We start from the raw sequence: 50,819 nt of genomic DNA, 5'->3' as shown, positions 1-50,819 counted from the left end.
GACATGCATGCTAACTCGCTTCAGTCATGTCTGACTCTTTGCGACCCTATGGACTGTAGCTGCCAGGCTCCTCTGTCCATGGGATTCTCCAGGCAAGAGTACTGGAGTGGGTTGCCATTTCTGCCTCCAGGGGATCTCCCTAACCCAGGGACTGAACCCACAACTCCTGTGTCTCCTGCATTACAGGTGGATTCTTCACCCCTGAGCCATCCAGGAAGTCCCAGATCAGAGAAAAGTCTGAGGAAGAATGGACGGCCAAGATGCAGGTAGGTTGTAGTTGGGTGGCAGGAGTTTTGGGGGTTTCAGTCTGAACTATTTCCTCAGGAAAAAAAAAATATGAAGAGGATCAAATACTAAGCATGAAGTGAGGTGACAGGGTTGAACGTGAAATGGAGTAGAAAAGGCTTACTGGAGAGAATGAATAAGCTAGAGGGAAGTGGAAGAATCTGGGGGCAATGCTGAGGGCTCAGTTGAACCAAGACTCGTAAATTTATATGTTACACATTTGCCCCATTGGGTAAGTTTATTCCGAGATGCCCAAGCTGAGGTAGGCACAGAGAAAAGATAACTGGATTTCTGCAGAAGCAACACTTTGCCAGACAAATGCAGTGGAAGCAGAGGTAGTTATTAGCAAGAGACTGAGTGAAATGATGGAATCTGAATCGAAGACATGAAGAGAGGAAAAGTAAAAAGGTAAAGGACTGGAAGTTCTGGTGAATCTGGCAAATGGTTACAGTGGGAACAAATGAAACTGAATGAGTTGGCAAGGTAGGAGGAATTGGTCTGAGGGTAGGATATCTGAAAGGAATTTTGAAGGTGGAACTGCTTCAGGTGCGGCCATAGGAGTTGGAGGACTTTGCGTGGAGTGCAGGGGTAGGGGGCAGTTTAAGGAACTGAGAGGCTAAAGGAAGAGGAAAAGAGTCAAGCTGAGAAGACTGTGCCAGATGTCATAGCACTCAGTGAATGAACAGGGATGACCAAGAGGCCGACTATCAAGGCTGATTGGAATGTCTGCCAAGAAGTTTAATTTTCCAAATTAAGCTTTCTTTAAAACTGTGATTGCAAAAATATCAACTAGTTATTTATAATCTTGTCCTTTTCAAACCTTCTTAGGAGGCTCGTTTGTTTTGGTGAGTGGAGTTATGGGGGGGATGCAGCAAAAGCATGAGAAAGTTATGTTGTTTATGAAAGAAAAGGATCAGTTCAGTTTAGTCGCTCAGTCGTGTTTGACTCTTTGCGACACCATGAACTGCAGCACGCCAGGCTCCCTGTCCATCACCAACTCCCGGAGTTCACTCAAACTCACGTGCATCGAGTTGGTGATGTCATCCAGCCATCTCATCCTCTGTCATCCCCTTCTCCTCCTACCCTCAATCCCTCCCAGCATCAGAGTCTTTTCCAATGAGTCAACTCTTCACATGAGGTGGCCAAAGTACTGGAGTTTCAGCTTTAGCATCATTCCTTCCAATGAAAACCCAGGACTGATCTCCTTTAGAAGGGACTGTTTGGATCTCCTTGCAGTCCAAGGGACTCTCAAGAGTCTTCTCCAACACCACAGTTCAAAAGCATCAATTCTTCGGTGCTCAGCCTTCTTCACAGTCCAACTCTCACATCCATACATAACCACTGGAAAAACCATAGCCTTGACTAGACGAACCTTTGTTGGCAAAGTAATGTCTCTGCTTTTGAATATGCTATCTAGGTTGGTCATAACTTTCCTTCCAAGGACTAAGCATCTTTTTAATTTCGTGGCTGCAGTCACCATCTGCAGTGATTTTGGAGCCCCAGAAAATAAAGTCTGACACTGTTTCCACTGTTTCCCCATCTATTTCCCATGAAGTGATGGGACCAGATGCCATGATATTCATTTTCTGAATGTTGAGCTTTAAGCCAACTTTTTCACTCTCCTCTTTCACTTTCATCAAGAGGCTTTTTAGTTCCTCTTCACTTTCTGCCATAAGGGTGGTGTCATCTGCATATCTGAGGTGATTGATATTTCTCCTGGCAATCTTGATTCCAGCTTGTGCTTCTTCCAGCCCAGGGTTTCTCATGATGTACTCTGCATATAAGTTAAATAAGCAGGGTGACAATATACAGCCTTGACGTACTCCTTTTCCTATTTGGAACCAGTCTGTTGTTCTATGTCCAGTTCTAACTGTTGCTTCCTGACCTGCATATAGGTTTCTCAAGAAGCAGGTCAGGTGGTCTGGTATTCCCATCTCTTTTAGAATTTTCCAGTTTATTGTGATCCACACAGTCAAAGGCTTTGGCATAGTCAATAAGGCAGAAATAGATGTTTTTCTGGAACTCTCTTGCTTTTTCCATGATCCAGTGGATGTCGGAAATTTGATCTCTGGTTCCTCTGCCTTTTCTAAAACCAGCTTGAACATCTGGAAGTTCATGGTTCATGTATTGCTGAAGCCTGGCTTGGAGAATTTTGAGCATTACTTTACTAGCCTGTGAGATGAGTGCAATTGTGCAGTAGTTTGAGCATTCTTTGGCATTGCCTTTCTTTGGGATTGGAATGAAAACTGACCTTTTCCAGTCCTGTGGCCACTGCTGAGGTTTCTAAATTTGCTAGCATATTGAGTACAGCACTTTCACAGCATCATCTTTCAGGATTTGAAATAGCTTAACTGGAATTCCATCACCTCCACTAGCTTTGTTCATAGTGATGCTTTCTAAGGCCCACTTAACTTCACATTCCAGGATGTCTGGCTCTAGGTGAGTGATCACACCATCGTGATTATCTTGGTTGTGAAGATCTTTTTTTGTACAGTTCTTCTGTGTATTCTTGCCACCTCTTCTTAATATCTTCTGCTTCTGTTAGCTCCATACCATTTCTGTCCTTTATCGAGCCCATCTGTGCATGAAATGTTCCCTTTGTATCTCTAATTTTCTTGAAGAGATCTCTAGTCTTTCCTATTCTGTTGTTTCCCTCTATTTCTTTGCATTGATCGCTGAGGAAGGCTTTCTTATCTCTCCTTGCTATTCTTTGGAACTCTGCATTCAGATGCTTGTAGCTTTCCTTTTCTCCTTTGCTTTTCGTTTCTCTTCTTTTCACAGCCATTTGTAAGGCCTCCCCAGACTGCCATTTTGCCTTTTTGCATTTCTTTTCCATGGGGATGGTCTTGATCCCTGTCTCCTGTACAATGTCACGAACCTCCGTCCGTAGTTCATCAGGCACTCTATCTATCAGATCTTGTCCCTTAAATCTATTTCTCACTTCCACTGTATAATCATAAGGGGTTTGATTTAGGTCATACCTGAATGGTCTAGTAGTTTTCCCTACTTTATTCAATTTAAGTCTGAATTTGGCAGTAAGGAGTTCATGATCTGAGCCACAGTCAGCTCCCGGTCTTGTTTTTGCTGACTGTATAGAGCTTCTCCATCTTTGGCTGCAAAGAATATAATCAATCTGATTTCAGTATTGACCATCTGGTGATATCCATGTATAGAGTCTTTTCTTGTGTTGTTGGAAGAGGGTGTTTGCTATGACCAGTGCGTTCTCTTGGCAAAACTCTATTAGCCTTTGCCCTGCTTCATTCCGTACTCTGAGGCCAAATTTGCCTATTATTCCAGGTGTTTCTTGACTTCCTACTTTTGCATTCCAGTCCCCTATAATGAAAAGGACATCTTTTTTGGGTGTTAGTTCTAAAAGGTCTTGTAGGTCTTCATAGAAGTGTTCAACATCAGCTTCTTCAGCATTACTGGTTGGGGCATAGACTTGGATTACTGTGATATTGAATGGTTTGCCTTGGAAACGAACAGAGATCATTCTGTTGTTTTTGAGATTGCATCCAAGTACTGCATTTCGGACTCTTTTGTTGACCATGATGGCTACTCTTTTTCTTCTAAGGGATTCCTGCCCACAGTAGTAGATATAATGGTCATCTGAGTTAAATTCACCCATTCCAGTTCATTTTAGTTCGCTGATTCCTAGATTGTCGACATTCACTCTCGCCATCTCCTGCTTGACCACTTCCATCTGCCTTGATTCATGGACCAATGCTGTAAAGAAGAAAGTGATAGAAGGACTGAAAAGGGAAGAGCCAGGGTAATGGGGAAACAGAAAACCTGAGGTATAATGGGAAGGTGAGCAAGAAGAGACACAGTGGGAGCGGCCTGGCAGCTGTCCTGAAGCTCTCCTAGAGGGCCTTAGGGGAGAAGCACTCCCCAGTTAAAGGGATATCTAGGAAGTTGTTCTGTTTGATGTGCAAAGAGTCAGTTCACTAAATAATACAAATCAACATAAACTTGCCAATCATAGGTGGAACTGGATGGGACAACGTGTGCGAGACTAGTTTTAAGATTGTGAGAGCAGGGTGACTACCATAGGGTTCTTCCAAACCAGACCATGCAAGCAATTTTCCTTTTCATTAAATAGCTGCCAATTTCTCAATCTTTTTTGAGAAATACTTCCTCAAAGACTGAAATTCCTTGTGACATTCTATATAATCTAAGTAACTCATATTGAAAGAACTCTTATATTTTACATCTAAAAGTAATCTCTATTTGTTGAGAAAATATTCTAATTTTTAAAATAAAAATTTTATTTTTTATGTTAAATATTTCTGGTGTTGGTGTTTGATATTCAGGAAATAGCATACCAGAGACTCAAGTACCCATTATATTATCAGTGTTTATATCTTATATGCACTATTTGCTATGTGCTGAGTGCCTACTAAGATTTTTTATGCATCATTTCCCTTTTTTTTTTTTGCCCCAGCCTGTGGCATGTGGAGCTTCCCTGACCAGAGACAGCGGAAACATGGAATCTTAACCACTGGACCACTAGGGAAGTCCCCCTATTTCACTTTTTAAAACAAAAAATTCTATGAGATAAATACTATTATTACAGCCATTATGTTAGTGAAGAAAGAAATGGAGGCTTAAAGTCATTTGACCACGGTATCACAGTTAATAAGTGGCAGTGGTTTAGTCGCTGAGTCGTGTCGAACTCTTGTGACCCCATGGATGGTAGCCTGCCAGGCTCCTCTGTCCATGGGATTCTCCAGGCAAGCGTACTGGAGTATGGTTGCCATTTCCTCCAAATAAATGGCAGAGCCAAATTTAATTTTGTCCTAGATTTTCATGTCACATTTTAAAACATTTTTATGGAGTTTCCCCTTGAATAATATTATACTTCACTTCTAAGATTCTTTTTGGAATTCCTCTTAGTAGGAAGCAGTGATTGCTACTCACCTAAATACTTATTCGTCCTTTCCTGGGTCTGCAGCTTGGCAGCATTTGCCAGCCTTCCCAGCTGCTAGGTGTTGACCAGGTGACTGAGCTCTAACCAATAAAATGTGAGCAGAAATAATCTGTGCCACTTCCAAGCCTCGCTCATAACAACCTCCATATTCTTTTCCCCTTCTAGATGTCTGGGATGGTGACCACTTCCAGGGCAAACTTGTAAGTCACATGTTGAAGACTCCAGTTTCCACCAGCATGGGCCCCCGACTGACCCCATAGATGGAAACTACCCCAAGGACCTGTTGCCCAGTACTGTTACAAAAGAAATAATTTTTTTTGAGTCATTATATATATGATGTCATCCGGTTCACCAAGTTTCACAAAAGAATTTCAAACATTTGGCACCAAAGAGTTCCAATACTAATAAGTTGTTTCAGAGCATAGAAAATGAAAAAACAAAAATTTTAAATTCTTTTTATAAAGCAAGTATAACATTATTATCAAAACTTGTTAAGGGCAAACCTAAAAGACAATTACGGGCCATTGGGCTTCCCTGATAGCTCAGTTGGTAAAGAAGACAGGAGACCCCGGTTTGATTCCTAGGTTAGGAAGATTTGCTGGAGAAGGGAAAGGCTACCCACTCCAGGATTCTGGCCTACAGAATACAATAGTCTTTATTGTCCATGGGGTCGCAAAGAGTCAGACATGACTGAGCGACTTTCACTTTCACCGCTTACGAATGTTAATGCAAAAATTCTGAATAGACTCCAATACTACAAGAAAATAATACAATTAGAATTCATTCCAGAAATGCAAAGATAGATTAATATTAACATTTTAATATAGTTTACCAAAATAATGGTATAAGGGAAAAAATGTATTATTATCTCTATGGATGTTTAAAAAATCTTTTGACAGAAGGTTCAGGATTGGGAACATGTGTACACCCGTGGCGGATTCATGTTGATGTATGGCAAAACCAATACAATATTGTAAAGTAATTAGCCTAAAATTAAAATAAATAAATTTAAATTAAAAAAAATTCAACCGTAAAGTCATCATACGACTGAGTCCCTTCATTGTTCACCTGAAACTACCACAACATTGTTAATCGGCTATACCCCAGTACGAAATATTTTTGGTGTTAAAAGAAATTAAAATTAAAAAAATAATGGAGAAATGCCTGAGGCATTCCTACTGAGTTAAACAACAAAGAAAAATTGACCAGCACCTTCACTACTATTTAACATTGTACAGAAGCCAATAAATTTATATGAGAGAAAACAGAGACATAGGAATCAGAAAGAAGTAAAATTATCTCTACTTACAGATAACATGAAAATACATCTGGAGAACGCTAGAGACTCAGTGAATAAACTCAAACATTAATTTTTTAAGGTAGCAGGACATGAAAGTAACACACGAAACTCAAAAGTCTTCAAAAAAAGAAATAAAATAAAAAATAATATAGATTCACTTTGCTGCCCAGCAGAAACTAACACATTGTAAAGCAACTATACTCCAATAAAAATTAAGAATAAAAAATTTAAAAACCTCACAAGTCTTCATACACACAAATGATTACAAGTTAGAAGCTATAATGGAAACAAACCTGAGTTATACTAGCTACAAAAACGATGAAATATTTAGGAATAACCTAAATAAGAAACATTCAAAATCTATATTCAAAATACTATGAATGCTTTGTCAAGATGCAAAAGCAAACTTGAACTAGTGGAAAGACATCTCTTTTCCTTTTTAGGACATCTCAACATCATCAAAATGTCATTTTTCCTTAATTTACAAATTTTAATATAATCCCAATAAAATATCCAAAGTTTCCCTGCTCTTTTGGAGAGAGACAAGATGATGCTAAAATTCGTGTTTTTAAAACAACCCAATACTAGTTAGAAAAAACCCTGAAAAAGAATAGCTCTGAGGGGAAGAAAGTAGCCTACGAGATATTAAAATATATTCATCAGTTCAGTTCAGTTCAGCCGCTCAGTTGTGTCAGACTCTTTGCGACCCCATGAATCGCAGCACGCCAGGCCTCCCTGTCCATCACCAAATCCCGGAGTTCACTCAGACTCCCGTCCATCGAGTCAGTGATGCCATCCAGCCATCTCATCCTCTGTTGTCCCCTTCTCCTCCTGCCCCCAATCCCTCCCAGCATCAGAGTCTTTTCCAATGAGTCAACTCTTCACATGCGGTGGCCAAAGAACTGGAGTTTCAGCTTTAGCATCATTCCTTCCAAAGAAATCCCAGGGCTGATCTCCTTCAGAATGGACTGGTTGGATCTCCTTGCAGTCCAAGGGACTCTCAAGAGTCTTCTCCAACACCACAGTTCAAAAGCATCAATTATATACTCATAAATTTGTATAATCCAGTGTGATACTGATACATGAACAGATAAACCAGTAATAGAATATCCAGAAACAGACCCAACTCTATGGAAATCTAGTGTGTTTAATAAGGAAGTGTTACTAGTCACTGGGGGCAAAGATGACTTTTTAGCCAATGATTTTCGGATAACTGGATAGGCATCTGCAAAAAGATGAAATTAGATCTCTTCCTCACAATATAGACAATTCTGTTGGTCCTTTGGAGTTTATATTCTAATGGGAGTTCAGTTCAGTTGCTCAGTCGTGTCCCACTCTTGGCGACCCCATGAACCGCAGCCCGCCAGGCCTCCCTGTCCATAACCACTCCCGGAGTTCACCCGAACCCATGTCCATTGAGTCAGTGATGCCATCCAACCATCTCATCCTCTCTCATCCCCTTTTCCTCCTGCCCTCAATCTTTCCCAGCATCAGGGTCTTTTCAAATGAGTCAGCTCTTAGCATCAGGTGGCCAAAGTATTGGAGTTTCAGCTTCAACATCAGTCCTTCCAATGAACACGCAGGACTGATCTCCTTTAGGATGGACTGGTTGGATCTCCTTGCAGCCCAAAGGACTGTCAAGAGTTTTAACCAGCACCACAGTTCAAAAGCATCAATTCTTCAATGCTCAGCTTTCTTCACAGTCCAACTCTCACATCCATACATGACCACTGGAAAAACCATAGCCTTGACTAGATGGACCTTTGTTGGCAAAGTAATGTCTCTGCTTTTTAATATGCTGTCTAGGTTGATCATAACTTTCCTTCCAAGGAGTAAGTGTCTTTTAATTTCATGGCTGCAATCACCATTTGCAGTGATTTTGGAGCCCTAGAAAATGAAGTCTGACACTGTTTCCACTGTTTCCCCATCTATTTGCCATGAAGTGATGGGACTAGATGCCAACAATTAAGTAAATTATCAAACTATATACTATTACATTAAAAAGAGATATGTGCCTAACAAAGGTACCTGGGAAAGAGGTCTAGGGAAAGAAGAAGAATCACAGTGCAGAGTTTACAATTACAATATCTAAAAATGGGGGCAGAGAGGCCTTATTGAGATGAACAGTGACATTTAAGCAAAGACCTGAAGAGGCAGCAAGCTTTGTGCATAGTCTTAATTACAAACTTCCTGGATGGCTCAGTGGTAAAGAATCTGCCTGTAATGCAGGAAACACAGGAGATGTGGATTTGATCCCTGGGTAGGGAAGATCCCCTGGAGGAGGAAATGGCAACCCACTCCAGTATTCTTGCCTGGAAAATCCTATGGACAGAGGAGACTGGCAAGCTACAGTCCAAAGGGTCACAGAGTCAGAGACGACTGAGCAGAAGCACGGACTAGAGAAAATCACAAGCCAACCTTAGTCATGGAAATGGACACAAAACACTGAACAACCCAAATATAGTAATGTGCTTAAAAAAGTTAGCACCTCGTGATCAACTTGGTTTTATCACAGGAATGTAAATTTGGTTTAACCTTAGAAAACTATATATACATTTTGTTCATCACATTACCAATTAAAAGGATCATTTTAATAGATTTAGAAAAATAATTTAATAAAATCCAACACTTACTCATGATTTTAAAAAACAAAGTGATAGATAAGCAAGAAAGCTCTTAGCAACTGAAAATAGAAACTAAGCTTTCAAAAAGGGCAACTACCAAAGTCACACAAACAGTACTGTTACTGAACATGGTTTGTCTTGCCTGAAGTCCAGCAGGACAAAACACTGAGATGCCAAGGTTTGCAGCCGAGAGAGACTTTATACACAAGATAGCCAAGCTAAGAGACAGGAAAACCAGTCTCAACTCTGCCTCCCCAAGGCAAGGAGCTCAGTTATTTATGGGATAAAGAATAAAAACACAAGGCGTGGGGAGTGTGGAGAAAGATGACTGGAAAGAGGTATAGAATCTGCCATTCTGAGCATCTGTTAACTAGGCTACAGGCCTCTGCAAGTTTTAAGGGTAGTGTTTTCACTCCTCTGATGTCAAAAATGTCACCAAGCAACCACTCGTGAATGCCTAGTTGACAGGTCAGTGGTCCAGACTTATCCAGCTCAGCTCAAACTATCCCCAGCTGACTCCAAATTCCTGAAAACAACTTGGGCAGACACCTTACTGTTTGGGATAAGTGTAGCCAAGAAGACCTTCGAGTCTCAAAACGACCTTAATTAGTGATGGCAGGTGAAACGGATTTAACGTAGGTTTTGGTAGCATCATTGTTAATAGAAACTTTAGAAATATGCCTTTTAAAATTAGAAAGGATGTGTAATATTGATACTTTTATTCATCTTTCTACTGAAGAGCCTAATCAATACCAGCAGAAAGTGAGAGGGGAAAAAAAAAAGCTTAAGAACTAGAAAGAAACAAAAAAGTCACTATTCACAGATATGAGTCCCGACCCTACAGACAAATCATTAAAAGTAACACAGGCAGTTAACAAGATGCTGGATAGAAGGATAAGCCCCATATCCCCTGCTTCCAGGACCAGCTCTTCACAGCACACAGTGGAGAGAAGCCCTCACAGCTAACTAACTGTGAGCACCCAGATCCGGCGCAATTCTTCCACCAAGGAGGAGGCCACCGTCAGCCACACCTCTGGGCCTCGTCCACCTACCTCTCGGAGCTTCTACTTCGAAGGCAACAAGGTGGCTCCGGAAGGTGTGGGCCGCTTCTTCTGGATGTTGGCCGAAGAGAAGTGCAAGGGTGCCGAGCTTTTCCTTAAGGGGCGGAAGCAGTGGGGTGGCCGCGCCCTGGTCCAGGACCGGCAGGTGCTGGCCCCGGAGGAGTGGAGCACCTCCCTGGAAGCCACAGAGGCCGCCACGGCCCCCGAGAAGAGCCCGAACCAGGCTCTCTCTAGGATCTACACGTCCTGGGTTCTGCGAACGCAGACGCCCAGCTCTCCGAGTTCCTGGAGCACCACTTCCTGGAGGAGGAGCTCGTCAAGAAGCTCGTCAAGATGGACGTCCACTTGACCAACCTGTGCAGGCTGGCCGCCCCCAGGCCAGGCTGGGCGAGTATCTCTTCCCGAGGCTCTCCTGCCAGCGCGATTAGGCATCTCCGGAATCTGGTGGCCTTGGGGGGACCCCTCTGCCTTCCCCGGTCCCAAAATCTCTGCCAGAGCCACTGCCTCCAGCCAGGAGGCAACTTTTTAACCACTCTGAAACCTTCACCCAAGCCGTGGCACCAAATGGGAACAAGAAATGTTCCTTTTGCAGAGGGGAAAAAAAAAAAAAAGCTTGGCTGTTAAGAAAAAACCGTTAAGTATCTGAATAGCATGGATGATTTGTAGTCTAATTCTCTCAATTGTCTAAAGAAATGATTCCTAACTTGCGTGCATTTTATAAACTATGTTTGCTCTGCCTAGAAGAATAAACACACCTATTTAGAAAGTGTTGAATAGAATTTTAGGGTTTCAGGACTTCTATGGAGTCATGATAAAATTGCTTTCCCTGAAGAAAAAAGAAAGAGTTGATGTGATGTGATGCCATCAGTCTGTATTGAAGAAAGAACCCTATGAAATTAATTTTTGGTCTCCCATCAGGTTGCTACTGAGAACACTGATTATTAATTACATCATTCACTGACCTCTTTATAAACCCTCTCAAGAGAAATTTTTCTCTGTCTTAATATTAGGAATAACACTGCTTTGCGTGAGTAATTGGTTTATTTTTGTTTTTTTGGATACTGCAAATGATGTAATTAAGTTTCTTTTTCTGACTGCCTGATAAAAACCTTAGAGCCAAATCTGTGGTCGGTTCACCCAGAGTAAAGGAGTAGGATTGTATATGCATTTTGTATATGCTTCATTCCTGGTTCTTCTATTACTAATTCATGTATTTTATGGAGTCTTTTAAGCCACCTTAATCCCTTTCTGGAACAGTGTTGTATATAAACAGATAAATAAACTTTTAAAATGCAGATTTTAAAAGAAATAAGACCCATGTCAGAAATCAGTTGGATATTAGATGCTGGGAAATACTGAAGGCAGGAGGAGAAGGGGACGACAGAGGACGAGATGGTTGGATGGCATCAGTGACTCAATGGACATGAGTTTGAGCAAGCTCTGGAAGATGGTGAAAAACAGGGAAGCTTGGTAGGCTGCAGTCCACGGGGTCGCAAAGAGTCAGACACGACTGAGCAACTGAACAATTAGAGCAAAATAGAGACAAATAAGTTATGTATAAAAAATTCAATAAAAGTCAAAACTGTGCACAGAGAAAAAAATTTAACTTTATTGAATTATATTAAGATGTTCTAAATAAATGGAAAATATGCTACATTCAAGAATAGAAAGATTCAGTTCTCTCTAAATTGATCTATAGATTTATTGCCATTCCAATTAAAATCCAGTAAGTTGTTTGGTTTTGTTTTTTCCTGGAACTTGGAAAACTGATTATAAAATGTGCTTGAAAAGCAAAGTTCAAGAATACACAGGATTCTCCTGAAGAAAAAAATTAGGTGTGACTTACCCTATTAGATGCCAAACCTTTAATAAAGCTGGAATGATGGCACAGAGATAGGCAAACTGATCCAGTGGAACTGGCTAGAGAAGCGGACTCAAGGACATATGGAAACTTGACAGATGATGTAGCTGTTAGAGGGAAAGGATGCACTATTCAGTAAACTGTTTTCCACAGTGAGGGGTGAGGCAAAGTAATTGGATCCTACCTGTCAGGCACAAAAATTCCATATGAATAAAGGCTTAAAAATGAAAAATAAAGCCTTCAAACTTTTGTTTTTTTATAGCTTCAGGATAAAAGATACAGAAAGCAGTCACAAATGTTTATTAACACTCACCCAATATATAAAAAGTTACAAATCAATAGGAAACACATAACCCAATTGAAAAATGAGCAGGAAACTAAAATAGATATTTTAGGATAAAGGAAATGCAAATGGCCAATAAGCATAACAAGAGCTTAATCTTATGAGTGATTGGAGAAATACAAAAGAACAGCCTAAAGAAATATCATTTTACACCTCTGAGAATGGCAAAATTAAGAAATCTGAGTATACCAACTGATGATGAGTACATTGAACAATGGAAACTCATTCTGTTGGTGGGAGTATAAATTGGAAACCACTTTGGCCTTATTTCATCTAGCCTATTACCAAACAACTTCACACCCAGATCCTCTGTAAAAACTTTAGCATATACACAGGAGATTAGAATATTCATAGTAGTATTGTTTATATAGGCTGTAGTCTGAAAACAACCCACAAGTCCACAGACAAGAAAATAAACTAATAAATTGTGGAATAGAGGCACAATGGGGTATTGCAGCAGTGAAAATGAAAGAACTTTGGTTAGGTATAATCATCTAGATTCTCTTAGTGACAATGTTAAGTAAAAAAGCGAGTGACTGAAAACTATAGAATATGGTACAATTTTTTGTACTATGCCAACACGAACAAGGAGAAGGCAATGGCAGCCCACTCCAGTACTCTTGCCTGGAAAATCCCATGGACGGAGGAGCCTGGTAGGCTGTAGTCCATGGGGTCGCTAAGAGTCGGACATGACTGAGCGACTTCACTTTCACTTTCATGCACTGGAGAAGGAAATGGCAACCCACTCCAGTGTTCTTGCCTGGAGAATCCCAGGGACGGGGGAGCCTGGTGGGCTGCCATCTCTGGGGTCGCACAGAGTCGGACACGACTGAAGCGACTTAGCAGCAGCAGCAGCAACACGAACAAAACCTAGAACGGTTGTTTATGGGCACATATATGTGGTAAGAAAACTTAGAAAATGGGAGGGTCCAATGATTCACACAGAATTTAAGGTAAGTTTTTAAAAAAACCTCTGAGTAGAAAATGAGGGTGTGAGTGGGATGGAAAGGACTTCCTGAGACGATTCAATGGGTTCTGGTAAAATTTTACTTTGCAAATTAAGACGTATGTGCTTCACATTTCATAATTTACTTGTTCTTTCGCCATTTTATTAAAATATTCGGAAAAATTTTAACTTAAATTACAAAAAGCTACTGGAAAGCGCCACGCCTCATTTTTACTAGCCACAAATTGCCGCTCAGAACGCACTCAGGGTCAGCAGTCTCACAGAGTTCGTCACCTGAGGGGGCGGAGCCCCGGGACCACTGTAAGCATGCGCCTTCCAGCCAGCCAATCAGCGACGCTCCTGGGAGGCGAGGCTGGCTTTTCTCCCGCCGGAATTCGGAGTTTCCTCAGAGGAGTGTCGCGGCTGCGAAGTGAACACTTCAGGTAAGGTACTTGGGCAGCAGGAGTGGAGGGTACGCCTGTCCGGAGACATTAACTGCGGTCCTCGGCCATTGGGGTGTTTTTCGGGCGTGAGGAGGGAAGCGTTTATCCTGCGTGGGAGTCTGAGCCAGGGGCTACTCTTGACCAGGTAAAATTTTCATGCTGGCTCTCCCGGGAGCCTCTGACAGGAATTTGAAGACCTTAAAGTTCTTAGTGGGCAGAGCTGTGAATGGCGGGGAGCGGGCGGGAAGGCCCAGGTTGGGCAACTTGGGTTGAACGTGGCGGGTGGACAGGTTGACCGCAGGAGAAGAGGGTGGGCTTTAGTCTCCTCGCACACGGGCCTCCCTCCCGCCCCCGCCTCTAATCCACAGAAACCATTTAGATTAACTCAGGGCTCCCCTTCACTGATCCTTGACGCCTGGGTCGTGGAATTCTTACTGGATGTGTTTTTCTGCGGATTTTATTTTGTATTTCTGTTGCTGGCAGTTTGGGGTGGGGTCGTGGTTGATCCTGTCAGTCGCTGATTTCACTCTGTGACTGAAGTGCAAAATCTAGATGGGCCTCAATTTATTTAGCCAGAAGCTGGCAAAAGCGGATCTAGAATTCTGCCGCCCTCCCCATCCTCAGAGGAGAACTCTCCATTAAGGCACCCCAGGGGTCAGGGGCAGTGCTGTCATTATCTTGTTAATTTTTGCTCCAACAAAGTAAATGAAGAGAATCCTAAAGTGGAATTCAATTATCTTTATTTGATATCTCTCATTTTGAAATTTGCCAGTCTGTGTAAATAGTGTCTTTGGATTCAGAAGGGTTTTTTTCGTGTTTTTTTGTTTGTTTGTTTGTTTTTTAAATCAGAAAACATTGAAAAATGGTGCCCTCTGGAAGAAAACATTCCGGGAAGTTGGCAAAACCATCCGTGGGGGATCAGGCTATAAGAGCCTATGAATTTGAGCAAGAAGACAAAAAAGATCTGAGTGGTTCAGAGGAGGATGCCATCGAAGGTACAGTAAACCTAACGTTTACTGACCACGTCCTGCATTTTCATGTATTTCATGTTTCTGTTTGGGGGCTAGTGAAGCTTCTATAGCATCTTTCACCTGATGTCTGATAAATAGTACAGAGATTATTATGACATTAACACAGGAAGACTTGCAAAATTGTTCGTATAAAATGGTCTTGGATCCTGATTTAATTCCATCTAACCTGGTAGGCTGCAGTCCATGGGGTCGCTAAGAGTCCGGCGCGACTGAGCGACTTCACTTTCACTTTTCACTTTCATGCATTGGAGAAGGAAATGGCAACTCACTCCAGTGTTCTTGCCTGGAGAATCCCAGGGACAGAGGAGCCTAGTGGGCTGCCATCTCTGGGGTCGCACAGAGTCGGACACGACTGAAGCGACTTAGCAGCAGCAGCAACCTACATAGAGGCAGCTTCCCCTGGTGGCTCAGTGGTGAAGAATCTGCCTGCCAATGTAGGAGACTAGGGCTTGATCTCTGGGTCAGGAGAAGATCCCCTGGAGAAAGAAATGGCAGCCCACTCCATAAGTCTTGCCTGGATAATACCATGAGCAGAGGAGCCTGGTAGGCTGCAGTCCATGGGATGGCAAGAGTCAGACATGACTTAGCAACTAAACAACAACACAACAAACCTGCAGAGAAAGTATTGCATTTATAAATCTGCTTTAAAAACTTGTCTTGGCAGAAAGCTTAAAAAAAGCACAAACCCTCAAAATTAAGATATACCATTAAACAATTACCAAAATAACACACTTAATTTCAAATATTTTTTTTATTGTCATGCAGAGAAGACCCCAACACTTGAGAAACAAGGGAAGAAAAGGACTTCTGCAGCAGTTGAAGATATGGGGTAATATGGTCAAACAATTTTCACCTGTTAGACTTTAAGAACCATCTATTTGGTTGTCCCATGAGTATTGCATGTAAAATACTGGGTATGTGATATTCCTTCCAAAACAATAAATATTTTATGGATCCTTAAAACTTTTCTGATATAATTTTTTCATAGGGGTGAAGTACAGAATATGCTGGAAAGATTTGGAGGTATGTTTTAGGAGATATATGTGTTCAACATTGTTTTAAACCATATAACTTGTATAACAGTAAATAATAATCAGTGGACTGTAAGACTTTTTTAATGCTTTGTTCTTATATGTAAGATTTTGCACAGATATATGTGATTCAGCTTCATAGATTTCCTTATTAACCTTTTCCATTTGTTGATATGAAAAGAGAATGGTACTAACAATGGGTTAGGAATGGTCTTGTTACTTTATACATGTGTGGGTTTAATAGATTATGGAATTTTAGAACAAAAATGGATGGGAAAAATATCCCTCTTTGTATGACTTTCATTGACTAAGTGATGCAAACACACGCATATCTGTATATGTGTCAGTTTTTCATTTTCTCTCTTTTGTTATTTTCTATGACATTCTTGTGTTCTTTACTAAATGCAGTGTAAACTGAAACCTTTAAAATAACTTTATTGTTATTTTTACATTATCAAACTATGTAATTGAGAATTAAAGACAGTGTTGCTAGTAAGAGATGTATGAAAATGTGAAAGTGTTAGTCGCTCAGTCACGCCCAACTCCTTGTGACCCCATGGACTGCAGCCCGCCAGGCTCCTCTGTCCATGGGATTTTCTAGGCAAGGATACTGGAGTGGTTTGCCATTTCCTTCTCCAAAGAGATGTATAATCAAATAAAAAAATCATTAAATTGTATGTCAAATATTAGTTACATTAACTATATTGGGGATAGTATTCTGAAAAAAGAATAAATATTTGGCTCTTCTCTATAGATCATTCATATAATCAAATATTTTTTTAAAGCTTTGCCTTATTTGGTAGTAGCAAAATACTTGACCTTATAAATGTATTATTGGAGATGGATATTGGAAATCCCTTGTGGCTCAGCTAGTAAAGAATTCACCTGTCATGCAGGAGACCTGGGTTCGATCCTTGGGTTGGGAAGATCCCCTGAAGAAGGGAAAGGCTACCCACTCCAGCATTCTGGCCTAGAGAATTCCATGATTCCATGGACTGTATAGTCCACAGGGCCGCATAGAGTTGGACACGACTGACTGACTTTCACTTTCACTTGGAAATACCAAATATCTGATAGTATAGGTAACCTCATCATGGTTGCTGAAAATGACTATTGATAGTAGATCCATATGCATGTGCTTAGCAAAGAATTATTAGAAGTATTAAAATTTTTATGAAATGCAGTACTTATTGGCAAAAAATGGCCTGTAAAAAGCTCCATGGACATATTTAAAAGAGTTCCTGAATTAATTTATTTAGATACCTACTTAAATTAAGATTTTCCTATGCTTTGTCTCTCTTAGTAAAAAATATATTTAATAGTATCACTATGTTTTTAAAAACATTTTAACTGTTTTTATTTTTAGGATTTTTAAAAAGTTTTGTGTTTTATATAATGAGTTCTAAATTTAGTCTAGTGTCTTATGAAAAAATTAGTCTGTCCTTGAGACCTTTTTCTTCAGTTATTAGCTCTTTTTAGTCATCTCTAAATTAAAATTATCTCTAGTTAAGAAAATAAGAATTGAGATACCAATAACTAAAATTTTTCTCAGGAAAAAAAGCAAGCAACTAATCATGCTTTTTGATAGTATGTGTATTTTTTTTTAATATCTTCAAAATTCTTGAACCAGCTTTATCCATATTTATTTGAATATGTGGGAATAAATAACATACTTTCACATTAAATTTAATGAATATCTATTTTCATTATAGCTGATATTAACAAGTCTCTTCTTGCCAAGAGAAAGAGACTAGAAATGTATACCAAGGCTTCTCTCAAAACCAGTAACCAGAAACTTGAAAATGTTTGGAAAATCCAACAAGAGCAAAGGTAAAGTTGTTGGTTTTTTTCACTGCCACAACATTTGTATCATTCCTTACTACTCATGGGTACAAATTATGAGAAGTATTATCATCTTCAATTTATTGGGATCTCTAGTAAAAATTATATTTGATTTTCCTCTAAGTCTTTTAGTCCTATAACTATTTCTTCACAGACTTGAAATACATTTCCTAGAAATCAATAAAGGTGACCTCTTTCCCCTTTTAAATAATGATTGAGACTTTTTTTAAACAATAAAAGTAATTTATTTTCATTTTAAAAATACGCTAGCTGAATAAAAGTGTCATATAAACCATTGATCTTATAACAGTTAACTATTTAACGATATATAAAATGATCACCTTATATATTATAAACAATTTGTATATTTTAGCTGAATTAACTGTTCTTTTGTACAAAATCATTGTACCAAAATGGGGAAAAATTAAGTGAAATATTTCTATTTGAAAATCTTCTATAGTAACTTCAGTGAATCTATCATATCATAACCTGTATTCAGTAGGAGAAAATGAAAAGTAAATTGCTTGGAGATAAAATGGACTTTTCTGGGAAAATGTATATATATAATAAAACTCCACTAGTTTTCAAGAGCTAAAGTGCATGAGAGGATTTTGAGGGTTTTTCTGTTAGTTGGTTAGGAAAATAAATATTTCTGGAATCAGCATAAGTCATACTTCTTGATTTCACATCTGGAAATTTGATACTTTCTCTTTTATTATAGAATAATTACGTCAAATCAATTTTGTTTTGATAGTTGTTCCACGTTGATATGAAATATAATAATATTGTTTTACAGGCAGAAGCTTAACCAAGAATATTCTCAGCAGTTTCTGACTTTGTTCCAGCAGTGGGATATGGATATGCAGAAAGCTGAGGAACAAGAAGAAAAACTTGCTGTTAGTATTATGCTTAGCTTTGTAGCTTTATAATTAATCTATTATAACCAAGTTTCAAGTAGAAGTGGAGAGCCTGGCCTTGTAGTACACTCATGGAACTCAGTCAGGTTCCATTACCTATTGCTGGCTGTGAGTTTGGTTCTGCTGAATGGTAAACCATAAGTACAGGCACATACCATATATAAAAGCTGTTGGTATTTGCTTCCTACCTAACACTTTGTTAATATGAAGTTTGCTATTAATACTATGTAGAGGTTATAGTTATTGGTAATGACAAAATCTAGGTTATGAGTATGTAAGTAATAGATAAAGTAGGGTGAAGGGCAAAAACCATTGGTTGAAAACAGGCCAAGAAATTGAAAGATCAGCAATATTGGAAGGATCATCTGTGTTGACGTAGAACTCAAGAAGAATTAAGACATGTTTTGAGCACTGTTGAGATTTCCTATTCAGTGACTAGCTGGATTATTATTGTATGTAAGTGGTGAACACATTATCTAAACTCATAGTAAATGTTAAGATAAAATCTGAAAAATACTGATTTAAAAACTATTCCTTTTAAGTTTAACATAGAATTATTTTTTCCTAAATTTTACCCAAATAGTTATTACATAATTTTTTCTTTTACATTTGCAGAATCTGTTTCGACAGCAACAAAAGGTTTTTCAACAATCTAGAATTGTTCAGAGCCAGAGACTGAAAACAATTAGACAATTATATGAGCAGTTCATAAAGGTTTGTTGTATTTGTTAACATAATACATTCTTATAAACTATGTGGAAGTAGAATATAATTTTTTTCTCAGTTTAAGGGGAAAACATTTTGCTTACACATTTTAAATTCTTAACTATTTTCCATTCTGAATTCATTATATAAGTGCTAAATGCTATCACTGGACATTATCACTTGGTGTAGGAACTTTAGTACTATATTTGACACCTCCATTTCCCTTATTCTTCACCACTGCTACTGCCCTAGTTCAGAACCTTGTTATTCTTTGCTTATACTATAAACACTCTTAACTGATTTTTCTGTTTACCAACCCATCCTTCATGGGTCTGCCATACTGTCTTCTGAAAACATTATCTTTTCCCTCCTGAAAAACTGTCAGTAGATTCTCATACTGAATTCTTAGGTATTCAAGATTTACCCCCACCCCCCAATAATATGATCCTTTTTTTATGCTTCAGTTACTACATTCATCCTTTGCTTCCACCCTTTCACATAATTGCTTTCTCTGAACTCTGCACTTTGGTGCTGTTGTTTATGCGCTTGCCCTAGAATACTTTTAACTCCTTTTCCCTTACCTTTTCAATCTTATTCTTTTGGCAACTAAATTGGAATTAATCCCCATTTTCTACTACATAGCTACAGCAAGTTGTGCTTCTATTCCTTTCATAAAATTTTGTTATTTTTTGTTCATTTCTTCCAGTGAGAAGGTACACCACTGTTGTAACTCCTTTAATAATATTTGATTTATGATGGTATTTTCTGTTCCTTTAGTGGATATTTTGGTTTTCATGTATTAGAATATTTTTATTTGAGATAAATAATGTGCATTGTTGAATATTAAAAAGTTCCTACTTTTGAAAATTAACTGCATAAGTTTTGAAACTGAGATGAAAAGTGGTGGTTTGTAACTGACCTAGCTTTTTGTGTTTTAGAGTATGGAGGACTTGGAGAAGAATCATGAAAATCTACTTACTGGTGCACAAAATGAACTTAAAAAAGAAATGGCTTTGTTGCAAAAAAAAATTATGATGGAAACTGTAAGTTGTTATTCAGATCTGTAAAAGAAAGTATTAATGTAAGCATTGAAATATTTTATTTGCTGAAATATGTATTAACACTTATCTAAAAATTAAACCAGTGTTTAATATCTTCTCTCATGTAACAGCAGCAGCAAGAGATGGCAAGTGTCCGAAAGTCTCTTCAATCCATGTTATTCTGATGACTCTTTGAAGGAAGAACTTGAACCTAAGTAACATGATACAATTATAACATTAGCTAATAAGTCGTTAGAGTGATTTAAGATTCTGGTTTAAAATATTATATAGTATTAATCATTGCAAGACCATTCTTTTTGTTCACCTCCAAATATGAACTTTTGTGAGGAGCAGCAATCCCTAAATTATATGTACCACTTTGCTTCAGCTCTTTAATAGTGCTAGTGATAATATAGCAATAGTGAATTTTTCTAACATTTGTCATTTAACTTTTAGCAATAAAAATGATTTAATTGCAAGTTTTGGCTTCGTGTATTTGTATCACTTCCAAAAGGTAGAAAACACAAGTATAGATGGTTAATGTTCTTATTTAAGGAAAAAAAACATAAAATCTATTATATGTACATCCTTTCATGCATATTCATGAAGTTACACTGCCAATTCTAATGAAAATAAGATTTCAAAAATATATTCTATTGACTTCTAAAACTTATTAAAAGCAACTTAAGTTTCCCTTCTGGAATAAATTAAACTGCTAAAATCCATTTTAAAAAACCAAACAGGATATATAAATACTGTTTTAAGGCATGGATTTTTGAATGTCATTTCTACAATGACATCAAAATGCCATTTAACTGGGCTCAGTCCATAATTAAATGACATATGCCCTTAGTAAGGATTAAGAGCATTTCATTAACATACCTAATTACTTATGGTTTAAGTACTTCACATCGGTCTTTAACTGTAAATTACATAGAATGTTTTGTTTTCCAGTTTCAATATTCAGTAAATATATGGAAGTTTTTACATTTATTTCCAAACTAACAGTTAATTCTTATACCTGGTATTTTAAAATGTGCACTTTTTAAACAGAGAAAAACATATTGAACACTTAATAAATATTGTTTCAGCAAAATAAATTTTAAATATTTGGGTTAAACTTAGTATTTTTTGCTGAAAATACTTTCCCTGAGTTATTCAAAACAATATGCCCAATAGAAGGAGAGAAGAGTGACTTTGTCTTGTTTCTCCATATTTAAAATTCTAATTTTTGTCTCATAATCCACCTTTATTTTAGGTTTTCCAAATTTTAAAAAACAAATACATACTGATTCTCTTCTTCTGTGATCAGTTATATTGGAAGAAATTAGTCCTCCATCATTAACAAATATCTGACATTAGGGACAGTTTACTTCCTAAATTTTTGCATTTTGTAAAGGATTTCCCTTTTAAGCCAAAGTACATGTTGGATTATAAATTTTAAGTACTATTCAAATTAAGCTGTTCGTACTGAATTTTTACCAATTGTTTTAGAAGCAAAATAAGTACTCCAGAGTATATTCATTGTACTTAACATATTTCCTTTTAAGGAATATCAACTTTTGCTCTTTTTACAACATGCCTTTTTCTTGCTTAAGATACAGTACATGTTCATTATTTCTTTTTTAAAGAAATGTTTTCAACATATGGCTTATGGTCTACAGAACTGTTAGATAAAAATTACAAACAGGTAAGATGAGAATTGAGGATCTGGGTTACCAAAGAACCATATGACAGTTCTATTATTCATAATGAGCAATAGAAACATTTTGAGAGTGGAAAGATAAGAATCAATATTTAATGTACTTAGTGACTGAATAAAAGATACTTATTTTATCCCCATTTTATCTTGAGTGAAAGTGTACTTTAAGTAGCTTTAGCTGATATTCTAAAGGAAAGATACTTTTGTCATGGTTTCATAAATTACTGATTTTCTTATATGTCAATTGTGCTTAGGCTACTGTTTTTATTTTTCACAAATGGAAATGTTTAATATCCACTTTTTTGTGACAATGAAACTTAGAATATCAAGGAATAATTGGCTCTCACTGTAAAGATGCTTACATTTGACTCAATTACAAGTCTATGCACTTATGCAATATTATGAATTCATTTATCAATTCTTAGCAATCAAAGTAACCATCTCCCTCAAGATGGCTAAAATCCTCTGTCCTGAATTTTTATGTAATCCTTTGGCAGAGAAAACCCCAACTGTCTGATAAGGATTTCTGAGACAAACAGATTGCTCTTTAGAACTGTAGTGGTTCACTTTCTTATACTTAGAAAATTGAAATTTCCTTCTTTGGTTTTGTTTAGAATTAATTTATAGGTTGTATTACTCTGATAATACCTTGATAAGAAATGTTGATAATGAGGGCTTTGCAACTAAGATACAATGGATCTATAGGACTTAATTTTTATATTAAAATATAACCTTATTTGATAATATACTAGCCTCCTGCAAAGAGGGATTCCTTCACTCATAGGTTCCCCTAACTGCTTCTCCTCTTTTCCTTGGGATATTAGTCAATATGCTTGTGAACCTGTTCAGGTGCTTGATGACATGAAGTCTTGAAGATACTTAGATGAAGGTGTCTTGAAATTTGCAGGCACAAAGCACTAAAGTACCTCATCATATCAAGTGAAGAAATGACCTTTAGAAACAAAAAAAGAAAATATAAAATGGATTATGGTCTATGTTTTCTGAAGTAGCAGCTATTTTTTTCTGTCCTCCACCCCCTAATCTCAAACCTTAGCCAAAAATTCATCATCAAAAATATTACATTTTATAGTTTGTATTTGGCTCTCACTGTAGTCATCTGGAATATGCAGGGTATTTCACAGATTCAGAAACTGAGCTCAGAGTGATAAAAGGTCTTAACTAAATTACAAAAGCTGAAAAACAACAGAACTCAAGTCTTCTGACTCCACATTCTTTCAGTTTTCTGCTGTGCAACAAAGCCACCAGTTTTCTACTAGAAGGGGCTGTCAGTCATTAAAATTAAAATCACTCCATCATATACTGTTCTTATTCCTGTGAAAGTAGTTGTAAGACAGTAAAGGCCTGGAAAAGACACCATAGTTGAGGGAAGGCATACAAAAATTGTGTTCTTTACAAAATTAAGGAGGAAGGCACACTATTTAAGAACTTTCCCAGAGACTGGGGGCAAATGCTTCCTTTCATAGAAAGGAGCCTTGTAGCTCTGTTGGGAGAATATTCTCACTGATAAGAGGAAAATCTTATTTACTTGAAAAACTCCATCTGACTTTTCTCTCTCTGAAGCAAGAACCTTTTCTCTTAAGGATGCCAAAGGGCACAATATGTTGGTTTTGGTCCACCCGGTGTTTGTTTGCTTGTTTTTAATTGTGGTTAACACTTTGTTAACCACAATTAAACTGAATTAAACTTCCTTAGCATAATCTCCACCACTGATGTAAAACCAGGCCAACTCACTCATTACAAGTTAGGTGCTTGAATTTTTAACACCTGATATTTTAATTACACTCATTCTATTTGGTAATACTTATTTAAGTTCACCAAAAGGAACCCTACATTGAATTTTCAGATACTTTGAAAAATCACCCCCTATTTCTTAAATTTAGATTATTTTGTAGCACTAATAATATTTATAGTGGATAGTAATTTTAAAGAAATAATTCTTTCAAACATCTTTTAGAATATTGCCTGAGAACCTTTCAAGGATTAAGATTTATATCTCACCACCATTTGAAGAATGGAAGACTTCTGAATAAATATTATTAATTTACTCCAAAAAAGCATACTATAAAACCTAGAATAAAGGATGATCACATGTACCCCATTGATCCATGCACAGAACAGATAGGTTTTAAAAAACACCTATCTCTAGTAAATAGTGTGAGATCATTCAAATTATCACAAGGTTCAATGTTTCTTTTAGCTCACTTTAATATTAATTTTTGTATATCTCTAACAATTTGGTGAAGTCTAGTGAGGTCTGGAGGTGAGGAAAAATGAGGCAAAATTGTCCAGAAATAGCACTAGTTGAAGCCTAGCCATAAATGTCTCAGAAAAATTTTTTAAAACGTTAAAATTGCCTTCTTTATTTGTGATTAAAATGTTAGAAACAATGATTTTCTTTTCCTTAGATGGCTAAAGCTGCTTTCTTATGCACCATAATCCTATATTTTATAATTTTTAAATAGAAATTATGTATTATCTGTATCACTTTTTTAAGCAGGATGCAAGCTATGAGAATTGAATTTGCTTGATAAGAATCATCATTATTAATATAAATTTTGCACTATCCTCAAGGGCCATACACATATATATGGTTGTTTACTTCTAGCACAAATGGTCCTGGAATCCTGTACTTGGTTGTACCGTCTGTTCTGTTTCCTCAGTATTAGCTTACATTTCTTGATGAAGTAGTGCCCTCTGCTAACCCAAATACCATTTAACTTACCTGTTATCTGCTGTAAGTTCAGAGTAATTCTAATAACCTGGACTAAATAAGACACTAATTCATGTTTGTAAAGCTTTGCCAGAGAGTGAAGTGATTTTTGACAATTTTGTACTTTTTTTTTAACTTTTATTTGTGTTTATTTTTTGCGGCAGTTATTCCCAGGCCATAAGTTTTTGTTTCTTCAGTTTCTTCTGGGATATGTTTTTCTCCTGTGCAGCTTCCTCTTCTGGTCTAGGAACAATCTATTCTTTTTCAGTAAGGATCATCTCAGTGTGGCAGGGAGAGCTCATGTAGGGATTGATACAATCGTGAGCTCTTTTAAGTCCTGCGCTGCATCTTGGGGACTTTGTTCACCTGGATGTGCTCAATGACCAGAGAATCTACATCTAAGCCCTTAAGTTCAGCATTATTACTCTCTGCATTTTTAAGCATGTGCAGTAAAGATTCACCACTCTTTTTGGCCACCAACCCTGAATCCAGCCCCACTGTTTGGCCTGTACAAACCTACCAACTCCACCATTGTAACGACGGAATGGCACACATTGCCTCTTTAAAGTGACATCCATCAGATACTTGGTGGCTTGTCGGATATGCATACCCTTTATGGCCTGGGCAGTTTCACGAGTGTTCTTAAAGTGAACACGAAGATTTGAACCTCTTGATCTGCATGATTTTGTGGGGTTTTCTGGGTTGAGTGAATAGTATACCATTTTTAGAGGTCACCTCAGGCCACTTGTATTGTTTTCTGGTACTATTTTTTTTTTAAGGCACACAGTTTTGTTTTTAAGGATTTACATTGTTGGAACTGTATCTTGATGTATATGTGGGCCATATTCAAACATATAAAAGGAACTTTAAAGAAATAATTTTAAATGTTCAGAAATGCTTAATAGATTAGAAAGTCAGGGCTACCTAATACCTCACTGAAATGACTCTTAAGCATAGTATTATCTGACATTTGTTGAAAATAAATAAAAAATCTTAGCAAAAAGGTACTTACCATTGCTATCCATAGAACAATATATTCGTCTACAAAATTATTAAAGTACTGGTCTAAAAATAAAAGACCTGGGCCAATAAAGACAGTGTCTTGAAGATACAGTTCACTTTTGGTCATGTGAGCTATCTATAAAAAAGTAAACAAAAGAATTTCACTATTTTAAATGTTTTATTTTCAGGATAGAAATAACTAAATCTTTAATTTACTGTTAAGATAAGGATAAAAAGGCCATTTGGGCTGCCCTCATAGCTCAGTCAGTAAAGAATCTGCCTGCCATGCAGGAGACCTAGGTTTGATTCCTGGGTCTGAAAGATCCCCTGGAAAAGGAATGGCTACCCACTCCAGTATTCTTCCCTGGGAAATTTCATGGACAGAGGGGAGCCTGGCAGGCTACAGTCCATGGTATCAACAAGAGTTGGACACAACTTAGCAACTAAACCATTACCACCACCACCACCAAAGAGACCATTTAATCTCACATTTGATATGGGAATATTGAATCTAAAATCTCTCAAATTCAGGACAGGTAGCTTGTTAAAGTTTCCAATATTTAAATTCCTTGATATCAAAAGGTTATAACTGATAATAATTGTTAAAACAAATAAGAGAACTTACACTAAGGAGTCTTGTCTCTGAATAAAACGTTCATTTACAGTATTACTTGGAGCACAAATAGCTAACTATTTATTGTGATAACACCACAAAAAACCTACCCATTATATGAAAGAGTTTCCAGTTTTGTATTTGAGGAACAAATACATTATTTATACCATGAATAATAAATTAAAAGAATTTCTTACCACCAATTTCTGTGAGACTTTAGCAAAGACACATCCAAACATTAGGGTATAAAGACAAGGATGCTTTTCAAACAAATTAGTTGCTGACTTTTTATAAATCATTATTGCCAGTATAATAATTATTCCTATGTGGAGTCCAGGTGATAAGACACTGGTACCCTAAGGGATAAAGCAGAAAATCAGCACCACATTTTAACAATGCATTTATTACACTGCAAATATTTTCTAAGCATCTACTTTGTGTTAGGAACTAGAGACCTAGAGAAGAGTATGATGGTATATGGCCTAAAGGAGTATATAGACCTTAGCTGTGCTTTTCAAACTTCTACAGAACCCTACCAAGGGTTACAAAGAGGTAATAGAGTGCTACAGATGTTTCATTCCAATTTTATATGAATATACATTTTAAGCTAATAATCACTAAAAAAATGACATCATTTATCTTACACTAAATTTTACCATGTTAAAGGCCATCAACAGTCCAGTTGCCAAGTTAACATATTTTTGTGAGATACTGAAATAAAGCTTAACCTGCCACTTTTATACAATACCTTAATCATTGATTAGGAGGACTTTAATTCTAGTCACTCACTATACCAACATCCCACCCTGCCCAGCCTTTTACATTTAGACCACAAGTGCCCTCTTATGTAGCACTGTACAACTGAACCCATTATATTTTTATCTATATGAATCGGGATTCTGTCAGGATTGCTTATTCTGAACAAAATACTGTAATAAATTTGATATTAAGGCTTACTAAATACATAACCATCAATTTAAATGTATCTGTTAAAACTGCCTTATTCTTTATTAAGTTTATATGTAATAAGTTAGAACTTACACTAATGTTATGAATATTTTAAAGTCATGTCAATAAAACACTATATAGTAATGTTATAAATATTTATGCTATTAAAATGCTGCTTTAAAATCATTTATTTTGACTATGCTGGGTTCTTTGTTGCTGTGTGGGCTTTTCTCTGGTTGCGGGGAGTGGGGGCTACTATCCAGCTGTGGTGTACAGGCTTCTCATTGTGGTGGCTTCTCCTGTTGCAGAGCACGGGCTCTAGAATGTGGGCTTCAGTAGTTGTAGCTCCCATGCTCTAGAGCACAGGGTCAATTGTTGTGGCACACGGACTTAGCTGTACTTCAGCACATGGGATCTTCCTGGACCAGGGATCGAACCTGTGTCTCCTGCATTGGCAGCAGATTCTTTACCACTGAGCCACCAGGGGAAGCCCTTAAAATGGTGCTTTTATCTGTTAATTTTATTCAGGGAAATCTGCTGCTAAAAAAAAACACTGAAAAACCACTGGTTCAAGAATTTGAAATCAAACACTTCTTAGAAATAGTGTTTGATTTCTTGTCTCCCTTCAAATATTTAATCAATTATTTCTTAGTAAAATATTCTCTAAAATGGACATTGATCCTCGCTAAGTTTATCATTTTTAGTGGAACTCACTTTCCAGCTAGTGCTGTATTTTATCATCCATGGTCAAGCAACAAGTACTCTTAAGCCCTTTATGCAGAGTATTCTAACATTTCTAAAACAATTCTGAAGTCAACTGACAAAACACCTCAAAAAACAACCAATTAACTTTCCAAATATATCAGAACTTATGTATCTGAGTTCTATACTTTGCCTTTGAATTATGTATATAAAATATATTCATAAATGTCAATAATATATGAATTATGATTCCTTTCAAATTGTTTTAAGAGCCAGTATATGTCATTTAAAAGAATGAGGTGTTTTTTTTTAAGTAAAAATGCTATATTTCAGGTTTTTACTCCTCTTATTTATTAGGTCTGGCTTCAAGTGACTTTGATTTTTCTCAAAATCAAACCCATCCTTACAGGACAGAAATTCTGAACTACAGCAAATTAAAGAGAATGAACTATAGCTTAAAGGCATTCCAGCTATGTTTTGATAGAAGATGGCATCACTGGAATAAGTTCATAATGTTCAACTACCTTGAAGATGACATTTTTTTAAAAAAACATAGATATTATATTTGTTTAAAAACTGAGCAGAATTCTTTCTGCCTCTTTTCTCTGCAAAAGTACTGAAGGAGTTTTTTTTTTAAACAAATATGAATAAATACAGAAGAATTATAGATGAGCAAAGTGTAAATAACACAACAAATGCAAGGTGTACCCACTCAAGAACTGAGGCTGAAGTTTTTACCTTTTAAAATATTAGGGTAGTTTTAAAACTATATTTCAGTGATGAAATTTCAATTAAATTTACTTCATGCATAATAAATTGTCGCATATGTGAAACCATGACTTTGGACTGCTTTCCTGACATTCAGTCAGGAACTCATTCTTGCCTCCTCCTCTCCTATATTAGGGCCAGGCACCACAAGGAAGAAAATAAATGGCAGCTCTTAATTATGTACAATAAACAGCAGATGATTACGTGGAATGTCACCAAAGCCTGCTCGAAGAAAGGCTGTATAGAAAGAGGAAAAATGCTGTAAAATCAGTCTGAACTGTTTCAAAAATGCCTTTTTGTATTATGTGCCTAAAAAGGATTCTTTTAAGATATTTAGTTTCCTTCCCTATTTTTAAAATTCATCATATTTTTAGTATCTCTATAGCTGGGTGTTAAGAAAATATATCATAAAATTAATACTGAATGATGATGAAATTAATGTCTTACTGCTATAGTGGATCCATTCTTGCCAACACCACCATGGAGGATAACATGGAAATAATTTGAACAGGAAAATATTGCTCCACCTACTACTCCAAGAACTGGTAAGATCTTCAATTTTATTTCTAGGATGGGTATCTTTAGGGTAGAGGAAAGAAACACTTCATTAAGAAAACAAAATTTATTTTCCTATTAAACAGTAAAGAAACATTACGATAGAACCCTATATAATAAGCTACCCATTTTCTTATAATCAAACCTTAACTTCTGGAATGTAATCTGAAGTGTTAATTTTTCTTCTAATGGTTTTCTCTCTTAAATGAATGCACCAAATTTAGCTAAATCTTCTTAAATAACTGTGATGAAGCATTTCATCTCACAAGCCTTCATCTGACTTAGAGGAAACATGAAAAAAGATGTTCACTTGACTCTAGTACCTCTAAAAGGCAGCATCTTTAGGAGTCAGACACTGTGATCTGTGATCTGTATCACAAATGTGACAAATATCACCATGTGTGTGCATGCAAAAATTTTGTGTAGTTAACATCCAGGATTAAATCTCTTTAGCAATATATATTTACCTGTTGGTCAATTGCTGTTCAAGAAAACTTCCAAAGGCAGCAAAGGATTTAAAAAACAGTAACAATGAATTGCCAAAAGCTATAGGCTATTGTGTTTGAAAATATACTTTGAAATACTGTACCAAAATTTGTGAAAACTACAGATTAACAATTCAATTTAGAAAATCTATATCTAAAACAAGTATTCTTATTGATGAGAATAAATAGGTATGCTTTCTTCCTATGGTATTGCCAAAATATTGAATGAAATGATTTTAAGATTAAATTCTTCCACAGTATAATTAAATCAGAATTCCAAACTAAAACAACCACATCTGACAATGACCAGAGTTGCCTAACTGCCTCTAAGTCCACATTTACCTTCTAATGGGTATTGGCAGAGCAGCTACCACGAAAGACACATCTATATATTTTAGAGGCCTATGTAGCACATCCTTGATTCTATTATTTATTCTTACATGATAAGAAGGAATGTGAATATCACAGAGAATGTTCCACTACTTAAAAATATGCTCAAAGTCTATTTCTGAGCCTAGTAATATGAATTACAATTGGCAATTCTGAAACTAAATGCCACAGAGAAATTTCTTACAGTTTTTAAAAATAGATACAATTTTTAAAGCAGTTTTAGGATCAAAGCAACTGTACGGAAAGTACAGAGAGTTCCCATATACTCCCTGCCCTCACACATGCTTCCCTACTATCAACATTCTCCACCAGAGCAATACAATCCATGTGTTACAATCCATGAACTGACACCAACATCATTATCGCTTATAATCACCCTAGTTTATATCATGGTTTGCTCTTGGTGTTGTACATTCTGTGATAATGCATAATGTATAAGTGACAAATGTATAATGACAGGTGGACAGGTATCCACCATTATAGTATCACACAGAATGGGTTCACGTCCCTTAAAATATTCATCCTTCCTTAACCCCATAACCTCTGGCAATAGCAGATCTTTTCAGTGTTTTCATCATTTTGCCTTTTCTAAAATATCATATAATTGGGATCATACAACATGGAGCCTTTTCAGACTAGATTCTTTCACTAAATAATATGCATTTAGGTTTCCTCCATGTCTCTTCATGGTTTGATAGCTCTTTCTTTTTAACACTGAATAATATTCCATTGCCTAGATGTACCATAGTTAATCCATTTACTTGCTTCCAAGTTCTGGTAATTATGAATAAAGCTGCAATAAATATCCATAATCAGGTTTTTGTATAGACAATTTTTTTCTGGCTATGCCATGTGGCTTGTGGGATCTTAGTTCGCTGCCCAGGGATTGATCCCCGGCCCACAGCAGTGAAAGTGAATCCTAACCACTGGACCACCAGGGAATTCTCTGCATAGACATAATTTTTAATGTATTTGGGTAAATACTAAAGAGCATAGTCACTAGATCCTATGGTAAGAATATGTTTAGCTTTGTATTTCTTACTGTTTGTAATTACCAGGGGTATATTGCTTTGTGATTAAAAACAGAGTCTGGAATTAGTCTGTTTAATTTCTAGCTCCAGTACTTACTAGCTATGTGTCCTTGTACAAATTACTTAATCATTCTAAGACTTATTAATAAATCAGAAAAATGACAGTATCTACTTCATAGAGTTGTTCTGGGGGTCAGATGAAAAGAGTGACAGTAAAATATTTAAGAACATAGTAAGTATTGAATAAGCATTAGTTGTTGACAGCTGATATTATCCTTATTATTCTTCTTAACTCGACAGGCATGAAGTTTTGAGTCAGCCAATAGTGTAAACTTAGGTTGTAGTGAGAAAATAATTTTTCTTCATAAATTTCCTTCCTGTGGAAAGCATGAATTTGTAACAGTGGCCTCCTTGAGAGTCAGCTTTTATCTGAGGTCTCCAACCAAGCAGAAAATAAAAAAACATTCAACATGAGAAACTTCACTCATAGTAAATTATAAAAAATACAAGTTAGCATCTTTCCTAATATTGAGGGGCAAGTTTCAAACATAAAGTGTTTGACTGAATTTACTTTTTATAAATCTATTTTATGAAATAAATTTTGGCCTGAAAAGGTAGTTCAACTAGTGAGTCTAATTGTGTATTTGGGAAATGGAGTCGTTTTCTTTTATGTGGTAGTACATTCATGAATAGGGTAGTATAGTCATGCTGTAATAAGGTATATAGAATAGTAAAATTATAAAATGAAGAAAAAAGGTTAAGAAATGTAATGAATATTAAATGTAGCTCTAAGAATATCTGAAGAAAATTAACAATACAATATTTTCCCCAAATGTTTAAAAAAAAGTACTTAAATATAAATTTAAACACTTAGATTTACCGTGTAGTCCCACATTGTTGCTCCTCCAAATGTAGATAACACAAAGACGATCACTAAAGCTATCTGAATTTCAGTTACATCCACTCTAAAAAGGAAAGATAAAGAATAGAGGTTTGTAAATCAAATCCCTGAATATGAAGGTTCATTAACCATATATTGAAATCAAAGATGTAAAAATCTACATAGGCTTAGTTTATTTTTACCTTTAGTTCCATCACTGAGTCATCAATTAACTATACTGTTAAGTGAAAAAGCCTACAGGAACAATGTGCTCACATATAGGTAAAAAACTTGTATAGCATATATACAATTGCTAGTAACAGTTACCGCTGAGATTACAGAAAGCTTTTATCTTCTACTTTATATACTTCTGCAAAGTTTGAATTTTTAATAATAATCATGTATTACTCTTGTAATCAGGAAAAATTATTAGTAACATAAAAACAACCAGATGATTTAAGGCAAATTCATAAACACTCTCAAGTCAATTTCATTAAAAAGTAGGGAAAATTCCAATAGTTTTTCTCATTATGTTGCTGATAGTCATTATAATTTTTGGTTTCCACAGACATTTCCCCTCTCTATATAAACATACTTGTAAAAGTGTTAGCCACTCAGTTTTGTCTGACTCTTTGCGAACCTATGAACTGTAGCCTGCCAGGCTCTTCTGGCCATGGAATTCTCCAGGCAAGAATACTGGAGTGGGTAGCCATTCCCGTCTCCAGGGGATCTTCCTGACCCAGGGATTAAACCAAGGTCTCCTACACTGCAGGCAATTATTTACTGTTTGAGCCAACAGGGAAGCCCTAAACATAAACTTCTTTTAAAAACCCATTAAACCAAGCAACATCAGTCTCTAATCTGCATCCTCTGAAGCTACCGATTCCTCTCTCCTTTGCTCCATAAACAGGTTAGCAAATAGTCCACATCTGTAATTTCCTCCTCTCTTCATATTGCTGCATAATCCACTACAGTCCAGTTTTTGGCCTCATTCTATTAAAACTGTTTAAGGTAAACAGTGACTTTCAATTTGTTGAATGAAAGGGATACAGTTTGGTTACTATCTCACATAACTCCTTTCAATAGTTAAATCGCTGACCACACCCCTCTTTCTTGAAAAGCTTTGCTGTTTTTATGCCATGTTCTCTCGTGATTCTCCTACCTTTCTGGAAGATCTTCCCAGGCTCCTTCTTCCACATCTTAAATGCTACTGTTTCCAGGATTCCTCTTTTCTCTTTTTAGGTTCTCTGAATATTATATCTATACTTAAGACTACCATCTATATGCCAATGACCTCTAAATCCATTTCTCCAAATCCATATATTTTTTTCTGAGCTTCAGATGTTATGTGTCTATCTCCTTTGCATCTCCTCTTAGATGCCCTGCTAGAGGAATACTTACTGCTCTGCAAATACAAAAAATGTAGGGATTAGATGATAAAATAGATCCAGCTATGGAAGAAAAGACTTCTCAGCTGAGTTATTTTGAGGGCATTTAGAGGGAAAAGGCAATGGCACCCCACTCTAGTACTCTTGCCTGGAAAATCCCATGGATGGAGGAGCCTGGAAGGATACAGTCCATGGGGTCGCTGAGGGTCGGACACGACTGAGCGACTTCACTTTCACTTTTCACTTTCATGCACTGGAGAAGGAAATGGCAACCGACTCCAATGTTCTTGCCTGGAGAATCCCAGGGACGGGGGAGCCTGGTGGGCTGCCGTCTATGGGGTCGCACAGAGTCGGACACGACTGAAGTGACTTAGCAGCAGCAGAAGGAGAAGGTGACTGGAACATTAATGCACAAATAAAAGGAAAATGTAATGACATCCAGTATTTGTAAGATCAGTGATAGGCAAATCAAGGCCTCCAGACTGCATGGAGAAATAGTCAAGTTAGTTGAAAAAGGTAAACTAAGTAATATAATGTATGGTATTTTGTGAAGAAAAAAGAGGAGAAGTACTGACATTTACTGAGCATCTGAGTCTTATGAGCTATATATACATTATACCTGTCTTTTGGGAAAGAGAAAATGAAAAGATTTTTCCACGCTTGTATTAAAAACAGCTGGATACTGCTATAGAAAAATGACTTCAGAGCCAACATTCTTTCCCCTACACCTATGATTTATTATCAGGATTTTGTACTCTTTTTCAAGTAACAGTACAGAATTCCATTAAGTTAATCTATAATTTTTCCAGGGTATGACTAGTGACCAGAAGCAACTAGGAAAGCTGACAGAAATTACAGGACAAACTTTCAGTAACTAAATGACATATACAGGGATTGAGCTAGGAACCTTGGTTTCACACATGCATCATTCATACCACAGAAAGCGTCATTCTTCCTCTTTTAAGGATAAACTATATAAATGACTAAATTTTTTTGGAAATTTATTATTGTTTATTGACAGATTTTTCAGGACATCCATCCTAGCCAATTGACAGTTGATACTGACTGACTTTGGAAGTATTTACAGAAGCTTGGCTGATGTCCCACATATAGATCCTTCTTATAGTGTTAAGCTGGACCATCCATGTGTATCCTACTCAATGCTCAATGATGCTTTTACTTTGATAAAGTGAAACCATACAGAGGAGGATCTGTGCCACAGAGAGTAAGCATTTTACATGCTTCAAACCCTGGGCAGTGCAAGATCTCCTCCAGTCCTTCACATGTCTGGTGCTCAACCACAGCAACCACTTCCCTAATGTTCTGAGTACTTCTGTTCCTCATCCTCCTGCCTACAATGCTTTTGCCCCAATCTGTCTGGCATATCCCACCCACAAGTGACTCATCTTTCTATGTCCAATTCTAGGCACACTCAGTCAACTGACACTCAACTGACACTCTCAGTCAACAGTAAATGAGTATAAAGTGTACAACTAGGCCAGGAATGTAAAATAATTCATTTCAGAAAGATTTTTAATGAAGTAAAAGTCAAAGAGGTAAAGTCTAAGTCATTAAATAACTGCTGCTACTGAACAACAGTCGTTAAGAGTGTGGGGTTTGGAGAGTTGAGTTTAACCCTGGCTCCACACTTTTTTAGAAGTATAAGGAAGTTACAGAACTTCTCCGCCTCACTGGTACAGTCGCAGTAATACCCTCAACAGGGTTAATGTGAGGAATAAATGAGAAAAGGCATGTAAAGCACTGAGTACACCACCAGAACCACACAAGTGCTCAACAGCTGACAGCTGTGACTATTCTGTAATTTAAAGTCAATGTGAAAAACTGCCAGTGGCTTTCACTCTGTTAAATGATCCATTGTTTTGAGCTTCTCCTTTCAGTTATCATTATCAGAAGTTTTTTTTTTTTTTTCCAGAGCTACTGCTTCTCCCAGGAAGCACTGCAGGAAAGAATCTGAAGACAGGGGAAGCCAAAGCTGAGAATGAACCAAAGGGAGATGGCTACTAAAAGGTCAGGCAAAGAGGCAGCTGATGAGAAAGAGAGAGAACAGAGTTCCAGTCTTGTGCACTGTTTCCTGGTGTCTAAGAATAAAGCATCAGGGGCAAATAGTACAAGATGCTTTTACACTATCTCACCAACTGTACACCACAGCTGAGATTCTCATGACTACTGTTGTTCGGGACTGCTGTAAAGGGGTTCCCCTTTACGGACACACAAAAATTTGACCATAAAGGACCTTTAGATTCCATATCTCAATATTTTATCTTTTAGCCAAATGCTTCTTTTTTAGGTACTTTATATTCTTTTCCTACTTTATTCACATCCCTTATTTTTCTTTTTCTCTTGTCAATGTAAACTTGGGCTAGTAGGTTGGAGAGGGAGAAAAAATAAAATTATCATCAAGTATGTAACTATAACAAGAAGAACACCTAAAAGACTAAACCTAAGATATAACATTTATGGATGCTTCAATAAATTAAAAGGTAATTTAAATTCATGATTGACAGTTTGTTCCCTTTATTATGAATAAATGAAGTATGACAGTGAAAATGAATTTGATTATATCTTAAAATATACAACTTAAAATACATACTTACTTTCCAAACCTCAACACGCCTGAAACATAAGTCTGCCAGTGAGCACAATAAAACATGAACATCCCAATAAAAGAGCAGAAAAACAACCAGTCGGGGTGAGTTCCTAAGCGAACAGCAATTGAAGCTCCAACTGCCATAAAAACTGAAAGAAACAAGGTTTAGAAACCATTAAGTATTTAAAATAAGTTAAATAATTGCCACTGAATGTTTAGCAATGTAGAGTTTTAAGGTGCATAATCTTGGCATTAAAAGTAGGCAAGAATAAATTACTGAACATACATTTTTAGTGTATTTACAAAAAAATACACTTTGCAAAACTGCTCCCAAATGTAAACCAAAACAAACCAAACAGCTCAGTTCATTTCATTTTTTAAGCCATCATTAAAAAACAAACAAACAAAAAACAACTGTAGGAAAAAAATCTCCACTAACTTACCTGTGGAAAGAGAGTCGCAACCATGGTCAAAAAGTTCCCCTAAAGGAGAACAAGAATTTGTCCTTCTGGCTTGTTTCCCATCAATAGCATCCAGTGACTGGTAGATGAAGAGTCCTAATGCACATAAAAGGTATGTCCAGTATGGTGCCTAACATGAAATGTTAACAATGAAGACTGGTGAGTGACAATAAGCCAGCTTCTGTTTGAAAACAGCTCAACCAAGCCAACCAACACATTTGCTTATGTTCTCGCTTTATAGCACCTCAGCATGATATAAAGAACATTCATAACCCTCTTTCTACAGATATGAATTAAACTAAGAAATGAATTGCTCTAGATTGGGAGGAGGTCACAGAATATATTATGGGAAGCAGGAAGTTAAACAACTGAATGAGGATTAGGACCCTGATTTTGATTCTTAGTCCACAGCTCCTTTAATATAATACTATTTATATATGGCACTGGATTTGAAATTATTCGGTAAGTTTCCACTGTGAAAGAAGAACTTAAAGACAAACCACAGACCCCTGCTTCCATTTATGATGGAATATCAGGGACTGGATTTACTCTCCCACCTTGGATAACTAGAAACGCGATCAAATAAACCAAACAACCATGTTCAGACATTGCAGCCAGCGCAGCACTGTGATCCCTGACAGAAGGGAAGTAAGTGACATGAGCCCTCCGAGTACTCCAGCTTAGTGCCGACGGGCAGTGTCCAGCCCGCAGTGCAGGAGTGGGGACCTGGAAGAGCCCAGTGATCCTGCTGTGTTGAGGAGCAACAGAGCAGAGCTCAGGAAGGTCAAGGCAGACATAATCTGTGGCTCAGGGCACTGTTAAGGAGAGAGGCACATGTTGTGGAGATCTACAGAGGGGATCTTTGAGTCTTTGGCTGAGAGGTGACCTGTGCCTAATGAGAAAAAACTACTAATGAAGGCCAGGGAAAGAACCACATTCCCACCAGGTACAGCAGAAAGACCTTGTAATACTTGTGGCACTGGGTAGAGTTCTCAGAACTGTAATGCTTTAGCAGTGGGGATAAATTAGCCTTAGACTAAAGGTTTCTCTGATAGCCTTAACAGATGCAAAATCCAGCCTCAAAAGGATCTGACTGATTCCAGGTAACTTACCTATAGCCAACACAAAGTACATCTTAAAGGAAAACCCCACCAAACCTAGTACCCCTGAATGTAAAATTCACAATGTTTGGCATCTAATTAAAAAACTACTAGTCACTCAAAGAAGCAGAAAAATACGCTGACAACTAGGAGTAAAATCAATCAAAACAATCAGACCCAGGAATAAGAGAGAGAGTGAAATCTGCAGAAGAGGACATTAAAAGTTCTGATAAATATGCCTCGTATGTTCAAGAAGATGGAAGAAAAGCATGACAGACTCCAGTGAAATTTCTAGAATGAAAAGTACAATATTTCAAATGTAAAATATACTATATGAGATTAACAACATATTAGATACTGCAGAAGAAAATATCAGTGAATTTACAGACTATTAGAGGAAAATATCCAATATTGTGCATAAAGAAAAAAAGGCTAAAAATAATTGAACTGGGCCTCAATAACCTGTGGGATATATGTAATTACAGTCTCAGAAGGAGAGAAAAGAAAGGGTTGGACATGGAAAATACAAGAAAAAATAATGGCTGGAAATGTCCACATTTGATAAAATCTATAAACTCACATATCCATGAAGCTCAGCAAACCCCAAGCAGAATAAATATTTTTTTAAAAAAACCCATCAAGGCACATCATAATCAAATCACTGAAGACCAGTGATGAAGAGAAAATCATTTAAGAAGCCAGAAGAAAAAGACACATTACATACAGAACCATAGACAAAAAATGACAGAGCAGAGAGTCAGTGAACTTGAAGGTGGGTCAATAGAAATGATGCAATTTCAACAAAAGAGAGCAAAAGAATTTTATTTATTTATTTTGAGAAAAAGGATTTTAAAACAACCATTCTTTTCTTTCAGCACTTTATAAATGTATTCTACTTCCTCAGAGACCCATGTGATGAAAGCAATGGCCAACCCAGAATTCTGCCTCAGAAATGAAGTACAGCAAAAGTGTTGAGACGTAGGGTTTCAAAGTTAGATCTGCGTTTGAGTTCTTGGCTCTGTTATGTAATAGCCAAGTGACCCTGGGCAAGTCATTTAAACTTCTAAACTTTGGTTACCTCATTTGTAAGATGCAAATAAAACTTGTAGTTGTACACAATGAAAAAATGCTTAAGATAGTTCTTTACACACACCAGGCATGTAATAAGTGCTCAACGAAGTTTAGCTATTGTCATTAAACATTCTAAAATGATATTTGACATATCAATGTGGGTATGGCTTATGTGGCAATTCTGCAAATAACCAATCAACTCGCTACCTCATTCCTCAATCTTTCAAAGTAAACAAAAGTTTACTTTGAACTTTAACAAATATTTCATCACTTGTTAATATCAGATACCCAGTGTTAATAGCTACACTGCTGTTGTTGTTTAGTCACTAAGCCGTGTCCGACTCTTTTGCCACCCCATGGAATGTAGCCCACCAGGCTCCTCTGTCCATGGGATTCTCCAGGCAAGAATACTGGCATGGGTTGCCATGCCCTCCTCCAGGGGATCTTTCCAACCCAGGAATCGAACCCATGTCTCTTGCATCTTCTGCATTGGCAGGTGGATTCTTTACCACAGTGCCACCTGGGAAGCTCCTTTCCACTGAATCCTTTTCCCCTAAATGACAGAAAGTAAATAATCTACATGAAGATGTTCCAATTCTCCCTTCTTATACAGAAACTTCTTATATGGAAAATTTGGAGCTTCTCAAGAAGCAACTCCCAAAGGTCCACATTAAAAAGCTCCTGATTCTAACTTCTGATCTGGGAGCCTGGCAGCAGGTAAGTCTAAAGGTCAAGGTGTTAACAGAAGTCCATGCTGAAATAAATTTGGCTGCTCCTGGATACCATGGTTGGAGGTGGACTCTGCCCCTTATTTGGAGAAAGGAATGAAAACTGGCTCGCTGGCCTAACATGACCTCACTAGGATATCAATGGAGTTAAGATTTACAGTTTAAATGGGGAAAGAGGGGCAGGGGAATTTCAACAGGAAAAGACAGAGAGAAGGGCTAAGCAGGAATGAAGGTAGAGTCCTTAAAGTGAAAGGTTTATTCATGAGTCCATGACCAGCTCATGTTTCTGGAACAGATGATCCACAGGTCATTACAAGAGAGACTGGAAAGGTAGTAATGTTATCTTAAACAGTACAACAAAGGACTTTCAAAAATGCATTATTTTGTTTGAAACAGCAATCCACAGAGACAAGGCAGCTATTATGTTCTTTTTATTACAGATAAAAGTGAAACTTAGGGAGGGGTGATAAAGTTCCATCAAGAAGAGAGTTAGACTGGATCCAGGAAGCAAACCCTAGTTTTATGACCTGGCCCATGAGACGAGATCTATCAGATTTATTGCCCTGCAGGCTACACAGACTAGGTGTAGCTTCCCATCTGGATTCTTATCTATTCTTTCAAACCTGCTAAGAAGCACTTTCCTGCCCCCACAAATAAAATTTCTTTTTTTTTTCTTTTTGTTTTTTAATTTTATTTTTTAACTTTAAAATATTGTATTGGTTTTGCCATATATCAACATATATCCGCCACAGATATACATGTGTTCCCCATCCTGAACCCTCCTCCCTCCTCCCTCCCCATACCATCCCTCTGGGTCGTCCCAGTGCACCAGCCCCAAACATCCAGTACTGTGCATCAAACCTGGACTGGCGACTTGTTTCATATATGATATTATACATGTTTCAATGCCATTCTCCCAAATCATCCCACCCTCTCCCTCTCCCACAGAGTCCAAAAGACTGTTCTATATATCAGTGTCTCTTTTGCTGTCTCGTATACAGGGTTATTGTTACCTTCTTTCTAAATTCCATATATATGTGTTAGTATACTGTATTGGTGATTTTCTTTCTGGCTTACTTCACTCTGTATAATAGGCTCCAGTTTCATCCACCTCATTAGAACTGATTCAAATGTATTCTTTTTAATGGCCGAGTAATACAATTTCAAGTTCAGTGAACCCGAGCGGTGGGAAACTGGCTGCAAGCTGAGAGAGACCTCCTTCCTTTTAAACCCACGAAGGCGCACTAGTCCACCAGCTGCCAGTTCATTCCCTTTCCAGTCTTCCCAAGACCACAGGGGCTGGACCTATCTTTTCTCTTCCCTGCAGTCATCACCTCCATTTCCACCCGGGAGCTATGAAATAGTTTGCAGATTATCTGTTATCTCTGTAAAACAGGCCCCAGGGGGGAGATCCTCTTGCCAGGAACAGCAGGCCTCTTCCTTCCAGGAGTCTGCTTTAAATGCGGGTCACTCCAGAAAGTTCTCCAGGTGGATGCAGGATTTCCAGAGCTATCCCAACTCAATTCCAGTTTAAAAAAAAAAAAAAAAACTTATTTTCAAAAATTTCAAATGTAAACCCAGGAAAATCAGGGCATGGATTATGAATTATAGAATTATAAAGTCATAAGAAATGGCAACCCACTCCAGTGTTCTTGCCTAGAGAATCCCAGGGACGACAGAGCCTGGTGGGCTGTTGCCTATGGGGTCGCACAGAGTCGGACATGACTGAAGTGACTTAGCAGTAGCAGCAGCAAGCAATATGTTAATACCAGAATACTTCTATAGAAGGAGGCTATTACAAAAAGTAAAACTTCTCCAGATCATATAAGCTCCTTAACATTTAAAGTTTTAAATTATATTATCTTTATAATATCTACTGTATCTGGGAATTCCCTGATGGTTCAGTTAAGACACTATGCTTCCACTGCAGGGGGCATGGGTTTGATCCCTGGTCAGGAAACTAAGATCCCACAGCCATGTGGTGTGGCCAAAAGAAAAAAAAAAATCTACTGTATCTTTTAAGATCAGAACTTTATAATACATCATAGAAATCTTTCCAAGTCAAGCATAAAGATCTACACCATTTGCTTACATGACTGCATGGTATCCAGTGATGTGTGTAAATCACAATTTTAAATAATACCTTCACTAATGATGAATCTTACATGATTGTATGGAAGATTATATGTTTATTCTAGAAAATAAAATAATTACTAAGAAATAATCATAAGTTCATGTCATTCGGAGAAGGCAATGGCATCCCACTCCAGTACTCTTGCCTGGAAAATCCCATGGACGGAGGAGCCTGGTAGGCTGCAGTCCATGAGGTTGCTAAGAGTTGGACACGACTGAGCGACTTCACTTTCACTTTTCACTTTCATGCATTGGAGAAGGAAATGCCAACCCACTCCAGTATTCTTGCCTGGAGAATCCCAGGGACGGGGGAGCCTGGTGGGGTGGTGTCTACGGGGTCGCACAGAGTCAGACACGACTGAAGTGACTTAGCAGCAGCAGTAGCAGCATGTCATTCAGTCAGTTCAGTTCAGTTCAGTCTCTCAGTTGTGTCCAACTCTTTGCGACCCCATGAATCGTAGCACACCAGGCCTCCCTGTCCATCACCAACTCCTGGAGTTCACCCAGACTCACATCCATTGAGTCGGTGATGCCATCCAGCCATCTGATCCTCTGTCGTCCCCTTCTCCTCCTGTCCCCAATCCCTCCCAGCATCAGAGTCTTTTCCAATGAGTCAACTCTTCCCATGAGGTGGCCAAAGTACTGGAGTTTCAGCTTTAGCATCATTCCTTCCAAAGAAATCCCAGGGCTGATCTCCTTCAGAATGGACTGGTTGGATCTCCTTGCAGTCCAAGGGACCCTCAAGAGTCTTCTCCAACACCACAGTTCAAAAGCATCAACTCTTTGGCGCTTTTCACAGTCCAACTCTCACATCCATACATGACCACTGGAAAAACCATAGCCTTGACTAGACGGACCTTTGTTGGCAAAGTAATGTCTCTGCTTTTGAATATGCTATCTAGGTTGGTCATAACTTTCCTTCCAAGGAGTAAGCATCTTTTAATTTCATGGCTGCAGTCACCATCTGCAGTGATTTTGGAGCCCAAAAAAATGAAGTCTGACACTGTTTCTACTGTTTCCCCATCTATTTCCCATGAAGTGACGGGACCAGATGCCATGATCTTCGTTTTCTGAATGTTGAACTTTAAGCCAACTCTTTCACTCTCCTCTTTCACTTTCATCAAGAGGCTTTTTAGTTCCCCTTCACTTTCATGTCATTAAAAAAACACTAATAAATTTAAATTGCTTGTCAGTTACATCACAAAAAAAGAACTATATAAAACTTAAGTATTTGGGAAATTTTACTTTTTCTAGCTACTTGAATTAAAGGATTAGAGAAACATTAGAACATGTGGCAACTGTTTTTGTTCAAAATAACTCTGGATCAGAGAACACTCATATATAGATCAATTATTTATTCCAGGTATCATACTCCTTTTTATTTGTGTGTTTGAATGAGCACACACATCAGGAAAAGGAAAAAGAGACTTAGAAAGTGATCAGTGAACACATTTCTGTGCACTGGACAAATTTAACTTTTGGCTCAGACCCTAGAATACTGGATTTGGGGGGAATACAGTCTTAGGTTTTTCTATAAATGAAAAGGCTAACCTAGGTAGTCTCCAAGGCCCCATCTTTAATATGAGAATAGAATCCTCTCCAGAGTAGGAGGTATGTTCTCTGGTTTTAAAACCTGCTATATATATCATGGGAGCTAAATAACTAGATGATTAAAATCAACTGATGATTAAGTAACAGGTTACCTCATAACTATTCAGTAAAATGGTTTCCAAATTTACGAATACATGTCTTGGGGCTTTTTTGCAGACTGGATAGGAGTATATACTCTGTACTCCACCTGCAAATGATCCTTGAATGAGCTACTTTACCTCTCAGTGCTTCAGTTTCCCTTTATGAAAAATGGGAATAATCACTATTCTCAGCTCATTGTGAGAATTAAATGAATTATTACATGTCAAGTGCTTAGAAAAGTGCCTGGCTTATGGGAAGAGCTCAGTAAATTTTAGTTATTATTATTTCTGATACTATATAAGATACTTTTTGAGTGATTCTTAGGTAAACTTTTCATTTTAATACTTATATCTTTAATCTATTTTAAAAATAATAATTTTAAAACTAGCTAGCATAGCTATCAAACCTATAATTGTACAGATATTAAGGCTTTAAGTCTAAGTTTTTAAGGAGTAGATTTGAAGTTTATGTAAAGAAAAACAGTATAGGTAATACACAAAAGCAAAAATGTTCCCAAATTAAAATTTAGGAAATACTGAAACTATACATGGCTCCTTATATGAATTTTCACACTTAAAAAGTCCTCTTTGCTTTAAATGGCCTTGGATGTAAGTTGATACAGATGCAAAAGATATTACATAACCAGTAACCGCTGGATCAGCTGGTAATGGAGAGACTTCAATTATCCAAACATCAGTTGACTTCTCTCTCCATAAAAAATAAAAACTGCGTTTAGACAAAGATCAGGCATGTGTGAAAAACTGTAATGCTGGTACAGTGTTAGAAGGTGGACTTTGTACCCAGTTGGGTGAGTCTAGTGATTTTTTTAAATATAATAAATTTATTTATTTTTAATTGGAAGATAATTGCTTTATAGTATTGTGTTGGTTTCTGCCAAACATCAACATGAATCAGCCACGGGTATACCCGAGCCTAGTGGGCTGCCATCTATGGGGTCGCACAGAGTCAGACATGACTGAAGTGACTTAGCAGCAGCAGTGATTTTTGAGAGAAAACTCATGGAATTTTAATAGACTGCTAATCTGACTGCTCTAACCTGTATTATGTGCCCGTGACACAGTTGAGCCTGTGACCAGAGGCATTTCATTGTTTACAAAGGGAGGGTTCCCACTGGAACCAAGGCTGGGGAGGCTCCAGAGGCTTGGTGGACAGGAAGCCAAGAGTCACTCTCCATCCCTCCCAGCAGGAAGGCCCTAGCAGCTCACTGGTTTACCCCAACTTGTGGCCTCAGCTCAGGGCAGGGGCCAGCGTTTGAGAGGAACACACCCACCTTCTTACAATGAGGCAGGTTACCAGCTGCGGGTGGAAACCAGGCAGGGCACGAACACCCAACAGCGTTCAACCAACTTCAGGGCCAGAGGGACTTTCTCAGGACAGTAGAAAGCTGTACTTGAAAGACAGCATTCCTTCTCTTAAGTTTAGTGTAAACAGTCGTATTCTTTTTAAAAACCTCTTTGAGTACTTACTAGAATTCTTGTTGACAATGCCAGCCTCTCACTAGGCAAAGGGAAACAGGCAGGGAGGGGAGCGAAGAGAACCCCTAGACAGATCTATAGTCACCGTCAACTCCTTTGGGTACCTTCACATCTGTTTCGCACTGTAACTTCACAGAACCCAGGTGGTTGGCGCTTCTGCCCAGGTCAAACCCACCAGGAGCAGGATTTAAGGCTCCTTCCATACTCACAAGGCCATGTTTTATCCACACTTGAACCAGAATTCTAAAGGGGAAACAGTCTGTTTCTTGGGAATCAAGCACAGGAAAGCCACAGGCATCAGAGCTACTTCTACATCACCGGCAGAAGCTCCTTCTAGACAGCACTGGGATTAGGGTGAGGCCAGCAAGGAACTGTGGGTGCAGGATTCAAGGAGGCATTTTCGACCCTCAGGGCTGTCTGTGCCTGCCTGCCTCACTCTACTCCCTGCCCTGCTTCTAGAACTTTCACCTCCTGCGAGGTATTTTGTTTTAGTATGAGAGGCCACTCTCTCACAAGAGTCCTGCCTTCATAAATGACGCTTCTTAAGTTACTGAACTAGAAGGAAATATTCTAGATTTCAAAGAAACCAAACCTGTAACAGAATTTGACTAGGTTATTGCCTTATTATTCCTCCAACAAATAATTCTTGATAGTCCAAAGGCCACTCGAATTGGAAATATTTAGACAGGGAACAAACCATTTCTTAAGGTTGTAAATATCTCCTCAGATACACTTGCTTTCAATTCATATCATAAGGGAAAGAAATTATTCAAGGCCCTTTGACCCAGCCCTATGCTGGGCACCAATCTGCTATAAACACACTCTTAATACCAGTCACATGGATTTATATACAGATAGCAAGAGGGCAGAGCAAAAACATTTACTCAAGAAAACCGAAAAGAGAATGGAGCCACAGTTTATGCCAGTCAAAAATAAGCAGAGAATGCTACTAAGCTGGAGCCCAAAGAACCAGACTCGAATCACCAAATTTTCTCATCGAGAGGGGACGCAATTCAGTTCTTGTTTTCTGTTTGCCCTGACTCTTGCATACTCATGTCAAAACTCCCTGGACCAAATTGATAAGTATTTAATCTGAAACAAGCTAAAACTGAATATGGATGGAAAAACATAATCTCCCAAGATTATAAATTGCTATTTCCTGCACGCAGTCAATAGTTTAGCAAATATTTACCAAGTGTCTACTTTACACAGGGCACTATGCTGTGGAGAATGTTCAAATAAATGGGCAATTGCTGTCTGAACTTAAAATATGGTAGACTGTCTTACTCAATAAGGACATACATAACCAAACATCACATCACACACATAACCAAAATAAATGGAGAAGTTCCACAGGAGAGCTACAAAGACCTACAGCAGAAGTATAGTTTTCCAGCTTGGAATCCTGGACTCAGTTTAAAGAGGTTAATTTATTTCCCTTTAGTTTCCTCATCTATAAAATGAGGATAATAGTAGTACCTTTTCATAAAGTTGTGGAGAGGATTAAATGAGATAATAGACAAAAGCAGTTTAAATGAATGCCCAGCACATAAGTGTGTGCGTGTGAATGCTAAGTTCCTTCAGTCATGCCCGATTCTGTGCAGCACTATGGGCTGTAGCCTACAAGGTTCCTCTGTCCATGGGATTTTCCAGGCAAGAATAATGGAGTGGGTTGCCAGGCCCTCCTTCAGGGGAATCTTCCCGACAGGGATCGAACCCATGTCTCTTACATCTCCTACATTGGCTAGTTCTTTACCACTAGTGCCATCTGGGAAGCCCCAAGTACGTAAGTAATTCCCGGTAAGTGTTAGTTAAAAAGTCACTCAGTCATGTCTGACTCTTTGCGACCCCATGGACTATAGCCTGCCAGCCTCCTCTCTGTCCATGGGATTTTCCAGGCAAGAGTCTTGGAGTGGGTTGCCATTTCCTTCTCCAGAATGTTAGTTATCATTGCTATTATTATGGAAGTTCATAGGATTAAGTAGTTGATTTGACTTCAGAGAAGGAAGAAAAATTTCCTAAGGAGGTAGTGTTAGGAATGGACACTGAGAGATGAAGTGGGACAGGAGAAAGAAAGAGGAAGGAGAAAAGAGAGGGACAAGAAGGAAAGAAATCTTAAAAAAAAATTTTTTTTGGCTGCACTGCGTGGTATGTGGGATCTTAATTTCTCAACCAGGATTGAACCCCCCTCTCCAGCCCCAGCCTCCATTAGAAGCATGCAGTCTTAACCACTGGACTGCCAGGAGAAGTCCCAAGAAATACCCTTGATATAGGAAGCAGTTCAATTTGGCTGGAGTAGAAAGTTCCTTAATGAAATGGTGGCGTGACATGCAGTTCAGAGCACCATTGCACAACAATGTAAATCACTTAACTTTTTTCTCCTAATTTCTCGTCATCCCCAGTCATGTCCTAGAATATCAATACAGTTAAAAAGTAGATCAAATATTATTAACAATAGATATGTAGTGAGCATTAATCATAAATGGGTAGACTAACCCAAGCATCAGAGTCTAACAACTGTATGGGCTTTCCCTGACCCTTTCTGGAAGGAATCCACCAAGTCTGAAAAAGTACTAACTCTTAAGTTTAAGAATCAGAAAACACATTTCAAGCCAGGTTAAAGACACTCCAGGCCTCAACTTCCTCTTAATAAAATGTATGCCACTATTAGTTCAGGATGGCTGGACAGAAGAAATACTAAAATGGTGCGAAGGCCTTTCTAGGAAGGGAGAAAACTTGCCAGCCTCCTTGGGTTGATATGAGACACAAATGCAACAATGAATGTGAAAGCATATTACACACCTGATAAGCATTACATAAAACACAAGGTATTTTTCCTGCAGATCACCCAGAAAAGAAAGAACTGCAGATGAGACGGTGGTGGTATATGGTAAAAAGAATCGGGCTTTGTAGTCAGGCCTTCTTAGATCTGAACCTTGTCAGATCCTGTCTCTGTGGCCTATGAACTGCGACGTTCCTTTTGTGGTCTTGCCGGGATATTATCAGACAGGCAACGTGACTCCTGTAACGGTGTTTCCCCTCACGGCTACAGCCACTTAGAAACATGTTCAGGATCTAATTACATTTCAGAAACACTTCTCAGTTTCATCTTGTTTTTTCAAACTTTATTTCCTGTTTTTAGATCATTCTGATTTCTTTTTTTTTAAGTCCCTCAGATCCTCCCTGTCTGCCACCTTTTTCCTTTTTTTTGAATGAATGAGGCATAGCCTAAAAATTAATAATTTAACCTGTTCCATCAGGCCCCATCCCCTGTCATCCCTGAACAGAATCTCCTGGACTTCTCTGCCTGTCCTGCTCTTTGGAAGTGCTCAACAGATGGTTATTAAATTAATATTGAAAAGTTCATGATTTAACTGGCAAATAGAAACATTCAAATGTTGTCAGTGAAACCAAGGCCCAATAAAAACTAAACTTTATTATAGGTTTGCAGGACATTTTTCATAAAAGTAATATTTTTAACAGGTTGAACAAATTCTAATTTTCTACATTTATCTGCATGTAATATATCATTTAGTCCTCACTGCATTCTTGTGAAATTTGGCAAGTATTGGCAAGTATTATTTCTATTTTACATGAGGAAAGCATGCCCACGTTGTCTGTCATTCCATAGTGTGGCAAAGCCACATTAGAACCAAGCCTTCCCTTCTGGCCCAGTGCACCTTCCATTCTGGCACACTGCCTCTGGGGAATTCTGCAAACAGGCTTCCACTTACATTTTTTAAACAATATGTAAATGAATTGACAATGGGAACGTCTGCCGAAAAATCAAATATTAATATAACTAACATCTATCAATCTATGTTTAAAATGTAGGCTTCATCAAATACTTAAAAAAAAAAAAAAGGATCCATGTATGGAGGGCACTGTATTCCTATCCAACCTCAAGTCAAATTAGTTCTCCATAGGATCTATACTCCCTGGAGAAAGAAATGGCAACCACTCTAGTATTCTTGCCTGGAGAATCCCATGGACAGAGGAGCCTGGCAGGCTGCAGTCTACGGGGTCGCAAGAGTCGTAGACAACTTAGCCACTAAAACAACCAACGAACCAGGACCTATACTCAAATACGATTATAAACGGAATCTCTATGTGGAGGGCAAAGAAAAGAAAGCAATGTCACAGAACGTGCAATGTAGTCTTTATTCCAGGTATTCTAAAAAGCCATAGATGGGAGTGGCCCCCTCTGCTTCCTGCTCCCCCCATCACACTCAGTCCAAGGGACGCTTCTGATTAACAGGTGTCAACGAAGAAAGAGGAAGTAGTTAATCTCTTAAAAGTAACTTATCTTTGATCAGCGCTATCAGTAATTACAGAATCACTAGCACAGCCTTTGAGAAACAGACGGTTAAGTATAAAAGTGTCCAAAGGGCATTTCGGGCTTGGTCAACCAAACCGCAAGCCCTAAGGCCAGGCGGGACGGAGCTGGGGGTGTTCAGTGACCAGTGTGCAAAGTCACCGACTGCTTGTCCACCCCCACCCCCAACTTGGCGCAGAATGGGGCGGCGGCCAGACAGGCAGGCCCCTCGCTCGCAGTGGCCGAGACAGCCCGTCCGCCGCCCCGGGGGTGGACGGGACTGGGCAGTGACCTTGAGAGCCCCTCCGCCGTCCGGAGGAGGCTGGGGGTACACGCGGGACTGGGTAGGGGCGTGATAGTCTCCCGGCAGAGCGGAGAAGGCTCGCGGCGGCCGCGGCGCGGAGGTAGAGGCGGTGTCCACCCCTCCGCGAACCCGGGCGGCTCTGCCGCGCGCGCGGGTTGACGGAGTGCGGCGCCCCGGGAGCCTCCAGGGCCGCACCTGCGCCGGGGTTCGGCTCAAGGTGGGCAGCAGTTGGGGGCCCGCGGGCGGCGGTCGGTCGGCGGGCCCTACCTCCTCGGTGACCGTGGGGCAATAGGAGATGAGCACGAGCGTGGTGAGCATGTTGATGGCGAGGCCCAGGAGGGTGATGGAGTTGGGGGCCATCCACAGCGGGATCCACTGGAGCAGCCAGGTCCAGTAGAGCTGCAGCGGCGGCTCGAGCAGCGAGACGCCCGCCGCGGTGTAGCGGTGCTCCTCCAGCCGCCGCAGCTGCGCCGCGCTCAGCGGCTCGGTCAGCGCCTTCAGCCAGCGCGGCGCCGGCCTGGCCCCGGCGCCCGCCGCCATGGCCGCCTGCGGGCCCCGCCGCTGCGAGCGAGCGCAGCCCGCGCGGGGCTCCAAGGCGGGGACAGGTGGAGGGAGGGGCTCGCGGGCCCGGGCCTGCGCCGGCCGGGTGGGACTCGCCGGTCCGGCCCGCGGCCGAGGTCGAGGTCAGGCCGGGCCGCCCCTGGTCCCGGGGCCCCCGCCCCTAGAGCCGCCGGCCGCAGGGGGCGGGGCCTGGGGGGGGGTGCGCGAGGAGGGGGCGGGGCCGCCTCGTGAGGGGTCCAGCCGGCGCGACCGGTCCGCCCAGGCCTCCGGGTCACCTCGGGGTGCTCCACCGACCGTCACTTTCTAATTGGCGCACAAAGGGCCCAGACTCCCCCAAGATCCCGATGCACCTGCCTATAAGGTCTGATTCTTCTCCCGGGACCGCTGGTGACGCTCCCCGGAGGGAAGTCTCGCCCGCGGGACAGTTGGTAGCCGGTTCCTCTAACTCGTGCGGTGTGCAAAGCTCGGTTCTCTTCTTTGGCGAACGCCTTGGTCTTCAGCCAAACTGAAGGACGCCGCTGCCTGCAGACCCGGGGTCTGCGGGATACTGTGTGAGAACATGATTTTTGCCCATCTTGGGTCACTGGTTTGAGGGCCCCATCCGTTGGCCCATAGAGAGGTCCTGTTTGATAAATGTACGGGGACAGGATAGGTCTTCCTCCCAACCCCCAGGACTGGGGGCCCTGGCCGTGTATTAGCTCTAGAGAACCCTCACTTTCCGGTTCAGGGATCAAGGTTCAGGGTTCAGATTCCAAAGTATTGGAACTGCCAACCAATCAGGATTTAGAAACACCGT

The 50,819-nt window shown here is 38.8% G+C and overlaps 2 protein-coding genes, 1 long non-coding RNA gene and 1 pseudogene across 5 annotated transcripts; 2 read left to right on the top strand and 2 right to left on the bottom strand.

Annotated features, from left to right (window-relative positions):
• The first annotated feature begins 260 nt into the window (after window positions 1-260).
• LOC147372310 (ferritin light chain pseudogene) lies at window positions 261-10,899 on the top strand (annotated as a pseudogene).
• A 2,859-nt stretch (window positions 10,900-13,758) lies between these two features.
• Window positions 13,759-20,838, top strand: SYCP3 (synaptonemal complex protein 3). 2 transcript variants are annotated; one of them, XM_086401024.1, is made up of 9 exons: window positions 13,759-13,793; window positions 14,643-14,788; window positions 15,590-15,653; window positions 15,813-15,847; window positions 17,568-17,685; window positions 18,494-18,593; window positions 19,230-19,328; window positions 20,258-20,362; window positions 20,491-20,838. In XM_086401024.1, exons 2-9 carry the CDS (start codon window positions 14,656-14,658, stop codon window positions 20,542-20,544), a joined length of 708 nt encoding a protein of 235 aa, XP_086257150.1. In that variant the 5' UTR covers window positions 13,759-13,793; window positions 14,643-14,655; the 3' UTR covers window positions 20,545-20,838. The 2 variants fall into 2 exon arrangements, with proteins under 2 accessions (XP_086257150.1, XP_086257152.1); XM_086401026.1 differs by having other exon boundaries at window positions 13,759-13,938.
• On the bottom strand, window positions 20,402-50,191 carry CHPT1 (choline phosphotransferase 1). 2 transcript variants are annotated; one of them, XR_015163988.1, is made up of 9 exons: window positions 49,730-50,191; window positions 36,606-36,753; window positions 36,170-36,311; window positions 32,167-32,251; window positions 29,273-29,404; window positions 26,605-26,763; window positions 25,805-25,930; window positions 22,815-23,013; window positions 20,402-20,570 (listed from the first exon to the last, which is right to left on the bottom strand). XR_015163988.1 is itself a non-coding variant. In XM_086401023.1 (9 exons), exons 1-9 carry the CDS (start codon window positions 50,000-50,002, stop codon window positions 20,526-20,528), a joined length of 1,221 nt encoding a protein of 406 aa, XP_086257149.1. In that variant the 5' UTR covers window positions 50,003-50,191; the 3' UTR covers window positions 20,402-20,525. The 2 variants fall into 2 exon arrangements, 1 of the variants encoding a protein (XP_086257149.1); XM_086401023.1 differs by having other exon boundaries at window positions 22,903-23,013.
• LOC147372308 (uncharacterized) lies at window positions 33,415-33,950 on the bottom strand. Its single transcript, XR_015163990.1, has 2 exons — window positions 33,703-33,950; window positions 33,415-33,571 (listed from the first exon to the last, which is right to left on the bottom strand). It is a non-coding gene; the product is annotated as an uncharacterized LOC147372308 (long non-coding RNA).
• Window positions 50,192-50,819: the final 628 nt, after the last annotated feature.

This window comes from Bos grunniens, chromosome 5 (genome assembly GCF_055505025.1).
Source record: "Bos grunniens cultivar Pamir isolate PY7600 chromosome 5, Bosgru_T2T1.0, whole genome shotgun sequence".
Lineage (NCBI taxonomy): Eukaryota > Metazoa > Chordata > Mammalia > Artiodactyla > Bovidae > Bos > Bos grunniens.
Note: the sequence above shows the minus strand (reverse complement) of the source record. Positions and strands in the feature narration are given on the sequence as shown.

What these genes read in the sequence shown, in the direction of transcription:
- CHPT1 (XM_086401023.1), bottom strand. Translation starts at nt 50,002, where the DNA reads ATGGCGGCGGGCGCCGGGGCCAGGCCGGCGCCGCGCTGGCTGAAGGCG. An exon ending in TTGCGACTCTCTTTCCACAG is followed by an intron (nt 36,312 to 36,605) that starts GTAAGTTAGTGG and finishes TGTTTCTTTCAG; the next exon opens with TTTTTATGGCAGTTGGAGCT. An exon ending in GGCGTGTTGAGGTTTGGAAA is followed by an intron (nt 32,252 to 36,169) that starts GTAAGTATGTAT and finishes TTTCCTTTTTAG; the next exon opens with AGTGGATGTAACTGAAATTC.
- SYCP3 (XM_086401024.1), top strand. Translation starts at nt 14,656, where the DNA reads ATGGTGCCCTCTGGAAGAAAACATTCCGGGAAGTTGGCAAAACCATCC. An exon ending in AACAAGAAGAAAAACTTGCT is followed by an intron (nt 18,594 to 19,229) that starts GTTAGTATTATG and finishes TTACATTTGCAG; the next exon opens with AATCTGTTTCGACAGCAACA. An exon ending in TATATGAGCAGTTCATAAAG is followed by an intron (nt 19,329 to 20,257) that starts GTTTGTTGTATT and finishes TTTGTGTTTTAG; the next exon opens with AGTATGGAGGACTTGGAGAA.